General features: G+C 43.3%; 1 protein-coding gene across 3 annotated transcripts; it reads left to right on the plus strand.

Annotated features, from left to right (window-relative positions):
- Nucleotides 1-15,601: 15,601 nt before the first annotated feature.
- LOC148014779 (C3HC zinc finger-like protein) lies at nucleotides 15,602-52,142 on the plus strand. Of its 3 annotated transcripts, none has more exons than XM_087665721.1 (8): nucleotides 15,602-15,926; nucleotides 16,984-17,215; nucleotides 17,493-17,616; nucleotides 49,174-49,523; nucleotides 49,618-50,122; nucleotides 50,237-50,761; nucleotides 50,871-51,040; nucleotides 51,132-52,141. In XM_087665721.1, exons 1-8 carry the CDS (start codon nucleotides 15,859-15,861, stop codon nucleotides 51,210-51,212), a joined length of 2,055 nt encoding a protein of 684 aa, XP_087521847.1. In that variant the 5' UTR covers nucleotides 15,602-15,858; the 3' UTR covers nucleotides 51,213-52,141. The 3 variants fall into 3 exon arrangements, with proteins under 3 accessions (XP_087521847.1, XP_087521846.1, XP_087521844.1); XM_087665720.1 differs by having other exon boundaries at nucleotides 15,603-15,926; nucleotides 49,618-50,761; nucleotides 51,132-51,230; nucleotides 51,420-52,142; XM_087665718.1 differs by having other exon boundaries at nucleotides 15,603-15,926; nucleotides 49,618-50,761; nucleotides 51,132-52,137.
- Nucleotides 52,143-72,089: the final 19,947 nt, after the last annotated feature.

A 72,089-nucleotide genomic window follows, 5' to 3' on the forward strand; every position in this document is an offset into this window, starting at 1 on the left:
ATGAATCCAAAACACGCTCATGCTGTCAAAGAGGAAATTGACAAGCTGATGAGAGCTGGATTCATTTACGAAATTGAGCACACACTCTGTGTGAGCTTTCGCTCAATCGCCAAGACCCACGGACCGCTTATTGTTTCAAGCGTTCCAAGCGAGCTCTCATGGCTATCTCTCACCTAGCCGACGCGCCGTCGATCCTACGAATGCAGTGAACTTACCTTAATGCTTGATCGAGTACCCTCCTCTCTCTCACACTTCGATAACTCCACGATTCTTGATGCTAGTTCAAGCATCCTCAAGCCTCCTCCATCTCCAAGCCTCATCCTCCATAGCCGTGCGTGCAAGAGAAGAGAAGAAAAGAGAAGAGGAGAAGGGGAGAGGAGATGGTGGAGAGCTTCACCCTCTTGATTCCTCACTCTCTCACACACTCACTCCCTCACACTCTCACACTCCCTCTCTCAAGAGCATATACAAGCAAGAAGGAGAGAAGAAGGGAGAAAGAAGAAGACTAGTTTTGCCACACCAAAGAATGAGCTCTTTATTCACTTTTCAACTTTATATACAAAACCCTACTTCCCTTTTGGGCGGTCATTCCCTTTTTCCCTTTTTTACATGGCCGGTCATAGCCCAGGCCCTGTTTTCCATTGTCCTTTTATCTTCCTTGCTTCCTTTTCACTACCCTTCTATATTTACAAATCGCACGGGTGAGAGCCCGGCACTCTTTTACAAGATTTTAGGAGGCGCTTTTTATGTGCCTTTCCCTTTTTGTGGTTGCCTTGGCCTTTAACGGTTGTCCTTGCGCTTTTGGCCTTTTCTCCTTCTTTTCCTTTCGTCGGGTTACCTTTTTCCCGCCTTTGCTCTACGTCTTTTCCACTTTCTTCCGCTCTCTTCGTGTTGGGGTTAACATTACCCCCCTCCTAGATGAGTGCCAGTCCCATGGCACTTACTGGCGTAGGGAGCAAGTGGTAGGATGCACTGAAGACTTCGGGGGGGCAGGGGCTTGGAGTCTGCACTGGTGACCGGTGACGTGGGGGTTGGTTGGGGATGCCGTATAGGATGATTTTTTCGGCTTGTCGGATGCTGGGTGGGCAATTAGCATTGGAGGTTGATGCAAAACAAAGGGCACTTGGGCTGTGGTTGTCAACGCCTGCAATTGAAAACCTGTCAGGTGGTCTCTTCCTAGGGGTAGTGCTAGTCTCTGTATTGTGCATAAGACTTAGTTTGGGAGACAGGTCGAACTCTAAGCAAACTGAGAGTGTTGTCTTGCACTTGAGGACCCAAACTGTGAATTAGTTCTGTGTAGGTATTATATGAGTGCCGTGCGTGTGCATACTTAAATATTACGTAGCTAGAAGACTGGGCGGCGGGGGCCGTGTGGAGCAGAATTGTGGTAATGGGGAGATGAAGTACACCTTTGACTCTTGTTTGGAGGCGTCGTTAGGGGTGTGCCATTGTCGTCGGATCTTGCCTGCTTTTCTTTTCTCTTTTTTTTTGTGCCATGGTTACATGGAGGCAGCAGTACAAGGGATAACGAGAGTTCTACTCCTCATCATCCGAATGGTGGGGAAGGGTGGGCGGAGGGTGGGGGGCCTTGTTAAGGAATTTTCGGCTGAGCAAGTAGCCTTTAGTGTGGAGGCGGGTTTTGAGGGTGGTGGTGGAGAGAAAGGGGTGGTTGCACTGTGTGAATTTGCTGTCATTCATGTCTTCCAACAGTGCACCACAGAAGGATGGCAACAGAGCAGCACGCATCATGAGACGAGTCATGGTGGTGCTGTCTATGGCATTGGGGTCAAAATAGAGGGGTGGAAGGTGGCGCTCTTGGGGTGCAGGTTCCTGGTGTACTAGGATTCTAATTAACCTAAGGTAGTTACAGGTGGTGATGAATGCTGGGTCAGGGCAGGAAGTGAATTCGTTAAGGAATTTATTTATAGAGCTGTACAAGTCGAGCAGGGTGAAGAGAAGAGCGTTCCTATGGGAAGTGGTATTGGCATTATAAATGATGGAAAAGTCAAACCTGTCGTGGATGGACGAGTTAAAATCCACTCCTACCCTTCGAGGATACAGCATAAAGGTGGGGTCGTTCCTTTCCGAAGGGAGGGTGTTGCAAAACACCATCCACGCCTCCAGGTTGACGTCAAAAATACGCTGCCTCCAGGTGGGTTGGGAACTATAGCCTTCCACTGTGCGAGGTACTTGGAGGACTTTGTCTTGCCAAAATTCGCGGTCCTCGGCCCCCCAAGCAGTTGGGTGGGCCTCACGCTCTTCTAACCATTTAGCCTTGAGCCGGGCCCCCATGGCGATAACATCCTCCACCAATTGAATGGGCGGCACCCTATTAAGGCGGTGGGAAACTCGAAGCGTAGGTCGAAGGGGTCTCGGCTATACTCCTGCTGCTCCCAGATAATCATTTCAGCGCGGTACTCAGCGGGGGAGTCTTGGGTGCGCAGCGGGAAAGGGGCAGGCTATTTCGGGGCAAGTCTAACCTTCAATTTTCTTCTTGCCTTCTCCACCATTTCCTTCCTTCGGGTGGTGTGGGCCGCTCTTCGTTCGGTGGATGCATCATGGGGTAGCACTTCGGTTTATTGGGGTTAAGGGGGTGGCGGGGCATATTTCTCATCTTGAGGCCCTAGGTCAAGCTCGGGCTCACCCCCTTCCGCTTGCTCCTCCTCCTATGTTTTCTCCTCAGTGAACCCCAGGTCATCCATCTCCTGTGTTGTCAGTCCTGCTTGTGCCAGATACTTCCTTTGTTTCTCTAGGCTCTGCGGAGGGCCTCCTAGCTGTAGTGGTACATGCAGGCCTGCCGTGAGGGCCCTGCGCACAATGGTTAGCTTTCTCTGCAACTGATCATTGGCCTCATCTGTTTCTGAGTGGGTGGTGTGGAGCAGCGTGTTTATAAAGGTGCGCTGCTGAGCCATCATAGCAAGCTGGACTGTCTCTGCCTCATTTTCAGCCATCACTTTGTCTCCCTCAGTCTTGGCCAGCCGGCGTGCTAAGTCCCGCACTCTCTACTCGTTATGATTTGACAATTCCTTTGCCCGCCTCTCCATGTCTTCCAGGCTTTTCCCCTGTCGGAGGGTCATCGCCATAAATTGTTGTTGCTGGGCTTCGAGCTCCTGGTGCAAGCGGGACTGCTCTCGGTGCTCCTCTGCGATCTACTCGTTGAGTTGGTCCCGCGTCGCCTGCAACCTGCGCACGTGTTCTGCCCTCAATTGATCCAGCTCTGCAACATCTTGTCTAATTTTTTCAAGCTGACTCTGCGCCTCCAAGTTGGTTGCAGATAGCTGGTCATTTCTGCGCTGAAGGTGGGAATTTGTCTCCCTCTCCCGGGTGAGACGCTCCATTAGGATTTTCGTTCGTCCCTCCCAGGTAGCGTCGTGCTCCTTCAGGGTTTTCAGCTCCTCTGCCTCCTTGGTGCTGGCCTCCTCCCTAAGTGCGGCGATTTCCTTTTGATATTATGTTATTTGCCTTACTCTGTCCAGTTGGAGGGCAGCTTGCGATTCGCGCTCCGTTGCCAGCTCTTCCACCGCCACCCTCCTTTCTTGCCTGGCTATTTGCAACTGCGTGAGTAGCTCCTTTACATAGTCATCGTAGTGGCCTGTTGGAGGTGGGGAGTGGGGCATGATCGTAGTGGTGGCAATCTCCTCCACTTTTTGTCTTTTCTCCTCTGGCCTCGGCCGTCGCTGCCCTTTTGGCCCCTGAGACTGGGGTGGCCTCAGCTGCTTCCCTTGCCAACTCTCTTTCCACCAAGAATTGTAGCCAGGTGACTACATTGCTTTCATCGACCTTTGGGGTGTGCATCAGGGCAGCTGTGGCAGGGGGCGTCACCTTGAGGGGAGTGGCTTGCATGGTTGGTACGAGGAGAGGGGAGACGGGTCTGACTAGGTCTTTTCCTTTCCCTTCTGTAGGAGGCGGCGGCACAGGTTCCGGCATACCAGTGCTGGGGCCGGGTGCTTCAGATTGGTATGATCTGCCCGCTCCTTCCATGTCTTTCCTCTGCTGTTCCTCGATGGAGCGACGCGTTGCCAGCTCCAATTCTTCTTCTTTTCTCCTCCTCAACTCTTCCTCAGTCCTCTTTCTTCTCTCCTCCTCTTCTCTTACCGACTCTCTTCGGGCCCATTCGAGCTCCTCCCTCTCTTTTCTCCTTCACTCCTCTCTCTTTCCGTATAGGGCTTTGGTCCGTTGCTCCGCTTTCCTTTCTAGTACAGCCTGGCGTTCTCCCTCCTCGTCGGTGTCCGTCTCTGTTTCATCCAACTGTTCCTCCGCCTGGGGCTGGGACTGCGACGACGATTCGCCACCTTTTCCGCCATCTCCCTGTTTGTCCTCTCTCGCACGTCCCTGCCCTATTGCCTCGTGGAGGATCGCAGTGAGGGCACCTCCAAAACCTACGGTGGAGGCCTTGGAGGATGAGGCCTTGCGGGTTGATCGAGGTGAGGGGGATTCTCCTGCTGCGGCCCTTCCTCCTGTTGCCAGGGCCTTTGTTGAGGCCTCAATCGTTCTTCTCACGAACCCGTTGAGGTTCACCTCATCCAATGCCTGAGCCGCGATGCTTTCGAGTAAAGGCACATTTATCATGGACATGATGCTATTGTACCGTTGACTCGAAAATAGGGTGTGCATCATTTTTGCCTGCAGCTGAATCTCTGGATCAGGGATGTCTGCCAAGTTGACTCCGTCGTTGGTGTGGACTTTCACTTTGTCCATTCTCAACATGGCATAGACGTCCCTTTTCGGCTTCCTCTCCACTTTGTTCGGAAGCCCCAGTGCTCTTTCTATCAGTTCAGGGGTCAGTTCAACCTGCACCTGTTTGGTGGCTTCCGCGTCCCGCACTGTGATGGTGCCCCTGTTTTTGTTGAAGGTGTGTAGGAACTCGGGGCACAGGGTATAGTCTATCCTCTGGCCCACTGGTTTCAGATACCATTGTAAGTGGCATTGCTCCATGATCCGTCGTACCGCGGGTTCCTCAATAACCACATCCTCCAAGTTGAATATGTGGCGGAACTTCAGCTGATTGAATGCTCTGGTTTCCACCGTGAGGTCGTACCGCACCTGTTCCTCCTCCGAGAAAGGAAGTTTGCCAGCTTTGTCTTGACCTGCCATGGTCGCCACCTGTACATTCAGTCAATTCACTTCTTAGCATTTTTGGCAACCAATTCGTAGGACGACCATAGCAGATTTTATCATTTATAACCATGATTCTTTCCTTTCAAACTTCTATCGTCTATTTCTGCATGGCATTTTAATTTGGAGCCTTTTCATGCTTGGTTCTTTTTTTAGTTTTAACTTTCATGCTTGGTTTGCTTTCTAGATTTACTGCCCCATACTGCCCCATCCCCCTTGTGGAAAAGAAAAATCCGTCCCAGGATTGGGGGTGTGGGTCCAAGGCGTTCAGGTTGTTTTGTGGAGGAGCCAATTGTAGAAGTTGGGGTTATATTCGAGGTGTGCAGAGTAGTCCAGGTCACAGGGTCGGATGCCTACGTGGGTGATGTATGTGAGGACATCGGTGAGGAAATCTCCAGAGTTGACCCGACTTGCGATGTGGAGCTCTTCTTCTGTTAGGATGCGATCGAGATAGGGGTGTCCTAAGATATGACCGACCTCGAAGAGTGGTTAACACTCGATACGAGGTGGGCGCGACATATGTGGGACCATACTCGGCTGTCTTGATAGCTCGGTGTTGTTCGGCATTGGTCATTATACGGCATCCGTCCACTGCCCATTTTAATCGAAGAGTGTACCACTGCTTCAAGAAGGGAGATTCGGTGTCCGCGAGGTGGGACAATCTTGTTGTTTCTTGGCTAGTGAGGCCGGATGTCGTGCGCGGGTCAAACGATGGGATGAGGCGGTGCTTAATGGCTTGCTCTTTGGAGACCTCGCGAGCGAGTAGCTCAGCGGCAGAGCGTAAAGCTTGTGCGAAGGCGAATTCAAAAGTCTCCCAAGAGCAAGGCATGGTGCGCACGTCCGTTGCAAGGGGTTCCGCTAACAGTCCCAAGTCTAGGCGGTCATAACTGAGGGCCAGTGCCATAAAGGTGGCGTCGAGCTATTTGATACAGTCCACAACGTCATCCCCCGTGTCCTCAGCGAGGTCAGCGGCCAGCGTTAGGAATGACTTCCGTTCATAGGAAGGCTTAAGGCCGGCGGCGGGTGGTTGAGGTTTTCTGGGGCTGGAGGCTCTGTCGGTACAGAGCTGCAGTTGGGGGCCTGTTTGAGTCAACAACTCGGGCGTTGGTCGGATGGATGGGTCGGGTTTGATCTTAGGGGCCATGCTAGTGCGATCGGCAGGGTTGCTGGGTTGCGGGCCAGGTCAGTTGGGTGATACCTCCGGTGGTGGTGGCCGGTGCTTGGGCCGTTGGGCGTGTGTGACGCCGGTGGGGTGACTCGTAAAGAAGTCGGATGACTGGGGTGGGCTCTGCGATTCGTGGTCTTGAAGTGTCAGAGGACAAGGCCTTGCAATTGACGTAGGAGCAAGGTCCGTGTCAGTTGGGACCTTGGGGACCCACAGCAAGGCATTCCCCTCATAGTAGCCTTGTGCACGCAGCAGGATTTTAGGGACCCATATTTGTTTAACCACGCGGCGCTTGTGATGATGGCATTTTGGTCTTCTAGGTTTAGGTTTGTAGGTGTTCCGCAAACCCGCACGTCTAGTCCTAGGCTGATCTTGAGACTTCTTCGGCACCTATTGCAAGTGAGTCTGTTGGGGTTTTGCCTTAGGTTTGGCGGGTCGCGGTGCATGGGGATCTGGGTGTAGTAAATATGCACGGCCCTCCTCCGTAGTCCTAGGTGCGGCTATTTCTATCGGTGGCCCGTTGAGCGATGCTGGGGTTACGAGGCGCTGGCTGAAAGTCGTGACAATAGCCACATTCCCGATTGTTAGGTGGATGCGTTGTGACTCATAATTAATATTGCAACGGGTCTGCTTTTTAAATGTTCGCCCAAGCAATGTCTCTGTGCCTGCCTCCCTGGCATCGGGTAGGACATAGAACAGCATGGGAATAGTTTCAGTCGCGATAGAAACGGCAACCCTGCATGTGCCAAGGATCGGGTAGGATTGGGCCCCATATGGGTTCAATCTGGCTGTTGTGGGATGAAGCGTTGGTACGCCAAGTTGGGTCCAATGCTCATGCGTCAAAATGTTAAAATCCGCCCCTTCGTCAATTAGGGCATTGAAGGAGCACGTTTGCTTGGCCGTGACCGTGATGCAGAGGTAGGGGGATTCTACAGGCTCCTCCTCATTCTCGCCGATTTTCGTAAGTGTGGCTACTCGTATTTTAACGTGCGTTTCCACCATTGGTTGTTTATACAGTGGGTGAGTGGGCGGATAGTACTTTTTGATTCGACTGCCGTTAAATAAGCCCATTCCCTCTCCATCCAGTGTTTCCAGCTCGACATTACCAGTTCGGCTGATTGTGCGGACCTTAAAGGGCCCGAGACCTCTGAATTTCATCTTCTGTTTGTGTTCTTTAACTGAATAGAGGAGCACTAGGTCTCCCGGTTCAAACTCTCATTGCTTGCCGTATTTGTCAAACCAGCTTTTGCGTCTAGCTTTCTCATATATAAGCGCATGGGTGGCTAGGAGACGCACCTCTGATAGGCGTTCTAGCTCGACTAAGCGTTGCGTCCATGCCTCCCTCCCCTCCCATCGTTCTTGGAGTGCCATCCGCAAGCTAGGGACGAAGAATTCTAATGGAAGAATAGCTTCGGTCCCATAGGTTAGCCTAAAAGGCGTTTGTCCGACGGCCGTCTTATAAGCTGTTCAGTAGGCCCACAGGGCTGCCATCAACTTGTTATCCCAGTCACTTCGTGAGGCCGAGACTACTTTGGTCAGGACAGTGATGAGAATTTTGTTGGTTGACTCAGCCTGGCCGTTAGCCTGAGGGTAGTATGGTGAGGATTTGCGATGGATGATGAGGAAGGTGGATAGGAGATGGGCTATCACTTCGTTGATGAAGTGCATTCCCTGGTCGCTAACCAATTCGATGGGGCAACCAAAACGCGAGATTACTTGTTCCCATACAAACTTGGCAGTCGTCCTAGCGTCGTTTTTCCGTGTGGCCCTCGCCTCCGCCCATTTGGTGAGGTAGTCCATGGCCACCACGATGTATCTAGCCTGTGAATATTGTGCCGCGGGGCTGATGGGTCCTATGAAGTCAATTCCCCACTTTTCGAAAGGTTGGCGTGCGATGATCGGGGTTAACTCCATCTGATCTTTACGGGCCGAGACCCTTGTCCGTTGGCACTCGTCGCAATGTTTGACAAATTGTAAGGCATCACGGAAGAGCGTGGGCCACCATAGCTGGGACTGCAACACCTTTCGTGCTGTAGTATCCCCGCTAAAGTGTCCTCCTGCAATACCGTTGTGCACCTCTGAGAGCACATCGTGCATCTCATGCTCACATACACATCTACGTAGCAGACCGTCTTGCCCCAGCCTATAGAGCTGGCCTGCAATCAACTGATAGGGTTGGATCTTTAGGATTAATCGCCTAAGCCGTGCCCGTTCTATTGGTCGTTCGGGCAGCCCATGCTCGAGTACTTGGACTATGTCGTCTGCCCAGTATGGTGTCAGGTCGGCCTTGAATAGGTTTTTTTCATCGGATATGCGGAATAAGTGGCTGTCTGGTAACTCGTCCACTATGCCTTGTCCAACAGCTTCTCCTGTGGGTACTCGGGACAGATGGTCAGCCATGTAGTGTTATTTCCTTCCATACTACCACTGAGAAGTCGAATTCCAGGAGCAGAAGAAGCCATCAGGCTATACGTCCTGTAGCACAAGGTTTGTTTTAGGGCTTTTTTCAGTTCCTCGTAGGCTCGTTAGTAGGCTTCGGTCCACTCGAAGGCAATTAGCAGCTTGTACAATGGCCTAGCGATCAGCGCGTAGTTCAGTACAAACTGTCGGTAGTATCCAGTGTGACCTAAGAAGCATTGAACTCCCCTATAATTACTTGGGGGTGGGAGGTCCGCAATAACCTTGACCTTTGAGAAGTCCGTGGCAATGCCGTTCTTGGATACCACGTGTCCCAAAATGCAGCCGTGCTTTACCCAAAATTGACATTTCAGGGGGTTGAGAGAGAGACGGTATAAACGACACCATTCGAAGACCACGCGGAGTTTTTCGAGATGTTGGTTCCAGGCCGAATGGACACACAGGTCATCGATGAAGACCTCTAACTCCTTGCGAAGCATGTCCTTGAATATGGTGCACATGAGGCGTTGAAAGGTGGCGGGGGCATTGGTTAGCCTGAATGGCATGACCACATAGGCAAAGACGTCCCACTCAGTGGCAAAGGCGGTCTTGTGCCTATCCGCAGGGTACACTTGCACCTGATTGTATCCCGAGAAGCCATCCAGGAAACTGTAGACTTCCTTACCTGCCACCCTCTCAAGCATGTGCTCAGTGTACTGTAAGGGGTAGTTGTCTCTCTTTGTCGCTGCGTTTACTTTCTTGTAATTGACGCACACTCGAATCTTGCCGTTTTTCTTCATCACAATGACTATGGGTGATACCCAGTCCGTGTGCTCAATTTCGTAAATGAATCCGGCTCGCATCAACTTGTCAATTTCCTCCTTGACAGCATGGGCGTGCTTTGGATTCATGGGGTATGGTCGCTGCTTGACCGGCGTTGCATCCGTTGTCATGGGTATGTTGTGAGTCACAACACTCGGATCTACCCCTCGTAGCTCATCTAAAGACCAAGCAAACACATCCCCGTACTCCCGCAAAAGAGTGATAAGGCTGGATTCTTCCTCCGTGGTCAGGTCCTCGGCAATGAACACTGGTCGGGGTGTTTGTCGCTCCAGGGCTAGGTTTATCTCCTTGACCTTGGCTGGCCCTTCGATGGGTTCGCGGGTTTGCCCTTGGCACTTGGCACTTAGCAGAACCACCACCCTGTCCCCTCTTTTGAATTTCGAAAAGCGCTTAGGGAGGTCTTGTGGCTTCCTTTGCTCTTCCGATCGCACATCGTTGGGACGCTCTGCTTCATTCTGTCGTAACCGTCAATACCTCAGGTGGATGGGTAAGTCTCCCCGAGTGCATCTGGTCATGGGTGGCCTAGGGATTTTTGGGTCATCCTCTGAAGTAACTTCAGATTTAGAGTTGAATTCCCCATTTTCACTAGGGGAGGTGGTCTCCCCTGGCGGCCGCAGTTCGGATGGCGACTCGGTTCTAAGCATGGCTGCCGTTTTTGGTTGGGTCAGGCTGGCCTGCTTAAAATCCACAGCTCCCATCTGTTCCAACCAAGCACGATCGCATTTTGCACACATGACTCCTTGGTCCAGTCTAAGGGCCGGCCTCGGCTGCGGTTTTGCATCTGCTCAGATTTGCTCAATCTCTCGCCCTTCGGTGTCATATTCTACGGTGTCCATCTCACCCTCACTTCCTTCATCGAAGGGTTGGCAATCTTCGTATTCGTCGCCGGAATCCGCCTCGCTGGACTACTCATCGTCCCCCAAGGCCTACTCTGCCTCATTTTGTTGGTCGGGGACCAATGCCCAGTTGTATCTGAGATTTAGTTCGTGCACTCTGGTCCACTTCCATTCGGGTTCTTCCAAGAGGTCTTGGAGCGGCTTGAGATTGGCGGCTGTGTTGCGTGCCAGTCGGTCCGTTAGGTGCCCCAGTATTCCCTGGAGTTCTTTCCTGTTGGTTGGCACTTGGGAGGCGACAGGCTTAGGCTCGTCATGGAGGCTTGCTGCCATCATGTAGACATGTGCAGGCTGTGTTTCTCTTGGCTTGCCAACTGTTTTGATAGCCTGCTCATACGCTTCATGATCTGAGAATGGCAGATCAAGTGTAGCGAGAACGTGCATCCAATCCTGCTCGTCCTCTGGGCAGGGGATATACTTCGTCAAGGACCCATAGGGTTTCTTGCTCTAGGTGGTTCCCTTGAGTAGAGTAGAGATGGCATCCAAGTCGACTGGTGAGGTCTTCCAAGTGTCCATCTCTATTCTCACAGCGTCAGTTCGGTTGCCCAGGAAGATCAGGCTGTTACCCCAGTCTTCGATAACTCTGGCATTGCGCATCCAGGGTCGACCCAATAAGATATCATAGTCCACTCCCTTCATGACGATAAAGTCGACATGGACGAGTCTCTTAGGATCCCAAAGAATCCCTTAAGAGTTGTGTTGTGCAAGGTGTAGTGGGGGTAAGAGGAAGACAACAAAGGAGCAAGGTATGATCCAGTTGCCTGAGGTGTTCTAAATGCTTGAGTGTTTACATATGTTAGTTGTAATAAATGAAGGGTTGTGAAAGTTCTTTGTGTTTGCAAATTTTCATTGCTTACTTCATCTTACTACTGCATTTTATTGGTTGTAGGTTCAGAAAGCCCCGAACTTCTAAAGGGCTTCTCAAACCTACCCCCTTGTCCAAACCTCCCTTTTTAAAATTAAAACCCTCTCCCCTCTCTCTCATGTGTAATCTCTCATTTTCTCTTCCCCCTCCCATTTTTAATTAAAACCCCCCTCTCTCTCATGTACAGGGCCTAGGCATTCTCTCTCTCTCTCTCTCTTTCTCTCTCTCTCTCTCTCATGTGCAATCTCTCCTTTTCTCTTCCCCCTCCCCTTTTTAATTAAATTCCTCCCCCCCCTCTCTCATGTGTAGGGCCTAGGCTCTCTCTCTTTCTCTCTCTCTCTCAGAGTTAGATTAAACTTTTTAATTTAAACATTCTCTCTCACACTCTCTCAGTTAGACTAAGCTTTTTAATTTAAAGTTTTTAAAACAGTTTTTCACACACTTAGAGAGAGAGAGAGAGAGAGAGAGAGAGAGAGAGAGAATTATAGAGAGGAATAATAAATTTTAAAAGAGAAGAAAAAAAGAGGGGAGAGAGAGAAGAAGAAGAAGAAAGAGGAAAAGAGGGAGGGGAAAGAGAAAATATATAATTTGAGAGAGAGAGAGAGAGAGAGAGAGAGAGAGAGGAAATAGAGGGAAGGGGAAGAGAGAGAGAAAGGAGAAAATAAAAAATATATAGAGAGAAAAGAGAGTGAGAGAAAAAACTTGAAAGAAAAAGAGAGAGGAAAATAAAAATAAGAGAGAGAGAGAGAGGAAAAGTGAGGAGAGAAGAAAGAGAGAGAGAGAGGAAGAAAAAGAAAAAAAAAGAGAAAAAGAGGGAGAGAGGGAGAAAATAGGAAAGAGAATGGTATTTTAAAAAATAAATATTTTTTAATATAGCTTTTTACTTAGAGAGAGACAGAGAGGAAGTATATAATTTGAGAGAGAGAGAGGAAATAGGGGGAGAGAAAGGAGAAGAGAGGAAAGAGAAAAATAGAGAGAATAAAAATATAAAGGAAAAAAGAGCAAGAGAAAAAAACTTGAAAGAGAAAGAGAGAGGGGGGAAAAAAAGAGGAGAGATTTGATTGTAGGCTCATGAAGCCATGAACCTTAGAGGGCTTCCTGAACCTATCCCCTTTTCCAAACCTCCCTTTTTCTAATTAAAACCCCTTTCCCTCTCTCTCACATACAGTCTCTCATTTTTTCTTCCCCCTCCCATTTTTAATTAAAATCCCCCCTCTCTCTTTCATGTATAGGGCCTAAGCTCTCTCTCTCTCTCTCTCAAAGTTAGATTAAACTTTTTAAAAAGTTTGTTGGACATAGTTTTTCACATACTTTAAGAGAGAGAGAAAGAGAGAGAGAGAAAGAGAGAGAGAGAGAGAGAGAGAGAGAGAATAAGAAGAAGAAAGAGAGAATTATAGAGAGGAATGATAAATTTTAAAAGTGAGAAGAAAAAAAAAGGAAAAAAGAGGAGAGAGAGAGAGAATAAGAAGAAGAAAGAGGAAAAGAGGGTGGAAAAAGAGAAAATACATAATTTGAGGGAGAGATAAAATAGTGAGAAAAAAGGGGAAGAGGGAAATGAGAAAATAAAGAATATATAGAGAGAAAAGAGAGTGTGAAAAAAACTTGAAAGAGAAAGAGAGAGAAAAAGAAAAATGAGGAGAGAGAGAGAGAGACAAAGAACCAAAAACTGAGAGAAAGGTACAGAGAGAGATCAAGAAAAGAAGAGGAGAGAGAGAGAGAGAGAGGGAGAGAGAGAGAGAATTATGGAGAGAGAAAAAGAGAGGAGAGGAGGAAGAGAGAATTATAGAGAGAGAAAAGTGAAGAGAGAAGAAGAAGAGATAATATGAATATAGAGAGAGAAACTATAAAACTAGAGAGAGAGTGAAAAGAAAAAAAGTAAAGAGAGAGAGAGAAGAAGAAAAAAATGAAAAAAGAAGAGAGAGAGAGAAGAAGAAGAAAGAGAAAAGAGGGAGAGGGGAAAAAAGATGAAAGAGAATAGTCTTTTCAAAGTTAAATCTATTTAATATTTTTTTTATTAGAGAGACAGAGAGAATATATATAATTCGAGAGAGAGAAAAAATAGGGGGAGAGAAAGGAAAAGAGAGAAAAGAGAAAAATAGAGACATAAGAAAAAATATAGAGAGAGAAAAGAGAGTAAGTGAAAAATGAGGAGAGGGAGAGAGACCGGCAGAGAACAAAAAACTAAGAAAAATATACAAAGAGAAGAAAATAAAGAAGAGGAGAGAGAGGGGGAACAGAGAGAGAATTATAGAGAGAGAAAATATAAATTTTAAGAGAGAAAAAAGGAAAGAGAGAGAGAGAGAGAGAGAGAGAGAGAAGAATAGATAATATGGACATAGAGAGAGAATTAAAGAGATAGGAAAAAGATAAAATTTAAGAGAGAGAGAAAGAGAGAGCGAAAAGAAAAAAATTTAAAGAGAAGAGAGAGAGAGAGAGAGAGAGAGAGAGAGAGAGAGAGAGAGAGAGAGAGGAGGAGGAGGAAGAAAAAAAAGAAAGAGGAAAGAGATTATAGAGAAAGGAAAGATAAAATTAAAAGAAAGAGAGAAAATGATTTTTTTTAAAGAGAATGTAGAGAGAGAGAAGAAGAAAAAAAGAAAAAAGAGGAGAGGGAGAGAGGAGGAAAAGAGACAAGAGGGGGGGGGGGAGAGAAGAAAAGAAGAGAGAAGAAAAATAAGAAAGAAAGAAAGAGGAAGAGAGATTGGTGAAAAAAGGAAAAAAATATTTTTTAAATTTAAACATTTTTTGAGAGAGAGAAAAAGGGGGGAGAGAGAGAGCAATGCCAGGAGGCATATTCCACGGTGGATTCCGTAAAATTATATTTGTTGCCGGGGCTCATTCATAAGGTGGATTCCTTGTGCGAAAAGTCGATGGGGACACCTGTCTTTTTCAGGCATCTTGTTAATTTAATATGCAAGTGAGTGATTCTATAGCGGGTGATTCCACAAAATACATATTTAAATTAATGGACATTTATGAGTTTAGAGTGCGCACTTGTAATATATTAAGGTTAGGATTGAGTTCTAACCAATTTATTTATTTTGTAGCTGAAGACTGCTAGGTATTTACTTTTGTTGGTTTAATTTTATGACTTTCTAACAATTGTGAATACTTCAGTTGATGTGTAGAGCAGGCAACGGTGGCGTTGGGAAGCACTGGGCGATAGCGTGTATTCAAGTTATTTTGAGAAAATTATCATTTTGATGGGCGCACATCTTAGGTGTGGCGCCAATATTTATTTTGACGCGCTTATTCATTGAAGCACCAAATATTTATTTATTATTTTGTATGTGCATGGGCGCACGATTTAAATATTTGTTATTGGACATTGTATTTGGGCACAACCCGACTCTTTGGGTGCCCAATCGCTAAAATTCTTTAGTTGGACAAAAGTAAACACAAAAGCTAAAACGTGCTAATTGTAAATTGGGCTATTTTTTGAGCTTGGAGATGAATAATATATCAAATTCATGCTTTGTGGAGCGCTTACACAAGGCAAAGGAGGAGATTGTACCCAATTAGTATTTTGCTTCATATCGTGCAAGTCTTCTCTCTTGTTTTTTGTGCAAAAGTAGAGTTCTTTTGTTTTTGGGGACCTTCCGGTGCTCGCTACGTACGCATACAACATCTGATTTGTGCTCCAGAGAAAAAGGAAAAAAAGAAAGAGAGAAAAGATAAAATTAAAAAGAGAGATGGAGAGAAGAAAAAAGGAATTAGAGGAGAAATGGGATGAGAGAGAGAGAGAGAGAGAGAGAGAGAGAGAGAGAGAGAGAGAGAGAGAGAGTGTGTGTGTGTGTGTGTGTGTGTGTGTGTGAGTAAATGAGTGAGAGAGAGAAGAAGAAAAAGAAGAAGAAGAAGAAGAAGAAGAAGAAGAGAGGAAAATATGAGCATAAGGAGAGATAATTATAGATAGGGGAAATATAAAATTTACATACTTTAAAAGAGATTGAGAGGGGAAAAGAAGAGGAATAAGAAAGAGAGAGAGAGAGGGAAAAAAATTAGAAACAGAGAGGAAAAAGAGGAGAGAAAAAAGTAAAAATAGTGAGGGAAAAGAAGAGAGAGAAAGAGGAGAAATGGATTGTTGAGCTACAACATGGCAAATTCTCTTGTTGCTTCGCAACAAAGTGACCTAGCATTCTGTGTGCGCGGAACGCTAGTGTTCCTTTACAATTGATCCTTCCTCTTATTCACTAGTGCTCCTAAAGTTATCCTAAAACCAACCCTTTTCATTCGGTTTAGTAGTGCCATGGGGTTTTAAGAAACCCCACTTCCCCTAATCCGTCACACTATCCTTGCTACATCTTGGCGCAACACGGCCCTAAGTTGCTATTCGTAAGTTCGAAAACTCTTTGCGAGTTTGGCCTCCCATGGGGTTCTATGTATTTACAGATTATCTCTTTGCCCTCCTTTTCGGGTTGTGACAAATTTTAACCCAAAATGCATGTAAAACAACTTCTGCTCGAGAAGACCAATTACTCTTTCTGCCTTTCCGCTTCGTCGTTACCAAAGTCTCTTTGCATTGTTTCGTTGTTGTTGCGCGGATACACAGGCATCACTGTTCTCCTTCATGCCATTGTTCGATCATGGCAGAGAATGCAGAGGAGAGGTTCAAACGGGCGATGGATCGCTTGTTTACCTCGCCTGCTTCCAGGTTCTTTTTTCTCTTGTAGAATCAATCTGAGTGGCATAAATATTCCAACTCAGAAGTCCGCGTTTACTCGTATCTTTAAGCCATACATCGACTCCAAATAATGTATTATGGTAGTGAATGGACTGCTATCATCAATAGCATCGATTCAGGCTAATTCATGGGTTCTATCTTTCTTAATCGGCATTATTTTCGATGCATACTACACTCGATCTAAATATTATCTGACCAGCATACATTACGGACAAGGTGTTAGAATCTAGACTGCATTTGCACAGCTGTTGACATGCTCATATTCAAGTCTTAATTTCAACATTCTCAAACAATTTGCACTGTAAAAGAGTCAGTCCTCCTCAAACTATCTGCCGCATCACCATACTCTTGTCTTTGAGCTATCCATATAAGTTCACATGCCACGTTTGTCTGTCGGTTGACCGGTGTCTTGAGTAACCCGAAGGATTGATTCCTTCAGATTCTTGAAGCAGCACCGAGCTGCCACACTGACCTTATGGATCAGGAGCCCTTCTTGTTTGTACATTTCCTTGATTCCTTGTCTAAATGATGATTATATAATGCTCTATTACAAGGAGCATTTTAGGCTTGCGAGGTACCATACATGGTATCCGTTTGACAGCCATTTATCTAAAATACAGTTTCTTTATATGTGTGCTTGAAATCATTAAACGGTTGTCATTAGTCTCTACTAGAAGGGACCATTTAAGGAGAGGCACTGTACTAAGTCTTTGATAAACAGTTCAGTTATCTAAGTAAAAGTTCCAATGTGCTTTCCAAATTCTAAAATTATAATACTGCTGCATGTATGTGTCTCCTGTAAACCTTCAAGTTTGAAAGGCCGTTAAATGTTAGGACCTTGAAAGAAAGCTATCAAAGGTGCAATTGCTTTGACAGTCATGGATTTGGCTTTTGGGGCCTTCAGACATCCTGTATAACCTTCTCTTTTGGGCAAACTTGCAGTGAGTGTGATAATGTGTCTGATTTTCTATGATGATCAGACTAGTTTAGTGGCATTATATAAATACATTAGTTGTTTGTTTTACAGCTCTGTAGGAGAGACGTCCAGTAAGCAAGAATTAAGGGGAATTCCTTTACAGAAAAACAGTTCTGGATTGATAACTGCTCCCTCTGCAAAGCTAGAGAATACAAGGAGCTTGCAAAAATCCACTAACAATCGACAAGCACTCCCTTCTCCTGTGTGCAGACCATGGGACAGGACAGACCTCTTCAAGCGTTTGGCAACTTTCAAGTCCTTAACTTGGTTTGGAAAGCCAGAGGTATTATTCTTAATCCCAGTGTGTAATAGTCATTTATGACATGACATTGCTGTTCGCCTTGTATAGCAGGGTTCTTTGTAGTGCTTTATACATATTTCTTCAAACGTAGATTTCCTATTGGTTTATTGAATCTTACTCTATTCACATCACGGAATTGCCGGAACCATTTGTTAGAGTTCTAGAAAATGTTCTTTCAGATGGCCTTGTGTATTTCACAAGATTTTGTCCTTTGTACTATTGTAGAGCTTTTGTTGATTGTTGGCTGGTGAACTTGCAGGTGGCTGGTCCTGTTAATTGTGCAAGAAAAGGCTGGGTAAATGTGGATGTAGATCTCATAGCTTGTGAATGTTGTAATGCCATGCTTGCCTTTCCATCTTCATCAATGTGGTTCCAGCAGCAAGGTTAAAACTCTTTCATAAATTTTATTCTGGATCTTGGTGTTTTCTTATATTGTTCCATCTTACGAGGAGAGCACATGTGCACAAAATACCTTGAGATGAGGATTGATTAGGGTCATTGGCTCTGACAGTTTTTGAGATGTCCAGGATTGCTAGGAGAGAATGTTTATGTGAATGTTGAGAATTAGATTTTGATGGTAGTCCTAACTCCCATTTGGTTTGATAATTTGAAACACTCTCTTTTGTGTAAGGAGGCGGTCATTCCAAAGCTTACAGAGGATGGATAGTGATTTAATGTCTTTTGAGTGGTGAGATTCGTTTCATTATCACAGTAAGAATACTGCAAGCACTGCAGTCTTACCCTTGATGTCTTAATGCTGTAATCTTTGAGATTTTAAGAAATTTCCAGATTATGATTACAATACCACTTATAACACTGACATTCTCAATATGGAGAAGCAAGCTGTATTTGCAAGCAAGCAATGGTACATGATTATGGATAATGGTTCAAGGGTGAATAAAGATGCAAGATTTATACAGCCCGACAATCTCAAAATTATGAAGAACTTAGCCACCTATCCTCATTCAAAGAAGAGGAATAAGCACTTTGTGACCTCACATTGCCTTGCTGAAAATGATAAAAGTAAATTGCAGAAATAGCAAATAAGGGCTTAATATGATTATTTGCAATGGCTGTTGTTAGCCTTTCTTCAAGAACATCCATATTATGTATAGTGTGCACAGACACAAATGTTGCATAGCACCTTTCATGGAGGCTTAATGTTGTTTGCCATGGATGTGTTGGCCAAGTGGAAATCCTTGAGGTGGGGCGGTCTCCTTGAGGAACAATGTAAATGATGACCTACAAAATGCGCTTTCAAAGATAGTAAACATGCATGGGGTTTTGATGTCATTCTAACTTGCAATGATGTCATCATGAGATTGGCAATCAAAGCAAACTTTATGTTGATCATTTGCCGATAGGATTTATCTGATGGACAGAGATTACATTGAGATGCATGTGAAATAAAGGGTGTAGGTACCATTCATTTGGCCCTTGAAAATGGTCAAGAGCTGATTTTGCATGATGTCAGATATGTACCTGCCATAAAGAAAAGTCTACTATCAGTTGGATAGCTTGATGTAAGAGGGTATTTTACTACATCTGGTGGTGGATCTTGGAAGGTCCACAAGGGCTCTATGTTGATTGTTAAAGGCAGCAAAAAGGGAACTCTGTATTATTTTCATTGTAAAGCATTACTTGGCAAGTTTTTGGCTGTGATTGAAGTTCATTCACAAATGGAACTTTGGCACAAAAGACTTGGTCATATGAGCTAGAAAGGCCTTCAGATTCTCTCCTCTTCAGGGAGATTTGATATAAAAGGCTCTGGTCTCGACTTTTGTAATGATTGCATATATGGAAAGCATGTGAAGTCTCCTTATTACTCTGGTGTTGTTAAGAAGTCCAATGCTCTTGACTTAGTACATTTAGATATGTACACTATGCCTGTTAATTCACATGGAGGTGCACAATACTTTGTCACTTTTATTGATGATTTCAGTAGAAAGTCATGGGTGTATGTATTAAAGAGCAAAAAGGAAGTGTTTGATGCTTTAAAAAGGTTTCATGCCTCCACACAGAAAGGGCTTAAGTTAAAAGCTATAAGAACGGATAATGAGGGGGAGTATATCTCTAATGAGTTTTAAAAGGTTTTGTGAGATGCACGCAATTAAGAGGGAGTTGACAGCCCCTTTCAACCCTGCATCAAATGGCGTGACTGAAAGATATAATCGCACACTTTGTGAGAGAGTCAGATGCATGCTGTCCACAACTAATCTCCCACAATAGTTTTGGGGAGAGGCTTTTAAAAACTGTAGTTCATGTGTGCAGTCGCTCTCCCAATTGTGCATTGGAAAATGGCATTTCTGAATAGGTTTGGTCTAGCAAACTTGCTTCATATGATCATTTGGGTACCTTTGGTTGTGACGCCTTTGTGCATATTCCTGTAAATTAGAGGACTAAACTAGACATGAAATATGGTGACCTTGACAAAAAGAAGGTCAAGTTTCAGTATGAACAGCCAGCCATTCAGCAACCATTAGCTGAAGATTCGGTCCCTTTGGATGCTGAAAATGAGCAGCAACCTATTGTGCTACAACCAGAAGATAATGGACAGCAAATTGATGCACATGATGAAATAGGACGGCAAGAAGAACATGTTGGAAACAGGTTAGGGCAGCAAGGAAATGCTGAAAATTAGCCACTAGGTGATGGTGTGCACATACTTGAGGATGTAAGCCCATTGCCTATCAATACAGATCATTGGGAAAGGTCTACACGTGTCAGAAGGCAGCCATAGAGGTTTCAGCCATCTTTGGATTGCATTTTATTGACTGATGAAGGTGAGCCTTTGATATTTAAAGAGGCACAGTCATGTGAAAACAAGAGAAAGTGGGAGCTTGCTATGCAGGAAGAGATGAAGTCTCTATATGCAAATAACACATGGGAGCTTGTACCTTTGCCCAAGGATAGGAAAGCTATTCTTGACAAATGCACGTGTCAAAAGGCAGCCATAGAGGTTTCAGCCATCTTTGGATTGCATTTTATTGACTGATGAAGGTGAGCCTTTGATATTTAAAGAGGCACAGTCATGTGAAAACAAGAGAAAGTGGGAGCTTGCTATGCAGGAAGAGATGAAGTCTCTATATGCAAATAACATATGGGAGCTTGTACCTTTGCCCAAGGATAGGAAAGCTATTCTTGACAAATGGGTTTATAAGGTTAAATGTATTGATGGGAAGCCCAAATACAAAGCACATTTGGTTGCTAAGGGCTATACACAAAAGGAAGGCATAGATTTCTAGGAGGTTTTTTCACCATTGGTGAAGATGACTACGCTCTGTGTTTTGTTTGCTCTTACTGCATCCTTGGATTTAGAGTTGGATCAGATGGATGTGAAGAGTGCTTTTCTTCTTGGTGACCTGGATGAAGAGCTGTACATGAAACAATCTGAAGGTTTTGCTATTCCAGGGAAAGAGCATTTATTTTGTAGGCTGAAATGCAGCTTATATGGGCTGAAACAGGCCCCTAGATAGTGGTATAAAAAGTTTGATACTTTTATGCTCAGCCATGGATTCAAACACACCTTTAGCCAAGCAGTCCTGAAGTTGCTTAGCTATCTCGTTCTTCTCTTTCGGGTTAAACCTATAAGGTTGTCGAGAGACATGATGGCTACCGGGAAATGTTTCAATACTATGGTCTAAGGTTTTGCAAGACGGCGAAATTCTGTCAGGTTACTCAAATGGAAAAACATCATTATACTCATGTAATATCAGATCTAGATACTCGTATTTGAACTTATATTAAGATTATTATCAAAAGAAATCAAATCACCTTGATTATTAGACGATTGAACTTTTTCAACAAAACAAATATTAGTGATAGTTGGATCATAAAAACATTGAGTAAACTCCATTATTGAAATCATATGTTCATTATTTTTTGTGATCCCAGAGGGTAAACAACCCTCGATCACATGGAAACGACCATCAAGCTGGAAAAAAAATACATGATTTTTATAATCAATATACAAGAATGAATATTTTTTTAAAAACCATGGCATGCTAAGAATGACATCGACATGGTCAAGACTTACAAGACAGAAATCCATGATCTGATGGTATTGTTGGATTGAAAGATCAAGTCTGGCACCATTCGATCCCAATGATTCACCCTAGGGTCCTTTGTACATCGAATACGATAAACTTAATTAGCGGGTACCGTGTGGAGTCGCAATCTCTGCATCAAGCAAGAAGAAATAAAATTATGAGCAGAACCATTATAAAAATAAATTGTAATGTCTTGGCCATTTATATGCCTTGTGATCTTAAACAGGTCATTCGGGCCAAAAACAATTTTATTAACATGACTACTATTGCTATAGCTAGCATTAATTAATAAAACATTATTCAAATAAATCTTCAGAAAAAATACATGGAGTCTCAAGGGTATTTACCAAAGTCTTGGAAGTAAACTTTGCCTTTTATGTTCTGGGGATACTCCTGATCACCGCGAAATTACTTGTCTGATGGGAGGCGAAACCACGGCCTTTTGAGCAATTCTCACTGCGAGTGTTACATTAATAAGGTAATTTATGGGAGACAGGCGCGAGGGATGACTGTCCGGGGGCCTTGGGCACCCGAACGGGAACAAGGGGAGCCTGGAGAGTAAGAGAGTTTAAGAATAGTAGGACTCACCTGAAGTGGATGGCTGGCAGAGGAAACAGGGAGAGAGGAGCTAGCACTAATCTAGGCGAGGTTGGGAGGTGAAAGAAGGAATCACTTGTGCCATTTCATACATTCCAGACTTGACCGCCGTCAGGAGTTTTTGCTACTTCTCGTCTACTTGACATCCACACCGCACCGGTATCAGAGCCAACGGGTCCTCATGAAGAGCCGCCGGATCCTCACGAAGAGTCGCCGGGTCCTCACGAAGAGCTGTCGGGACACGTCAGTCGTCATTTTTTTTTGTGTGTTAACAAAGGCGACCACGACGGACGGGGGCAAAACAGATTATGTTTATCATCAACAGTCTTGCGGGTGATTACGATGGGACTAAGTCCCATTTTAATCTTTAATCTTTAATCTTTTTGGTTCACAACCTGTGTTCCGACGTGACCTGACAGGGGGTGATTAATTACACCCATACCCAGCGCTCCTGCCGACAGGTCGTGTTCCCAGCTGTCTCGTTCTTCCCGCCATCTCTACTTTACAGAGATCATTAATTTCTGTTTTATTGTAATCAGGGAAGTACCCCAACTTTGTACGCAAATTTCTTATATTTGCTTTTCAATTCTAGTGTATTAATGGAGGAGAAAGGGAGAGAGGGGGTAATCGAAGGCTCTAGTTTTGGGGACCACCCTATGGTAGATCCCCATGAAACGGAAATACAAGAAGAACAATGGGAAGAATTTTTTGCCACACGAGAACAATTTGATGATCTAACTGCTTGTGTGCATGCACAGGGGGTTTAAATGGAATTTTTAACTCAAATACTCACCGAAATAAAATCTCAATTAACCTTATTACTAGAAAGAGATAAAAATAAGCTAGAAACCTCGGATATTCCATCTTCATCAAAAGATTTAGATGTGACTATGCGAGATCCTATGGAGCCCCATCAAAAGTTGAGGGATAGCCCATTGTTAAAAGATATGAAACCCCCTCAGTTTCACGGGGAGGAAAAAGAGAGAAATAAAGACACTATCTTCAATTTTCTCCAAAAATGGGAGGATTTGCACAAACTTAAAAATACTCCACCACATCTCCAAGCGCTGGAGGCCAGTTTAACTTTGGGGCCAAAGGCATATAAATGGTGGCGAACTTTAAAGGAGGCAAATAAAATACCTGAAACTTGGGTTCAATTTGAATCGGTCTTTTTGAAAGATTTCCTTCCTGAAAATGAAATGGAAAGAAATTGAGAAGTGTCAGACAAAAGGAAAGACCCCTGCTGACACATCTGGAGGAATATTGTGAGATAATCCTCAAATTGGAAGGAATAGATGAATTTCAAAAGACAAGAGGATTCATTAGGAGACTAGATAAGGCTTGTAAAAAGGAAGTGAAAAGGAGTTCACCTAAGACGCTTGAAGAGGCAATTAAATTTGCATTAATCAATGAAGATAGTACACGTCTAGGTACACTCACTAGTCTCACTGATACGGAGCCCAAGATTAAGGAATTGAAAACCTCGAAATTTGTAGGCAAATTTAAAAGGAAAATGCCATTTCTTAAGGGCAAGAAACAACCCTTTCAAAAGAAACAATATGTAAGGCCAAAGTTAAGTCAAGATGACTTTGATAAGGCCAAAAAAGAAAGGCTGTGTTTCAATTGCCTATCCCCTAACCATGCTGCCTGGAATTGCCCTCAAAGGAAAAAGAGGGAAGATAAAGGAAAGGATAAGGACAAGGGCAAGGGAAAAGAAAAACAAATCCATGTAGTGCAGACCTTGGAATTAAAAGGGCATGAAAGGTATAAATCTTTAGAGGTTTTGCACAAGGATGTACAACACGTGTTGTATGTCAACTTCTATGTGGCAGCCTACTTTTGGGCCACATGATTTAGTTAGAGTGCATGGATTGATAGCTGGAAAGAGGGTTAGAGTCATGATTGATGACTATGCTACCCACAATTTCATAAATTATGCACTTGTCAAAAAATTGAAACTTTCCCAACAAAAGAGTGGGCATCAATATATTGTTCGTATGATGCAAGGTCAGGATAATAAAATATGGGATACAATGGTATCCAATTTGGAAATTGAGATCCAAGGATACAAAGATAAACTTGATTTTCAAATTATGAATATGGAAAGAGCCGATATTGCTTTAGGGAGGGAGTAGCTATGGGGATTGGAACCATCCTTAAAACGTAGTTATCATCATAATACACTGGAATTTGAAAGGGATGGTAAGACTTTTGTGATTCAAGGCGAAGATGAAGTATGTGATAACCCTTTGTTGTATTCCACTGAAGTTCAGAAGCTGATAAAGAAGGAAGCTTGTGAGGTATATATGTTATGGTCTTTTCCTATACAAAACACTTTTACTTTCTGTAATATTAAGCAACAATTTTCTTATGTTTGTGAGTTGAATGTAAGTAATGAATTAAGTGGTTTGTTAGATGAATTTAAAGATGTGTTTCCTTTTGATTTACCAAGTGGCCTTCCACAAGATAGGGGTGATATAAATCACCCAATTGACACAGATAGGGATACACACCCTATTTCTAAACCACCTTATAAGTTAAGTGAAACACAGCACCAAGAAGTTGAAAGACAAATTAAGGATTACCTTGATAAAGGGTTTATACAACCCAACAATTCACCTTGGGCTTCGCCAATTTTATTGGTAAAGAAAAAAGATGGTTCTATGCGACTTTATGTTGATTATAGAGCACTTAATAAGATAACAGTGAAGAATAAATTTCCTATGCTCAGAATGGAAGATCTTTTTGATCAATTACAAGGGGCAAAATTCTTCACAAAGATAGACTTAAGATCAAGCTATCACCAAGTAAGAATTAAGACACAGGATGCTCCTAAGACAGCATTTCGTACTAGATATGGGCATTATGATTTTTTGGTGATGCCTTTTGGCCTCACTAATGCACCGGCTACCTTTATGAAGCTAATGAATAGTGTGTTACGGTCCTATCTAGGACACTTTGTAGTAGTCTTCTTGGATGATATCTTGATCTTTAGTAAATCAAGAGAAGAACATTTGGGATACTTACGATTAGTATTCCCATTGTTAAGAACACATTCCCTTTATGCGAAGAAAACTAAATGTGAATTCTTCGCACAAGAGGTCAAATATTTAGGGCATATTATCACGAAAGAGGGAATCAAGATGAATCCAGAAAAAGTAAGGGCAATTATTGAATGGCCATCTCCAAGGAACCTGGAAGAGCTGCAGATTTTCCTAGGATTATCTGGATTTTATCGTAGATTCATTCGAGATTATGCCAAAATAGTTGTTCCAATGAGACAGACCAACTTAAAGGGAAAGGGAAGAGCTTTAATTGGGGAATAGACCAAAATGAAAGCTTTCAAAAAATTTAAGGTAGCTATTGCTACAGCTCCAGTACTATTAATTGTGGATCCCAATAAACCATTTGTGGTTGAAGCCGATGGCAGTGATAAGGCGATAGGCGCGGTCTTATTACAAGAAGGTCGACCAATTGCTTTTGAAAGCAAGAAATTAGACCGTGCAAAACGGAATTATTCTGTTTATGAGAGGGAGCTATATGCAATAGTACATGCAATGAAGAAATGTAGGCACTATCTGTATGGTGCCAAACTTTTGATCTTGTCGGATCATGAAAGCATTAAGTGGCTTAATGACCAACCGGATCTACAAGGGCGTAAAGCTAGATGGGCCGAACTCCTCCAAGAGTTCGACTATGAGATAAGGTATAGAAAAGGGAAGTATAATATAGTGGCTGATGCACTCAGCAGAATGCCCATCATAAATGAATTGAGTTTTACTCAGTTCACTTCCGATTTGCTTGAATCCTTAAAAGGGAAATGCCAGGTTGATCCGGCATATTCCAACATATGGGAAGCAATAGAAAATGGGGATCCAAATGGAAGGGCCTCCACTGAGGAAGGAATATCTGAGGATGTTCAACAAGGAAATGGAGCATCAGGGGTTGCTCAAATGGGATTCAAGTGGAAGAATTTTACCATTGATAATGGTTATTTACTCTACAAGGGTAGGGTATGTGTCCCGAAAGATGAAGAAATAAGGCTCCAGCTACTCTTTGAGTGTCATGATACTCCTAGCGCGGGACATCAGGAGTTAATAAGACTTATAGTCTTATTAAAAGGCAGCTCTATTGGCCTGGAATGAATAAGGACGTCCTTGACTATGTGGTCAAATGTAATAAATCCTAGGTTAATAAAGCTGAAAGATTAAAAATGGGAGGACTTCTCCACCCATTAGAGATTCCTTCGAAAAAATGGGAGAGTATCTCCATGGACTTTATTGTTGCGTTACCCAGAACACAGAGGGGGCACGACTCGGTGTGGGTGATTGTGGATAGATTAATCAAAATGGCTAGGTTTATTCCAACTTCAACTGATGTTAAAACACGAGAATTGACTAGATTGTTCGTAGAGAACATATATCGGTTGTATGGCCTTCTGGCAAATATAGTTTTTGATCGAGATAGAAAATTTGATAGTCAATTTTGGCGTGTTGCATTTAGGAAGTTGGATACTAAACTTAGCATGAGTACGGCGGACCTGTTAGCCTGCTCTTCTTCAGTCTCAGTCTGTCATCTCCTGGTTGTGAGCTCCTGTCAGAGTCTGACAGGAGACAGAGGAGCTTTGTCAGTGCATTTTTGTGGCTGCTCTAGTCAGCATGCAGCCCTGGGTTTGTTCCAGCCCAAACTGGGCTGTTTTTGTCCTGACTGCCCATTTTTCTGGGCAGTCGGCCAGATCTGGCCAAAGTCGGCCAGATCTGGCTGGTCGGCCAAATCTGGCCAGGTCGGCCAGTTTGGCTGGTCGGCCAGTTTGCTGGCCTGGGGGCTATTTATATCAGCCCCCCCAGTCAGTCCAGTATAGTTCTCTGCAGGTACAGCACTGCTCCCTCCGTCTCCGTCTCCGGCATTGGTGCTGCCACTGCTTCCAGTCTGTCCTGGTTCCCTCACTGATGCTCCGGGCTGCGTGCAGGGACTGTTCTGTCCATTCCAGTGTATTCAGCATTCATCTCAGTCAGTGCAGACTTTCTTCCTTCATTCTCTGCTTTCTCTCTCCTCTCCTCTGTGTTCGTGTTCTTCTTCCATTGCGCACTCTCACATGGTATCAGAGCCTGATTGAGAGCACGGAGGACATATCTTTAGGAGAGAAATACCTTACTGCTGCTGCCAACAGATCCACAACAGCCAGGCGACTGCTTCAGGAGGCTGTACAGCCTGCGTTTGCTGCCCACGCTGATTGCAGAGGCTGCCACGTCATCCAGCGACGCAGCAACCCTGCGTTTTCCACCAGGCTGCCTCTCCTGCTGCTGGGCGACCTCCCTACAGGCTGCGTTTTGCTGCTTTGCAGGTCGCTTCCCTCCCAGGCGGCACTTTTCCTGCTGGCGACCTCTGTCCGGGCTGTTTCCTGGTGCTGGTGGTCTCTTTTCTGGTGTTCGCCATCAGATCTCTTTGCGTTTTGCAGATCCAGGTGTTTGTAGGCACTCTCTGCCTGCGTCTTGGTGGTTAGTGACCACATTGCTGGTCCTATTTCGACAGCGGCACAACTTTCTTTGGTATTTTGCAGATTGGAAGATGTCTTACCAGTTTTCAGGCTTTGAAGACTCAGAGGATGAGCTTCTCTCTCATCATTCCTCTGAGCGGAGGCGGGACTATCGTGAAGTTCGACATCGGGAAGACTCTCCTCGCACTCGTCCTTCTTCAGTCCATGCATCTCAGAGGGTTCCATCTACTGCGAAGGTTTCTTCAGTGAAGACTGCTTCAGATGTGCGGATGCCTTCCTTGATTCCCTCTATACAGGTGCCGATTCTCCCTTCCTTTCCGAAGGAAGATAAGTTGGATGGTTCCAACTACTCCCTATGGTCATGCAAGGTGGCTTGCATCCTTGATACCTTTGACCTTTGGGAGCTTGTTTCTTCGCCCATTGACCGACCCCCCGTGGATTCGTCCGATGGCACCTCTATGGACCGTGCAGCCTTATGGGATAGGCTCAACTCTCGAGCCCGTTCCTTTCTTTTTATGAGTCTCCATGATTCTGTTCTTGTACATGTTCATAGGTTAAAGACCGCGGCGGAAGTGTGGACAAAGCTTGCGTCTTTGTATCAGCACAAGACATTTGCCCACAAGATCTCCCTGGAGAAGAAGTTGCGGATGCTCAGTCTTGATGGTTCTTCTTCCATGAAGGAGCACATCACGAAGATGGAGGATATGCGAGGCGAGCTAGCCTCTCTTGGTCGTTTGATATTGTCTGAGGATATGGCGATGATTCTGTTGACTCAGCTGCCATCACCCCGTTTTGATGTCTTCTACACCAGCCTCATCACTACGAGGACCCGTGAGACACTCCTATGGGAGAAGCTTTCCCCGCTTGTCTTGGAGCATGACGAGCGACTCAAAGAGGTGGGAGCCAGTGGCTCCACCAAGGCGTTTACGGCCGGCACAGGTGGCGGCAAGAAGAAGAAACAAAAGAAGGAGAAGGCCAAGGACAAGAAGGAGGAGGACAAGAAGGATGCGAAGGAGAAGAAGCCCAAGTGTCCCCATTGTGGGAAGGGCACTCATCCCGAGGAGAAGTGTTGGCAAAAGTATCCCCATTTGAAGCCTAAAGAGAAGGACTCGAAGGCGGCCCCAGCCACAACAGAATCTGCGTTTGTGCATGTCTTTGTTGAGGAAGACACTGCCTTAGCTTCTACCACACAGGAGAAGCCTTGGCTCGTCGACAGTGGAGCATCTTCACATATGACCTTCCGTCAGGATTGGCTTCAGGATCTTCGTTCCAGAGGGGGTACAGTCACCATTGGTGACAATTCTACAGTTCCTGTTCGAGGCGTGGGGACTTTACTTATGTTTTCTGACAGGCGGTCTTCCTCCGCCAAAGTTCTCTATGTCCCTGATTTGGGTTTTAACCTATTATCTGTGCATGGTCTTACTCAGTTAGGTACCCGAGTCATTTTTACACAGGATGCAGTCACAGTGGAGGATGCTTCTACAGGTGATGCTCTTTGGACAGGTACACAGGAGGGTGGGCTTTACACGCTCATAGCCTTGGCTGCGCGGACTTCCCATGAGCTTGGGCTGCTTTGGCATGCTCGGTATGGTCATTTGAACCTCGATTCTCTTCGCTGGGCTTCTAGGAGGAAGATGGTGGAGGGCCTTCTTGATTTCCCTCCTCTTCACACTTTGTGCCCTAGCTGCTTGCGGGGCAAGCAGCACCGGCAGCCTCACCCGCAGGTTGCTTCTAGGCGGGCTACTTCTCCGCTTGAGTTGGTTCATACCGACCTTTGCGGACCTATGGGCACGGCCTCTCTTGGGAAGGCCAAGTATTTGATGCTGATTGTGGACGACTTTAGTCGTTATGTGTGGCCTTATTTCTTGGAGTACAAGAGCGAGGCGTACTCTCGTTTCTGTGAGTGGCAGGTGTTTGTGGAGACCCAAACAACTTCCAAGGTTCGTGGTGTTCGAGCTGATCACGGTGGCGAGTTCACTTCTCACCTTTTCTCTAAGTTTTGCAGGGATCATGGTATTCGGGTGGAGTATTCCCATCCGAACACACCATCAGAGAATGGTGTGGTGGAGCGTGCGAATCGGACCATGATTGAGATGGCCCGATCTATGCTGGAGCATAGGAGTCTTCCTCATTTCCTTTGGGGTGAGGCGGTGGCTACAGCGGTGCATATTCGCAACCGCTCTCCAACTTCGGCATTACAGCACATGACTCCGTATGAGGCTTTCTTTGGCAAGAAGCCTTCCGTGTCCCATTTTCGCATCTTTGGGTGCGCTGCTTTTGTCCATGTGGACAAGAAGAAGAGGAAGATGAAGTTCGACTCTAAGTCGCGACCGCTTATCTTCGTTGGTTATAGCACGACCACGAAGGGATATCGGCTATGACCCGACGACGCGGACGGTTGAGGTGAGCAGGGATGTGATCTTTGATGAGGCTTTGGCCTCTGAGGATCCGATTGATGGTTCTATTACAGATGTTTCTTCATCATCGACGGACCCCCCCCCCCCCCCCCCCCCCCCCCCCCCCCCACCTTCTCTCCCTTCACTTCCTTCTAGGATTCCCCTTTGCACCCCCCCTATTCCTCCTCCTTCGGCTTCCCTTTCCCCTTTGGTGGATGTGCCTTCGTCTACTACGAGCTCTTCTACCGCCTCTTCGGGATCTTCACGGGATATACAGCCTTCTTCAGATGTGGAGGATCTACCTTTACTCGGTGAGGGGGAGTCCCTCTCCGATTTGGGTGCTTTACAGGTTCTGGAGACCCCCAGGTCTCCCTCACAGTCGAAGGAGTCTCTCAGGATTCCTTTATGGTATCGCCGGCTCATGCAGGATTCAGGTGTTACTCACTTTCCTACTTCTTCTACAGGTCCCCGTCGCTCAGCACGTCTACAGCTCCTCCGGGACAATTCACTATGTGTGAACTATGCTCTTATGTCACAGATTCTTCAGGATTCCGAGCCTTCCACTGTGGAGGAGGCTCTTGCACAGGATATTTGGAGACAGGCTATGCAGGCCGAGCTCGATTCCATCGAGCGAAACCATACGTGGGAGCTTGTTCCGCGTCCCGCGAAACGGAAGGTGATTGGTGTGAAATGGGTCTTTAAGACCAAATATCTTGCAGATGGCTCCTTGGACAAGCATAAAGCTAGGCTTGTTGCCAAGGGTTTTGCACAGCGTGCAGGGTTGGACTACTTTGAGACTTTTGCTCCTACAGCTAGGATGTCCACCATCCGAGTTCTTTTGGCTCTTGCTGCTCACCACCGTTGGCCTGTCTATCAGATGGACGTCAAGTCTGCTTTTCTGAATGGCGTTCTTGAGGAGGAGATTTATGTTTCACAGCCTCCTGGTTTTCTTGTGCAGGGGAAGGAGGATCATGTCTACAGGCTGTGGAAGGCTCTTTATGGCCTAAAGCAGGCTCCTCGTGCTTGGTACCAGCGGATTGACCGCTTCTTTCTACAGAGTGGTTTTGCGCGCTCCGCTTATGATCCCAACCTCTACTTACGGGTTGTGGATTCTCTTTCGGTGTTCCTCATCTTGTATGTGGATGATCTTATCATTACAGGGAGCGACACTCAGCAGGTGGAGCATACACGGTCCATTCTACAGTAGGAGTTTGACATGACGGATCTAGGGATCCTTCACTTCTTTCTAGGTCTGGAGATCTATCAGATGGCACAGGGCCTTTTTATCTCGCAGCACAGGTACATCTCCGAGCTTCTTTCGGAGTTTGATATGGCTGAGTGTCGGCCTATCTCATGCCCCATGGACCCTGAGTCCAAGCTTTTGACAGCTGGAGTTCCTCTTACCGATCCCACCCGTTATAGGTGCCAAGTCGGCTCTCTTATCTGGCTGCTTCACACTCGGCCGGATATCTCTTTTGTGGTGGCTTTATTGTCTTCTTTTATGCAGACTCCTACCCAGGATCACTGGCAGGCTGCCTTGCGGGTTCTTCGCTATTTACAGGGGACTCGATCCTTTGGGATCATGTATGGAGATGGGATTACCCTTTCTGGATGGAGTGATTCTGATTGGGCAGGTGATGTGGATTCGAGACGATCCACTACAGGTTATGCTTTCACCCTTGGATCTGGTGCTGTCTCCTGGAGCAGCAAGAAGCAGCCTACTGTGGCACTTTCTTCTACAAAGGCTGAGTATCGGGCCCTATGTTCGACCGCTATGGAGGCAGTTTGGCTCCGTCGCTTACTCGCGGAGATTGGCTTTTCCCAGACCGGACCTACGGAGCTGCGCGTGGATAACCAGAGTGCTCTTGCTCTGGCAAAGAACCCGGTGTTTCATGCTCGCACGAAGCACATTGAGGTTCAGTATCACTATGTTCGAGAGCGGATCGTGGATTCGGAGCTGGTGGTGGTCTATTGTCCTACGGCGGCCAATGCAGCTGATCTCTTTACGAAGCCCTTGCCTCAGGCTTCTTTGCTTCATCACATGCGGTTCTTGGGTCTTCAGACTCTCCTAGGAGTTGAGAGGGGGTGTTAGCCTGCTCTTCTTCAGTCTCAGTCTGTCATCTCCTGGTTGTGAGCTCCTGTCAGAGTCTGACAGGAGACAGAGGAGCTCTGTCAGTGCATTTTTGTGGCTGCTCTAGTCAGCATGCAGCCCTGGGTTTGTTCCAGCCCAAACTGGGCTGCTTTTGTCCTGACTGCCCATTTTTCTGGGCAGTCGGCCAGATCTGGCCAAAGTCGGCCAGATCTGGCTGGTCGGCCAAATCTGGCCAGGTCGGCCAGTTGGCTGGCCTGGGGGCTATTTATATCAGCCCCCCCAGTCAGTCCAGTATAGTTCTCTGCAGGTACAGCACTGCTCCCTCCATCTCCGTCTCCGGCATTGGTGCTGCCATTGCTTCCAGTCTGTCTTGGTTCCCTCACTGACGCTCCGGGCTGCGTGCAGGGACTGTTCTGTCCATTCCAGTGTATTCAGCATTCATCTCAGTCAGTGCAGACTTTCTTCCTTCATTCTCTGCTTTCTCTCTCCTCTCCTCTGTGTTCGTGTTCTTCTTCCGTTGCGCACTCTCACAGGACCACCCGCAAACTGATGGGCAAACTGAAAGGGTTAACCAAATCCTTGAAGATGTGCTCAGGGCATATGTAAGTAAAAGGCAAACTAATTGGGAAGAGTATCTATCGATAGCAGAGTTTGCATATAATAGTGCTAAGTACTCTTCCACTGGATATAGTCCATTTATGTTTTATGTATGGGTTTCAGCCCAGAGCTCCTCATGCAGTGGGACTGCATAAGGAAAAGGTTCAGGCAGCCAAGGACTTTTTAGAGGATATGAATAGTATGTTAAAATTTGCTCAAGAAAATATTAAGAAAGCTCAAAATCGAGCTAGAGCTTATGCAGATCCTCACCGAAGAGACATCTCCTTTGAAGAAGGAGAATTGGTCTATCTTAAGGTGCTTGAACAAACTAAAACCATGAAAACAGGACGATGTCCAAAGCTTTCACCCAAGTATTGTGGTCCTTTCACAATACTTAAAAGGGTGGGAGATCAGGCTTACAAGCTCCAACTACCTGTTGGTAATAAAACACATCCAGTTTTTCATGTAAGTAAGCTAAGGAAGAAGCTGGGTGATTTGGATAATCTAATCTTAAATGATAATATTGAGGGGCTATTGGATGACCAATCTAATCCACATAAACGAGAAAGAATATTAAATGTTCGTAACAGACGAACAAGGAATACTATTTATCAAGAATATTTGGTCAAATGGAAAGATTGTTCAGAAGAAAGCTCAACATGGGAGCGAGTAAGTACCCTAAGGAAAAGGTTTCCCAATTTACAGTTGGACCTTCCAAGTATCGTTTCCGAGGACGAAACCGATTCTTAAGGGGAAGGAAATGTTACATTAATAAGATAATTTATGGGAGATAGGCGCGAGGGATGCTGTCCGGGGGCCTTGGGCACCCGAACGGGGTCAAGGGGAGCCTAGAGAGTAAGAGAGTCTAAGAATAGTAGGACTCACCTGAAGCGGACAGTTGGTAGAGGAAATGGGGAGAGAGGAGCCAGCACTCATCTAGGCGAGGTTGGGAGGTGAAAGAAGGAATCACTCGTGCCATTTCATACACGCTAGACTTGACCGTCGTGAGGGGTTTTTGCTACTTCTCGTCTACTCGTTATCCACACCACAGCGAGTGTTCTTATGCTTGCTGTCTATTTTCTTATGCAACTTTGAAGTTGGTTGATGAGTTGTTGCCGGGTAACACAGAAACATAAATAACATTGTACGACAAAGCAGAGATTGATAGAACACAATTAGGGTTAGGGTAACTCAGAGACAATGAACACAGAGAATGAATGAAATGATATGACTATTGAATATACAATGCTCATGCAGCAAAGACACTATGTAATGAATGAATACTGTACCTCGAACTCTTGTATCTCAAGGATCAAGGTAGGGGTAATGAGCTGGAGAGAGTGTCGTACTTTGAATGGATCCCGAGTCGCAGCAAGGCAGCCTTTGGATGTCAAACACTAGCAAACGCAGCCAAGGAAGGTTGAATTTGATGCAGACGGCAGTGCAAGAGAGAGAAAGACTAAAAACGCAGGTGAGGAGAGAGAAATACTAAAAACGTTGGCTGTAGGAGAGAAAAGAGCAAACATAGGTTGCAGGAGAGAGAAAGACTAAAAATGCTGGCTGTAGGAGAGAAAAGAGCAAACACAGGTTGCAGGAGAGAGAGAGATTAAAAACGCAAGAAAAACTAGTATTAGCAGTCAGCATGCTGAAACCAGCTCCGAACAGTGTCTAGTAGACTGGAAACAAGTGCCAGACTAATGTAGACAGCAATGGCCAGCTTGGACCACAATGTCCTCCGCGTCTGGGGTATGGGCAGCAAGCTGAAATACTTGAAATCTACAACAACGAGATTAAGACTGAATGGAGGGTAGCATACCTATTTATAGAAAGTTTGAGCCTTGCCAAGTGGGCTTGTACTTATGGGACACAAACTTCTCTAGGAATGCATTTTTTGGGAGCCGTGCCCAAGGTGAAGAGGTAGCTGCCATGGGAACGCCAGGTGTCAGGATCTCCTGCCCAATCAGAATTAGTATACCCTTGCAAACATAAACTAGAACCATAAGGGAGGCCATAAGAATAAGTACACCACAAATAACGCAACACATGAAGACATGTAATCCAATGTGACATCCTAGGTGCTGTGAAATATTGATTGAGAATGCTAACTCAGTAAGCTAAGTCTGGCCTAGTATGAACTAACCAAAGAAGTTTCCCTACAACAGACCTATAGATATGCGCATCGAAGGACTGACCTAGGGTATACTTTGATAAGTGGACAATAGAATTGAGAGGCGTGGTCACTGGCCGTGTTTGATCCATAGTGAATTGTTTGATGAGCTGAAATGTGTACTTCTGCTACGATGCAAAAATACAAACCCTAGATCGAACTACCTCCATCCCTAAGAAGTAAGACAACAAACTGAGGTTTGTCATCTCAAGTGTAGCACTAAGCTTTGCCTTGATTTCCGGTATGGTAGCAAAATCTGAGCCTGTGATGAGTAAGTCATCAAGGTACAACACGATGTAGCTGATCCCCTCTATAGTAGCTCAAACATATAAGTGCGGGTCATAAGGGGTAGAATGGTATCCGTGAGTCTGTAAGAACTTGTGCATCCTATGGAACCAAGACTGCGGTGCTTGTTTTAGCCCATAAAGAGCTTTTAGCAAGTGGAATACCTTATCCCTCGGGTTCGCAGAAGGAAATTCTGGTGGCTACTCGACATAGACTTCCTCCTCTAGATAACCATTTAGGAAGGCACTCTTGACATCCATTTGATGTATCGGCCAACCGTGGTGAGCGGCCAGCACGAGTAATAACTGAAAAGATGTTAACCGTGCAGTAGTTGCAAAGGTCTCTTCATAATCAATATCATGTTTCTGTTGAAACCCTTGCATGACAAGGCGAGCCTTATGCTTGTCTAAAGTTCCATTAGCCTTTAGCTTGGTCCTAAAATTCCACTTTGTCTTGATGACTTTCTTGTGGCTCGGATGATCCATGAATGTCCGAGTCTCATTTCGGTCAATACTCTCTAGCTCATTTTCCATGGTATCTTGCCATTGAGGGTGTTGAAAAGCCTCCTGCCATATATCCAACTCAGAATGTGCTATGTAATCAGCTGTAAACAGCGACGCAAATGATGCCTGAGGTGCAAGCCGGGCAGATCTTCTAGGTCCCTCCAGAGTGGAATCCGGTGGTAAGATCCCCAAATCCCGTATGGTTTGCTGGTACCAACGAGGTAACAGGTCTCACAGAGGGGAGTTGAAGAATTCGTAGGTAGGTTAGGAGCAGGTAGTAGACCAGGCTCAATAGGCACGATCTCCAATGATGTGGAAGGAGGAATCGGATCAGAATCCGGTGCAGAAAACTACATAATATTCCTCTCGTTAAAGATGATGTCCCTGCTAACGATCACCTTGTTTATTTGAGGATCGAACAAATGGTAGTCTTTTGCTTCAGAGGAATATCTGACAAAGATAAAGAGATCAGCTCAGGGAGAGCTTTCCTTTTTTATCATTAGGCATGTGTGTGCATGCACGACACCTGAAGACTCTGAAGTGGGATATGACAAGCTGAGAGCCAAAGAATGCCTTGTACGGGGTCTTCTAAGGAAGAGTCGTAGTCGGGTACCGGTTGAGGATGTAGGCACTCAGGAAGCTTTGCTGCGAATATTATACAGCGTGCCATTTCCATGATTGTCAGGTTTCGACGCTCTATGACTCCATTTTGAGAGAGAGAGTTGGTAAAGGTGAGCTGGTGAGAGATGTCATGTTGCGGTAGAAATTCGGAAAACTCGTGGGAGATGAACTTACCACCACTATCACTCCTCATGCAACCATCATGATGACCCATTTGGTTATGAACCAGCAGCACCCAAGGAGAGCAATATGTGAAAGCATTGGACTTATGCTTGAGGAAGTACATCCACATGTATCTCGAATGATCATCCACTATCAAAAGAAGTACAACACGCTGTTTAAGGCAACAGTGGATGTGAGCCCACAAAGATCAATGTGAATCAATCTAAGAGGTGTCTCAGCTCTATGTGTAGACTGCTGAGGAAATGGGATATGATGTTGCTTCCCGAGCTGATATGCTTTATAGACATCTCGAGCTAGCTTCAAGCGAGGAAGGCCCTCAACCATCTCACGGCGAGAACTCTCATAAAGAGAGTCATAGCCAATATACCCTAGATGGAAATGCCAAAGACGCTCATTGTTCGTAGGCTCCCGAGATGTGACAAATGCTTGGAAGCTATGGAACACGGAACCCTCGGCTGTCGGCTTGATAAGAAAATGGGTCATGTGGTATAGGCCATTAGGCTATGCCTCACCACAAGCAATCACTAAACCAGTTAGAGAGTCAAGGACCTTGATTGTGGTTGCTGTAAAGGAAACTGCTCGCCCCAACTGGCAAAGTTGTTGAACAGATAACAAGTTTACCCCAAGCTGAGGGACATGGTATACATTGTCTAGCGAAGTTAGATCCGAACCCTTGTCAGTGGCAAAATTGACGCAACCTTGAGCTTGGATCTTGACCGAGGAGTTGTTTCCTATGCGGACTTGCCTAGTTGCAGGGACTATACTCCGGATCTCTTTCTCCAACAGGGGGGCCCATCCTTGAGGAAGGTCTTGATGGTCTTAAGATAACATAAAAATTTATGTGTAACATTTGAAGAGAGAAATTCATGCATATCTTCATTGAGTAGCTTCTCCTGAGGGGCAATCCTTCGACTGAGCTTCTCAATCTTCTTTTGTTTATAGTCCATGATCACACGATATTCTTCAGTGGAAAGTTTATATAGCCTTTCTTCCGTGTTGTTGGAAGTGTCTTCCACCATGTAGGAACTTTGTGGAGCAAGCTGTTTTACCCACTCTCGCTCGATTCTCGGCATAGGTTGTTCTGGAGACTGAATTGGTGTTGATGTGTTCGAAGTCATTTGAACCTACTGTTGTTCTTGCTTCTTGCGGAGAGCTTTCAAATCAAAGGCCTAGGTTTCTCAAAGAGTACCAGGCTCTGATACCATATAAAGAAATACTTTGACACAGAAACACAAATAACAATCGTACAACAAAGCACAGACTAATAAAAAAAACACAGTTAGGATTAGGGTAACTCAGAGACAATGAACATAGAAAATAACTGAAGTGATATATTTGCTGAATATACAATGCTCATGCAGCAAACACACTATGCAGTGAATGAATATTGAACCTCGAACTCCTGTCTCTCAAGGATTAGGGTAGGGGTAATGAGCTGGAGAGAGTGTCGTACTCTGAACGGATCCCGAATCGTAGCAAGGCAGCCTTCGGATGTCGAATACCAGCAAATGCATCAGTGAGAAGTTGGATCTGATGCAGACATCAGTGAGGAGAGAGAAAGACTAAAGACGCAGGCTGTTCACAGAGAGAGTAAAAACACAGGCAATATAGCCTGTAGGTGAGAGAAAGACTAAAAATGCATGCATTAGGAGAGAGAAAGACTAAAAACGCAGGTAGGACAGCCTGTAGGAAAGACTAAAAACGTGTTTCTTTTAAATAAACTAGGTTTCTTCATTAATTAATTGATCAGCTCATGACTCCAACCTATACTTCCAGGTTGAGGGTGAAAGGTGTGTTTTGCTCATCTTGTGTGTGGATGATCTTATCATTACAAGGAGCCATACTAAAGAGGTTGATCGTACTTCCGAGATTTTGTGATGGGAGTTTGACATGACGGATCTAGGGATCCTTTGCTTATTCCTTGGCTTGGAGATTTATCACATGATATATGACATCTTTGTTTCACAGCACATGTACATTTCCAAGCTTCTCTCGGAGTTTGGTATGGCCGATTGTCGGCCTATTTCATGGCCCATAGACCCATATTCCAAGTTTTTGGTACAAACCAAGGGCAAATTGGTTTGAAGGTTTACTGGTTAGTTTTGACAACAAGAGGCACTTGAATTAGTAGAGGAGATTAGAGAATCTCAGTTGTACTTGATCCATTGATAATGAAAGTTAAAGAAATACCGGATGGGGTGCTAGTTTTGGGGCTACCAGGCTGTCCATTGTCCAAGATTAAAAGTAGTAAAGTATGCATTTTAGTTTATGTGAACTTTATGCTTGTTATTATTGTTTATTAATCAGGTCATTACTACCCTATCTGAGAAGGAAGGTTGGTTTCAAGGTTCCATTGTCAAGATACCATCAAATCCTTTGAATTGGTTTGAAGGCTTGCTAGCCAGTTTTGACAACAAGAGGCACTTGGATTATTAGAGAAAATGAAAGAATCTCAGTTTTGCTTATCCATTTGCAATACAAGCTAAAGAAATATTGCAAGGGGTACTAGTTTTGGGGCCAATAGGTTGTCCATTGTTCAAGATTAAAGTGGTAAAGTGTGCATTTCGGTTTTTGTGATTTATTTACATGCTCGAATTAGTGCTTAATCAGGTTATTTACCACCCTATCCAAGGGGGAAGGTGTCGAGAAACGACTTTCTTAATTTAAGTGTCAAGAAACGACTTTTTTAATTTATTTACTTTAGTTAGGGTTTCACACTAACAACCCTAAAAAGCGTTGGCATCCTCATTTTAGACACTTTATTAGTGGATCCCACACAGTGGTGTGCCACCCTAGACTGGCCGGGGCCTATATATAGGCCACCTCTTTCCTCATGTATAGACCACCTAGGTATTTGCGTTTGCAGCTTGGTCTACTTTTTGGCATTAGAGGATTGTGCTTTGCTCCCTCCACAGTTGGTGATCATCTTCTTCATCCCTGATGGCATCAAAGGACTGTTCCATTCCCTTCATGGCTATCCTTCACCTTCCAGTGATTACTTCGATAGCCCACTACCCAAAGGACTGTGTTTCGCTCCCTTCACTGTGGCAGATTTAGATAGTATATTGCAATCATCTTCTAACTTTGGCTCCCCTATATTAGCTTTTCTTCACATAGCATGATTCAATGCTTTGTTATCTTCTTCTTTTGTGTTTTCTAAGCTCCTCTTCTCTCTCTCTCTCTCTTTGTGTTTGCCGTACACATTGTGTTTCTCCCTAAAACCCTATTGTCTCTTTGGTTTGTCGCATATTTCAACATGGTATCAGAGTGTAGGAGCTTAGAGAGCTAAATATCCTATTCATTGGAGAAGGAGAATAGGTGAAAGACAGCTCATTGTACTTTCTCTCTTTTAAAAAATAAAGAAATACCGCAAGGGGCGCTTGACTTAGGGGCCAACAGGGTGTCTATGTCACAACAGGAGCATTCTAGCTTCCTGTATGTCTTCTTGATTCTGTGTCTTTAAGTTCAGGTAAAGTGGGCGACTGTGAATTGGGTGAAAGCATTTACTTATTTTGGTTGTACACTACCACCCTTTCCAGTGAACAGGCCGGTTACAGAACCTCTCCTTCCTCCACCCTAAACTACTTAGGTTTGAGAGGCCACATTTGGGAGTTCTTTGACATCTTTGGTATCCTAGATACCTTCTTCGGCTCGATTGGTGGCACTTTCCTCGTCATCCAATGATTCAGAGTGTGTGATTAATGAGTTTTTAGATTCCCTATCTCTCGTAGAGAGGGACGTTTTTTTCTTTGCCCTTCATGAGGGCTTTGGCTTCATCGGGCGCTTCAACATCTCTAGCCTTCAAGAGGGTACATGCTCATCATGAAGTTCTTCACCCACCATTTACTTGTTGAGGATGGGTGTCTTGAAGCAATTATTTCTACTATTGATACCTAGGACCCTCACGTACCACTTGGATTGGGGCCTTGGAGGTTTAGCTGTGACTTGGTGACGAGGCCTTCGAATTCATTCCAATGTGGAGTTTTGGAGCTAGTGGCTTCTCTCTTGAGATGGAGTCAGGTTTTACAGTTTATCCTGTCTATTGGTCTTTACTATAGGTTACCTTTTAGGTGGAAATCTTGGATCTTAGGGATCATCTACATCTTCTTGCCTTTCTTCACTCATATTTCTTCATCCCTTTTTGGGCCTAAGAGAGATGTTAAGAAATCATTTCTTCAGTTTATTCACTTCAATTAGGGTTTCATATGGATAGCTGCAGGGACCGATTAAGCACGAAGATCAAGGCACACTGTCGTATGCACAGTGAGAGACAGAGAGTGCGAAAGAGTAGAGTAGAGAGTGAGGACGTTTTTTGGTACAATGACGAGTGTACCACTTTAGGTTTTTAGATAGATATATATATGAAAGTACAATGTGCTAAGGGTGTGTTCACACCTGTGCACATATAAAAGGCACGATGGCCCTTTATTTCCAACAACCTCCCACCTAAAGGCAATGTGCCTTAAGAGGAGAAAAGAATCAGCTAAGTCTAGGTATGTACAAAGCTGAAATAAATATATCTATCCAACTCCCATCATCTGTCGGCACTGAGCAAACCGCTCTGCTAGAAGATCCTTCGTGAGAAGATCTGCAAGGTTATCATCTGTATGCACTTTGACAAGCTCAATGCTCTTGCTGTCAAGTACATCTCTAATGAAATGGTATTTCACTTGTATGTGCTTTGTCTTTGCATGAAAGATAGGATTCCGTGCTAGCATGATAGCACTCTGACTATCACAATGGAGAACAGGTAACTCTGAGATGCCAAGCTCTCCCATCAGAGGTAAAAGCCATAAAGACTCCTTGCATGCCTCAGTGGCAGCCACATACTCTGCCTCTTTAGTAGACAATGCAACACACTTTTGTAGCTTGGAGATCCAAGAGATTGCTCCTCTTGTGAAAGTAAACACATATCGAGAAGTGGATTTCCTGCAATCCGCATGACGAGCACATCCGTAAAGCCAACAACAGATGCCTTCTGCTTTCTAAAGCAGATGCACAACTCCTTTGTGCCTTTGAGGTATCTCATAATAGCTTTCATTGCATCCCAATGCTTCTTGCCAGGGGTTGACATGTATTTGCTAACCACTCCCACTGCAAAGGCAATGTCAGGACATGTAGCAACCATAGCATACATCAAACTGCCAACAGCTAAAGCATATGGTATTTTGGCCATTTCAGCCTTCTCATCATATATAGGGTTGTCCTCTGCACTGAGTTTTATATATGGAGGCAATGGAACCCCAATTGTTTTCCTCCCCTCCATATTGAAACGCTGCAAAACTCTGGAGATATACTCCTACTGAGATAGATAGAGTAAGCCTTTAGATCTATCTTTGAGTATTCGCATGCCAAGAATGTGATTTGCATCACCAAGATCCTTCATATCAAAGCTGCCATGAAGACTTTTCTTCAATGAATCCAAGGCATGAGTATTCTTGCCAGCAATCAGCATGTCATCAACATACAAAACCAAGATAATCAGGCTGTCATCTACTGCCTTCTTGGTGTACAAGCAGTGATCCACTTGACTTCTATGAAAGCCTTGGGACCGCATGAATGTATCAAACTTATGATACCATTCTCTTGGTGCTTGTTTCAGCCCATACAAACTCCTTTTGAGTTTACATATCATTTTTTCTTTCCCTTGTTCAAAAAACCCTTCAGACTGCTGCATATATATGTCTTCATGCAGATCACCATGTAAAAACGCAGTCTTTACATCCATTTGTATGAGCTCCATATCTTCAACTGCAACCAAGCCCAAAATGGTTCTCAATGTAGTCATCTTGACTACAGGAGAGAACATTGCATCAAAGTCAATTCCATGCTCTTGCTTGTACCCCTTTGCAACCAATTTTACTTTGTACAGTGCCATTTTTTTCAAGAGATTCCATCTCTGATAGCATGGCTTTATACCATTTTTTGCTGTACTGTCTGTCCATTGCTTTCTTGAAGCAAGATGGTTCACCACAGTTTGTCAACATGACATAATCAGCCACATTAATTGTACAGGAACAAATCTGTCAGGTTGTCTAGCAGCTTTAGACGATCTCCTAACCCAATGGTCATTGTTTGTTGGCTGTTCCTGCAAATTTTCATTTTCAGCATGCTGTCCTGGCATTTCAGTCTGCAAATCAGCATTAACAGCTTGCTGTCTTGGCTGTTCCTGCACATGTAATGGCTCATTTTCATGGGCAATAGCTGGCTGATCATTTCTAGCATCATTTCCTATAATTATAGGTTCATTTACAGCAGGTATTTTGCTGCTGTACAGCGGGCACATTTTGCTGTCCAAAAGGTATTTCTTCCCGGAATACAACCCTATGGACCTCCTCAGTCTTTTCGGGCTGTTTGTGCATGCAATCTTCTCGGAAGATAACGTCATTGGTGCGTATTACTTTCCTTTTCTTGGGATCCCATAATTTATACCCCATTTCACCCTTGTCACCATATCCTAGGAAAATGCATTTACAGGACTTTGGCTCAAGTTTGCTGCGTTTTTCTTTAAGAATGTGCACTAAAGCCTCGCAGCCAAACACTTTCAAATGAGCATATAAAGGTGGCTTGCCCGACCATGATTCTTGGGGAACTCCCCCCCTCCCAAAGACCTGTTTGGTGACCGATTAATCAAGTGGACGGCTGTCATAACAGCCTCTGCCCAAAAACCATGGGGTAATGTGGCATGAGATAGCATTGTATAGACCTTATCTTGTATGGTCCGATTCATACGCTCTGCAACTTCATTTTGGGGTGGATTATGAGAGGCAGTGAGGTCCCTCTTTATCCCTTTGCTGTCACAAAATGCCTGAAAGGCCTCGGACACATATTCCCCACCATTGTCAAAGCGAAGACACTTAAGTGTCTTATTTGTCTGATTTTCAGCCAATGCCAAGAATTTTTTAAATTTGTCAAGCACTTCATCCTTGCTATGAGTAGGGTAAACCCATACCTACCGTGTAGTATCATTAACAAAGGTGACAAAATATTTATTTTCCCCTAAAGATAATCTTGGCATTTGATATACATCCGAATGTACTAACTCTAGAGGAGAAGATTTCAAAGAAAGAGACTTTTTGTGAGACGTCTGTGCATGTTTGTCATAAATGCAATGATCACAATGCTCAAAATCAGCATAACGAAGACAAGGCAAGTAACCCAAACGAGAAAGCACTTTCATTCTTCTTTGACTCATGTGTCCCAACCAGCCATGCCACAAAGAATTCCTTGGCTGCTCGGTCACGGCAACAACATGGTCACGCACACTAGATACATGAAGTGGATACAAGGTATCACTCTTGCAACCTCTGGCAATAACCCTAGATCCCTTACAGATCTTCCATTTTCCATCACCAAAGGTGATATGAAAACTATCATCATCTAGCTTCCTTGTGCTAATCAAGCTCTTCTTGAGCTGAGGTACATGCCATACATGCTGAAGTATAAAGACAAAGCCATACTGAAACTGTAACTACACATTGCCAATACCTGCAATCTCACATGCATAGTTGTCCCCAAGATGGACAACACCATGTCGACCCCCTGTATAGGTGGAGAACCACTCACGATGAGGGGTGACATGAAAGGAAGCACTTGAATCGAGAATCCAGGTATGCATATCATCATCTGTATCTGCAAGTAAAGCATGTGCACCAAAGTGTGAAGAGACAAAGAATACGTCACTTCCACTATCACTGTCACGAGTGACTACATTCACCTCTTCAATTTTTACATTGCTCTTCCATTTGTAGTAGTCACATTTAAAGTGACCCTTCATGCCACAATGATGGCATTCAACATCTTTGCCAGGTGATTTACTGCGTCCCTTGCCATCATATTTGCCCTTTTGCTGTGATCTGCCCCTAGTATGCAAAGTACTGGAAGACTTACTGGATGCATTGTTCTGCCGATTCATCTCTTCCATAAGTAGAGCACTCTCTACATCAGCATACAAAAGGATCACATTAGAATTGCTCATAGCAGTCTTGAATGTATTCCAACTCTTTGGTAGAGTGTAAAGCAAAAAAGTAGCCTTAAATTCCTCATCAATGAACTTCAAGGCAACTAGCTGGCTGAAAATGGAGTTAAACTCACTTAAGTGAGTAGATATTACTGTACCTTCTTTTATACGCAAATCCATAAGCTTTTTCAGCCAATACACTTTGCTTTTTGCAACACTCTTCTGTGCATACAGTTCTTCCAGTCTAGTCCATATAGCATATGCAAAATCTAAACCTTCAATATTGAAGAGCAAGGCATAAAAAATCGATAGCTCTATGGTTGAGTATGCAAGCTCATTCAACTCATCCCAATCGTCTTGATCCATGTCTGCAGGCTTTGCCCCTTTTGTTTTGATTGGCTTTGCTTGCTTCTTTTTTAACAGGATATTGTAGCACTATTGTTGCCACACTGCAAAATTATGTGCACCTTCAAGCTTCTTTATGTGCATCAAATTACTGCTGTCATTGCTGCCAGCCATGATTTTCAACCCAAATGTAACAAAAAAACCAGGAAATGCAGGCCCAAACTGTCACCCAAGTGACCAAGGTACAAACAAGTACCAATTAGGAATAAATGACCACGCAGAAGTACAGATTTCAGATTTGTAATTAAGTTTTCAAAAGCACCAAACCAAGTATAGCATTATCCAACTGATTACAGCTGTTCCAAGGGGATGTACATCACATTACATGAGAAATCCGAAAATTTCAGCTGCAATTTCTGTTGTGTATGCACCCACGGGCATAAAATTTGACACGAACGGTGAAAAGCCCCAAAATTTTGTGCTCAAAGCATCAAACACACATCTGCATTTCCTGTGTTATGCATATGACTGTCCAATTTTGTGAAAATAAAGCAATTTCAGCAAAACCCCCAAATTTTACCAAGTGTTGATGTCCAAATTGCATGGAATTCAACCTGCATGTACATAAAATGACAAAATGTTGCACAAATTTTACCCAAATTGCAAAAGCCCCAAATTGCATGCGGTCCAATGTGCATCAATGTCGAAAAATTGGGTTAATTTCAGCCCAATTTTTGCATGCACATGAAAAGCCTCAAATCTCGAGGACAGAATGTCACAAATTCCTGCAATTTCCAAAACAGATTTGCTTGTCCTGTATCAAATTTCCCGAATCTGGGAAAAGGCCCAAATTTTTGGGCCTTAAATCTACACAGATTTGCACACTGTGCACGCGCTGTGAACACCTTTGTTAGAGGGGGGAATTTCAAAGGGTTTTGAAGAGAAAAAAAATCTGATGACGGGTCCGTTGACCTGTCAGTCGTACGCCATTTACGCTGGTCGCCCTACTGGACACGGCGCCTGTCGTAGGTCAATCACGGAGCCCCCGTTGTGCAGCCCCCAGTTGTTCTGCAGCTTGCCATACGCCTGCTGCTGCCCGCTACCCTGTCCCGTCAGTTGCAGTCGCCGTGGTCCACGTTGGACCCTGACCAGTCGCAGCCCGTCACGCTTGTCACGCAGCTCGACTGCGCCCCCGACAAGCTGCAGTCCGTCACCTGCTACTGCTTGTTCTGTCCGATTGTTGCCTGCCAGCGATTCCTGCTCGCACTGCCTCTTGTCGGCTTTGATACCAATTTGTAGGAATCGATTAGGCTCAGAGATCGAGGCAGATTGTCGTATTCGCAGTGAGAGACAGAGAGAAAGTGAGAGCAAGCAGTGTAGAGTGTGAGTACGTTTTTGGTATAATGACGAGTGTACCACTTTAGGTCTTAGATAGATATATATATGAAAGTACAATGTGCTAAGGGTGTGTTCACGCCCGTGCACATATAAAAGGCACGATGGCCCTTTATTCCCAACATTGTAGACTCCCTTCAAGTGTTGTCGCTTGATTTAGACATGACATTGGAGTTATCTTTTGAGCTTTGGCTACATTGTATCAACTTTTCTTCACATAGCATGATTCAGTGTTTCATCATCTTTTCTTTTGTGTTTTTTCAGTTTCTCTTTTTTGTTGACACAATGTGTTTCTCTGTGGAAAATGTACTCTCTCTATGGTTTGTTGCATATTCTGATAGAAGATTGGTTTCAAGGTTCCATCGTTGGGATACCATCAAATCCCTTGAATTGGTGGGTGCAAGACACTTAATTGAAGGTTAGAAGTTTTGTTGCAGTGCTGAAATTGTATTCAGCTGGGCATTTTAGCAAGAATGTCTTTAGATATTGAGATGGGATCAAGTAGTGATGATGCCTCTTGGTCTGAAAATTCACATGATGAAGGGAAAAATGCAATGCCTAATCTTGGACAAGGCACACAACATGGACAGCAAGCTGATACTAATGGTTTAGACCAAAATGTGGGTCCTTCTAGGCCTTTAGAAGCTAATGGCTTACAAGAGGGAGTGAAATTTGATGACCAGCTTAAAGATCAGCTGAGGATAGCAGCTGAAATGCTTGTGCAATTGGCAAAAAATCCTTGGTTTATGCACTTTTTGAAATCCTTAAAGGAGGGCAGCAAAGGTAAGAAGAGGAAATAATCTTCGAAGAGCTTTGGGACAGCAAGATGCATCGAAAGAAGAGTGTCACAGGGACGTGAAATTTTAAGATTCATTAATCTTGCTGATAACCTTTGATTAAGTTATTAATCAAATGTGCAAGGTTGTTTAGCACATCACATGTGATGCACATGGCAGCTATTTCATGGTAATAGGCCAAGGACCCTGAGGATGCAGTGGGTGTCAAAGGCAAAAGTTGTGATAAGTTATGTTAGTTGGCTTTGGGTGTCAATTGGTGTTAGTTTTGACTCTAGCACAGTTGTTTAGCCAATACTTGTCAGTGGGGATACTAGGGACTAGTATTAATTAATTGACTGATTAATGCCAATCTAAGGGTTAATAGAGGTCGGGGACCACTCTAGGTTGCAAATGGCCTAGCCAATTTAATTATGGATGGAGACATTTACTTTTGGGCAAGATTAGAAGGACTGATATTAATTTTCAAGATGATTTAATTTTGAAAATTAATTAAATGGTTAGATAATGTTGAAAAATGGGTTTAGAAGGCTGCCACTTGGCAAAAATGCCCATGCAAATTGAGAAAACGTTTTTAGGGGATTGGTTCTCAGCCATTCAATTAGTTTACAGCTTGGGGGAGAGAGAGAGAGGAAGTTATTGGTTCATTTTCTGATTAGACATTTCTCAAGTTTTGCTCTGAAGGTGGAAACATTAGGAAATGATTGAGAAGTAACATCAAAAGGCCCAAGTCTGAAACATGTAGAACTTTCGAAATGAAGATCGATGAACATGCTAGCAATAACAACAAAGTGCCAACACCACTAATAGGCACCAAACAAATGTCATCAACACTGACAAGACTCTCAGGTGGATGAAGATCATGTAGCAAATCTCCTCGTGGAGTCCTATAAAGGCATTATGGCCAATAAGCCAAGGCCTCTCGGAAGACGAGGCATCCACTGAAGAAGGCTCCTCTAACGTATGGATATGAAGAAATATAGATGCATGGTAACAACTTGTGTAGATGTTGAGGAAGGTTTAGATGATTTAGCTCCATCCTTTGCTCTTGGATGAAGGTGAGGGTACTTCTCCAACATTTCTCCTTGGGATGTATCCCCTTTTCACAGTGTGGGCATCTAGGCTGCTTTGAATTTTTGTAAAGACTTGAAGCTTGAGGAACTCTCTTGTTTCTCCTTCTTGTGCTTGGCCTTTGATTTTTCCTTCTTCTTTCCCCTCTTGTACTTGCTATGAAAGCCTTCGTGGAGCTAGATCCATTGAGAAGTGCTTGTCGAGGCCTCGGTGTAAGAAGGCTGGTGTAGAAGACATTGTACTTTGGAGATGGCAATTGAGTTAAGAGAATCATCACCATATCCTCTAAAGGTATCATATTGTCAAGGCCCAAGGGATGCAAGCTCATCCCTCATATCCTCCAACTTGTTGATGTGATTCTTCATGGAAGGACAATCATCAATATTGAGCATTGAAGTTTCTTCTTCAAGGTGATCTAGTGGGCAAATGTCTTCTGATGATACAAAAAAGCAAGTTTTGTCCACACTTCTGCTGTTGTCTACAACCTGCATATATAAACTAGGATAGAATCTTGTAAGTTCATGAAGAGGAAGGATTGGGCTCTAGAGTTAAGCCAAATGCACGATCCATTGTCGATCCCACGTTGGGATCCTCCACGGGACGGGGAATAGGGCGGGTAACAAACTCCCAAAGATTGAAGGTGTCAAGAAGGCATTCCACCTTGCAAGAACAAAGCAAATGATTTGATCCATCTAGCCGGCCTTATTTAGTCAAAGAAGGGAGAAGAGGTACGGTGTACCTGCACTGATGATGTCATCATAGGCATCCTAGGGCCAAAAGGATGGGCCTATGGGAGACATGAAGAGAGGGGGGAGGAGATGGCAACTCCAATTTGTGTGACCTAGCAAGAGAGGATTCTTGTTCAGAACAGGGCTGGGACCTCCGATCTTTGTGATAATCACGCTCCTCTTAGAGGGAGTATGAATAGACTTCTCATTTGAGTCATCGAAGCGTTGGAACCAGTGATATTCCATGTCTCTAGACCTGCAAACACACTAAATCTGCTGTGTTTGGTTATAGAAGAGCTCGAATGGAGAGGGATAACCAGCTATTCCAGCAAGATTTCCCCTCTTTCCTCAAGTCAGAGAAGGGATGACTTATGATAGGGCAATTTTCTAGGTAGTATCTATATGCTTCAAATAGGTGTAGTGCCTTCAACAGGTTTTGTTTGAAAAGTTCACAAAATTGAATTTGGGGTGTATACTGACTTGAAAGGACCACAATGCCAGCTCATTAGAACTCGTGAAATGCTGGTATTAGATTTGTGTAATTTTGATTCTGCTGCTTTTGGATTTCAGCTTGGTAAGTGGTTTGTGTGTTTTCTCCATATTGATTTTTGCAGAATGTAGTTTCATATACCTGACAGTAATTTTATTTTTTTGTAAAAGCTGAAAATGCTGGCGTCTCCTTCAGTGAGAACCTTGATTCAGGGCACAAGGATCATTGCCCGTGGAAAGGCAATGCTTGTTCAGAGACTCTAGCACAATTTCCTCCTACACGAGCAGAAATGCTGATTGAGAGCTTCCGGGACCGTTGTGCTGCATTACTTCAGCTTCCTGCACTACCTTCCATTTCCAGTGAAGTTGTTAATTCTCTGATGATGTCCAAAGCTCCCCAACTTGACCACCTCCTTGCGCAGCCAGTTTTTATTTCAATGCTCGAAAGTAAGATGATTAAGAGTAGCATTGAAAGCAAATGTAAATTTTCGAATTCTGCCGAAACCTGTACATATTACCAGGTTTGTGCATTAACCTGGCAACTGTATTCTTCTATTCTAGTTGGTATCCTTCGTTCTTCCAGCTATGTCCTGATTTTCTGTCATGCCTATGCAGGCATTAGCCTTGATAAGCCTTTGTGGATGGGAACTTCGCTTGCTTCCATATTTAGTTGATTCAGACAATGAGTCGAGAAATCTTGGTGGAAATAGTCCGCAAGTGGCTAAAATTGACAAGTTCAAAAAGCGGAGGTACTCTGATCCTGGGTCCTCTGTCTTAATATATCATCCAACAGACGAGATGGTGGAGAAAGGATATAAAACGATTTCCAATCAAGAGCAGCAGAGAATAGATTTAGGTTCAGCTGTCCTGGATTGCAGACTGTGTGGAGCAAGTGTAGGCTTGTGGCCTTTTTCAAGAGTGCTGAGACCACCAGCGTCAGCATCTACTGAGCCTGCAGGTGTCGTGGAGTTTGGATCTGCACCATCTGCTTGTGGGGTTAGTGCTGGGAGTGGAATTGAGAAGGGAGGCAAGGAGCGGCAGGAGAAGGACAAGGTTGACAGCTGTGATGAGGTTGTAGATACAGTAACCAGTGCTCTTTCTAATGCTAGTACCAGAGCAGGTCTGGACTTAAAGCTAACTATTGCTGGTGGTCCTCGTCCAACTGTACTTAAATCTTGTGCTTTGAAATCAATAGTTCCATGTTTGATTTACCCTAAAGATTTGCAATCAACAGATGGGGATGAGGCTCATCAGCTAGGTCAAGCCCAAGGTGTGAAAGCTGAGGATCAAGCTTGTAAAAGTGACAAGAAGCAAGAAACATGTTACATAACTTGTGATGGGGGAGCAGAGGACATACATACAAGAAAACGCAAGAGACATGATCTGGGTATTTCAGATGAGAGAGAATGTTTGCAACTTGGTCCAAAAGCAGCTCATTATCAGTCATCAGTTGATGCAGTTGATACATGTTTTCAAAACCGACAAGAGAACTCAAGTGAAACTGTAGAAATGTCACAGGAGCATTTCCGTGGTACTGTGGCAAGTGAGATGACAGATAAGGATGATGCATCCAAGATTCTTTATGGTACGAAACAGGAAGGTGCCCAGTTGTCTTCAGAGCAGAAAATATATTCAGATCATGCTATTGCTGTTGTAGAAGGTTTTTGTACTGACAGCAGGGGAAAGGGTGTGGAAGCAATCAAGGACAGTGTCTTAATGAAGGAGAAGGCAATGTCTGATGGAGTGAGAGTAGAAGCTGGTAAGGCTCAATCTGAATCATGCAATGGTGTGACACTTGCCTCAGGTAAGATTTCAATAGATATTCACTTGACAAACTAAGGACAGATGTTCATTTGATATTTCTGCAGATGTAATGGGTGAACTGACAAAGCTGTGGGAGGAAGAAACTAAAATTTTTAATCCAGTTCTTCAACATCGACATTTTTGTCCTTGGGCGAGTACAGGCTGGCAATTGACACTGGCTGCACTGGAGGCTTCCGCTGATGTTGGACCTGAAACAGCGTCTTCCATTGATGCTGTATAAATTTCTGTATAGCCCGTCTATTTGCAGCATTTGAGGTCCTGTGTTCCAGTTGTGTACCTCTTATTGTTATTTCTTGATTGTGTAGGTCGACCCCCTTGTTTCTGTCCGAAAATTTTTGGGAAAGGCTCAGAAAAGCCACAGGACACCAAAGAAACAGAAAATATGATGCTTCTCAAAGTTGGAGGTAACTTTGGGTGGTTTTACTATTACTGTTTGTGATTGAGTTCTTCACTTGGAAAATTTCTGGGAAGGCTCAGAAAGATAGAGGATGACAAAGAAACAGAAATATGATTCTCACTACAGTTTCAGGTGAACTTAGAGTGGTTTCTGTTTTGTTGTTTGTGATCCTTCAACCCCTCGTTTCCAACTGGAGAGTTCTAGAAAGGCTCAGAAAGCTAGAGAATGACAAATAAATGGAAATTTGATTCTTGCCAAAGTCTCAGGTGGGCCTTGCACGGTTCTTGTATCAGTTACAGAACGAGTCCATGAACGAATCAGAGTAGCTCTCAGAAGTGATTCTGTTTGGATGCTGGGTACTCAGAACCTGTTTAATCAGAACCATTGACAACCTGTTTACAAAACCTTTCTATTGAAGCATTGCTTTGTTGGTTGGCAAATCTCTGCCAGAACTTCAGTATGGTCGGTCTAGAGGCTATGGAGCTGCACATTGCTGTGGTTCATTTTCTGGAACGTGGGTTCTTGGAGTCTTATGAGCTGAGGACCACAATCCTGTTCCGTCTTGAATTGGTTTCATAATTGCCAACCTTTGATAGTGTTAGGCATTTGGATGTTTGTTGTATATTGTATTATGTGGTGAACATCTGTAAAGTGCAATTCATGCTCGATATGCTAGGTGATGTCTGAGTTTGCTTGGCGTTATGTAAAGCTATTTTAAATCATTACTTTGAACGAACAGAAACATTAGTTGAGAAATTATGCCAAACCTTTCCTGGGAGGACAAATAAAATGGATCACAAGAAAAATAACTGCGGTCTATGATTAAACTGATATTGAACATCAATATAACAGTTTCAGGATATCCCAAAGTGTTACACCAATTATGACAAAGCAACAGCTCTCTCTATAAGGAAAAAATGTACAAGCTGAGTCTCATGCATAGCTGGTAGAAGCATCTCTCGTCTAAAAACAGGTGCATTAAACAATTCTGATCATTCCTGACCTTGTTAAGAATGCAGTGACAAGTTAAGACTTGTGTTATTGACATGGTTTCAAAAGAAAATGAATTGATGTTATTAGCATGTTTGCAACAGTGGCATTAGACTTACCACCATCTTTGAGGTTGCTACGACTATCATTCTATCATGGAACATCAATATAACAGTTTCAGGATATCCTGAAGTGTTACATCAATTATGATAAAGCAACAACCCTCTCTATAAGAAAAAAATGTACAAGCTGAGTCTCATGCATAGCTGGTAGAAGCATCTCTCATCTACAAACAGGTGCATCAAACAATTCTGATAATTCCTGGCCTTGTTAAGAATGCAGTGACAAGTAAGGATTTCCGTTACTGGCATGGTTTCAAAAGAAAATGAATTGATATTATTAGCATGCTTGCAACAGTAGCACTAAGCTTTCCACCATCTTTGAGGTTGCTACGACTATCATTCTACAATAGAAGAGGTGTGCTTAATTTTCAGAATAATTATGCCGAAGTGCCATGCAATGTTTAGGTGGTGGTGTTCTGAAAAGGAATAGCAATGTGGTTTTCCATGCGCTGATTTTAATGATTCAAAGTAGGTTGGCATTTGCGTGTCTGAAATTTTGTAGTATATTCGTGCTTTTGAAAGGTAATTTTTGGTCGTCATGTATTGTCATATCTCCACTTTGTTGGGCTTGAGATTTCAATGGATAATGTTGTATCAAGGAAGAGGTTTGGTGTGTATGGTACCATAGTCAAGAGTTTAGGTGAGATTTTTCCTTGGTACAGAAGTTTTGTAATGATAATATTTGAAATTATTTATTTATGAAGATAAAAGATTGTTGTTCATATTGTTGCATCCTTTTAGAATTTCTCTTTGAAGATCAACATTGGCCTCTCTCTCTCTCTCTCTCTCTCTCTCTCTCTCTCTCTCCACACACACCGCCTTGTAATGCACTTGCACTAAAATCACTCACTCAATATGGCATAAAAAGGTAACATAATATGTGAGAGCAAGGTATACTCTTTTATTATTCAATGAAAGAAAATGTACAACATAGGTACATCCTAGGACTACACCCTTGTGATGCAATGCTAGTGAGGATTCACTATTGGGTATATGGAATCTCAAATAGAGTGGAAATTAAGTAGTCCTTACATAAATGCATTCATACGCAACACCATGGTATACCTACGAAGCCTTTACATTGACCCTTGTCAAAATGGGTAATTGTTCTCAATAATTCAAGATTTATTGCCTTTGACTCATTTTGAAGTTTTATATAGCTTATTTTATCAAGTTGTTTATCAGTGTTTGTTGGATTAGAAGATGACTCGTCAGCGAGGTTTTAATGTAACATTTTCTTTCAAGTAGGTCATTGTTTGTTGCACTACGACTTTGGGGTCTTAATATAGCTTTTCCTATTTAGTTGACTAGTGTTTGGCTATCTAGATTTTTTTTAAAAAAATTCTAGTTTACTCATGATTCAATTATATTTGAGGAGTGAAAGTTTTAAAGTCTTATGATGATCTAAATAAGGGACTCAAGAGACATTGCAAGTATGGTTGGGGCTTTTGTTGAGCCAAGTAATGAAGGCGTTTGTTGCATTTGTGAGCCTTTCCTTTTGATGTTCAAGTGGTTTCTTTGAGAGGGTGTTCTTTTCACTTGGTGGGGTACTTCGGATAATTCTTGTATTCATTGAAGGAATGTTGCTATTTGGAAGGGGCCGTTGAATGTGTCGTGTCCATTAGGTATTTGGATAAGATCTGTGTAAAAGGTGTGTATGGAAGACATCGTGTACACATGATTTTCGATAGGTTTAGCTCATAGGTAATCTTATTTAAAACTTGGGTGATTCGGTATGTTTCATATTATTGATGATTAATCTTCTTGGGTAAGAACATATGCTTAGAGTTGACAAGGACTATGTTTCCCTTAGTGAAAAGAGATGCTTTTTGCTTCTTGTTGGCTTATTTAGTTATGGTGATTTTTCTTTTCTCTAGACTTTACTTGTGGTTGCATTTTTCTCTCTCAAATTTTCAAAAAAAGCTTCAATATATTTATCCTCTGCCTTGGTAGCTCTAGATGCTAAGGCCAAAGGGGCGACGACTTCTTTTCTTGTGGCTAACTTCAAGGGAGTGTAACCTATTGTGTCGAGTGGAAAGGCCTGCACTGATTGCAGGACATTAGGATGTGAGTGTTGCGCAAGGTCTTCACCGTATGCCTCCCATCCCAAATGAGGATGGAGTATGAGTATAGTCATAGATCTAGGGCTATCCAAAATCACATCAATGTTGAGGAGAGAGCTACTTTTAGAGTAATTTAAAGAGAACTTCCTAAGCTGTTTTCCTTACCTTTGGTCTTTCTCTTAAGCCAAAGAGCTTCCTCCATGTCTAGTGTAATACTAGTAAGTATGAGGTGGTGATGATATTTTGTTAAGAAATATCTGAATTAAACACTTAGATGTCCTAAAAGCAAGGTGTTAGATGGCTTTTGACCATGGTTGCAAAGCACAACATTCGCCATACAGTGTCATATTTTTGATCCAGACAAGCATAGCTTCTGAGGTGGTCTTCGCTTCCTCGATTTACTCTTTCTATTTGCCCATTCATCCTTGGATGGAAGGATGATGAAAACTTGAGTTCTCTTGACATGAGTGACGAAAATGTGGGCTATCTCCTTGGCATTTAGTGTTGGTTTACTAGGATAAAGTGTGCTTGCTTGGAGAAATAGTCCATCACTACAAAGATAATGGTATATCCATGGTGTTTTGGGAGTTCCACAATGATGTTCATATTGATGACATCCCATGGGTGGCTTAGTATTGACATGGGTTGAAGTAAAATGATTGCCTTTGTCCATGGAGCTTTCACTACAGCATGCCTTCATAGTAAATAACCTCCTTCATGTTTGGCAAGAAAAATTATCGATGTTAAGGTCTCTAAGGCCTTGCTTTGTCCTTGTTCCCCTAGTTTCCCACCATGTACTTCATGCAAGATGATCTTCTTCAACTCCACACTTTTGGGGATATACAATCTCTAGCTTATAAAAGTGATTCCTTCTTCAAGTGTATACATTTTGGCAATGTTCTCTCACCTTTCTCTTCTTCTATAGAAGTATTTGAAAGAGAGATTGTTTGTGAAGACTAGTATGTGTTTGTCTTGCACACAAATTTTCACTTTCTAAGGCAATGTATCGCTACTAGTATCTCCTTATGGATGCTCCACCAAGTTTCTACATCTATGAATTTCTTGGATTCATATGCAATTGAGTGGCCATCTTGATTGGTACTCCCTCAATACCATAATTTGATGCATCTATTGAGATCTCAAAGAGTTTGGTAAAGTTTGTCACTTTGAGTATGGGGGGCTTGCTCATACACTCCGTTAGTTCAAAAAGCTAATTGTTGGTCATTCCCTACTCAAAATTCATTTTTCCTTGGTTGATAATGGGGCCGTGACCATGTTATAATCTTTCAAAAAAATTTCTATAGAACATTATGAAGCCTAAAAATTCCCTAACTTTCGAAATTGTTTTTAGGATTGGCTACTTCTTCATGGCTTTTAATTTCTTAGAGTCTATTTCATTCTCCCATATAATAAATCCCAAAAATTCTAAATTTTTAATTGCAAACTTAGTTCTTTGGCATTGCCCATAATTTGTGGCGTCTCAATTTTTCAAATACAAACTTTAAGTGTTCTTTGTGCTTCTCTAAAGTTTTGCTATAGATGAACAAATCATCTATGTAAATGATGATGAATACATTTTTCTCTAGCTTGAATACTACATCCATCAACCCACAAAAGGTGCTCTAAGCTTGAGTCCTAGGACTAGCTACTCAAAGCTTTCATATTTAGTGCAAAATATAGTCTTTGGGATGTCTTCTTTAGTTGTGTGGATTTGGTGGTAGTCTAATCTAATATTTATTCGGTTAAAATACTTGCTCCATGAAGTCCATTTAACAAATCATCCACTAAGGGCATGGGGTATTTTTTCTATATGGTGATCTTATTGAGTGCCCTATATATAGTCTATGCATAGATTTAGTCCTCCATCCTCCTTGACGAATGACACTGGGGCTCTGAATGGTGACTTGCTTAGTCGGATGAAACCTTATTCTTTTAACTCATGTATTTGATTCTTCAATTTTGTGTGATTCATTTTGTATGGGGCCTTTGATAATGGAACTAAAATTGGGATCAACTCGATCTTATGGTCTACATCTCTCTTTGGGAATAATCCTTTGGGTAGTTCTAGTGGGCATCACATCTGCATACTCCTTGAGCACTTTCTCTACTTCTTTGTTGTCCACATGTAATTTTTGTACTTTGGTTGATTGATTTTCCATAGGTCGCATCATACATAGGTACACCATCTCTCCCTACTTCATCCATTTCTCCACTTGTTTGGCGTTGCATCTCATGATGCGAGGATGAATACTTATAAGGGATCTTGGGTTGACTGAGTTGGAGCTCTTGGGTTACCAGGTCTTGACTTTGTGGCTTAGCAAGATGCTCTTGGTTTGCTTTTCTTCATTTGCACTTTGATTGGTGATCTGTTTGGTAGTTGCATCATCTCATATGGGACTTGTATGCCTTGCATATTGAGTAACATCTCATTGACTCCTCCAAATATTGCAATGATATACTTGTCATAAAATTCAAGGCCTAAAGCATCTTCAAAGTCATCCATATGTACCACTAGGAAGTTGAGCTTATCCTTCTATTTTTCTACTTCCACTTGAATTGCATATACTTGTTTCACTTCTTTTGTTTCTCCTTGCGCAAGGGTCACTGTGTTAATCCCTTTGGTGCCTTGAACAATCTTAGTCTATGCTTTGCTACACACTCTGGAGTGATGAAGCTGTGAGTTGCTCCTGTGCCCACCATGATTGCTTGATCATTCTCACTTACTCTTTCCTTTAGATACATGTGATGCATTGTTGCTACTCTTTTTGTCATGCATTGGGGGTGTGTACTCACTAGTCCTACTCTTGGATGGTCTTGGTTCTCCTCACTCCCATTCAAAATCTCTTGAATGTGTGGGGTTTGTGGCTCATCTCCTGTATATGTACTTGTGGCTACTACTTTGGATCCACTTGATACTATGTCCTCCATGGGGCATCTATTTTGACATTGTGGGCCATTGCACTTGAAACATCTAAGTCTCATGTGTGAGGCTTGTAGTCTCCACCATGATGCATTTAGCTTGTTGACCTGTAAGATGCACTTGGAGTTGGTCTATAGTGATTATTTCCCAACTTTCAAATACTCCCCTTGGTACCAAGGTAGATTGTGAAGTGGCTGGATTTACTTTTGAGATTTGACTTTTAGTTTTTGAGACAAGTCCTTTTGAGGGGTTTGGTATTGGGATCCAAGTATTGGTGGTGAGTTTTTTCTTGAATTTGGTTTGGTTCCCTTGGGCTATCCTTCTTCCTTCCAAGTCCACTAGTCTCTCAGCCATTCTTATGTCCTCAGCTAAACTTTTAGGTTCTTGTGTCTCTACATCTCTTAGCTTGGTACCTATATCCATGTTTGGGAGCTAAAGCGTCAATTACCAATAGTTGTTGACATACTCCATCTTCCCTTGTGCTTGCTTGAGGTTTCTCCATTTGTCCCTAACTTGGAATTTCTCCATGTTTGGGATGAAATAGTCATTCAGCTTCTCTTATAGTTCCTCCCATGAGAAGATGGTACAACCTTGCTCTTGTTCCAACATGTATCAACTAGCTGCATTCTCTTTGAGATAGATGGCTGCCACCTCTCCCTTCCTCTCTTTAGTTATCTTGGCATACTTCCAAGTACCTATCCACCTCAGTGGTCCACTTCATTTTAAGATCAATCCATCTTTCTCTCTCTCCTTTATATGTGGTCAGTTGTGACATCTTGAACTTCCCATAGTTGTGTCTTGAACTCTTACTCTTCTCTTCATCATCCATCCTTGGCTTCTTGCGCTTATTCTTGTCCTTCTTGTGGGATGCTTCGATTGTTTCTTACCTCTTGTTCTTCTCGCCTACCACCTTAGCTTTACTCTCTTTCTCTTTCTTCTCCTCTTTGTATTTTCTAAACTGCCTCCTCTAGAGCTAATCTATTTACTTTCCTTTGTAGTTTATGAATCTTCTCCTTCTCTTGATGTTGTTTCATCCACTCTCTAAACCCTTTCTCTTCTTCCTGTTGAGATATCGAGCTCCACTCGTGATATGCCATGGTGACCGTTGTGCATTTATGTCACTGACTTATTAGCTGCAGATGCGGTTGGTACACCGCCCATGAATAATAGCTAGATGACAGCTATCCTTATCTACTCTAGTTCGTGGCTCAGTTAGAGTTAGTTGAGTTTGGTTTGAGACCCATATATAGGGTTCTTCTATTTCTATGTACGAGAGTTCTTTTGGCTTACACAACTAAGAAGAGGAAAACTGTTTTCAGCCTCCACCTTTGTATGTATTCCCCCATTGTGCAAGTGAGAGAGCTATAAGTGAGACTCCTTCCTTCTCTCCCACAACCTTGACATGGTATCAGAGCCTTGTTTGTGGTAAGGAGCTCAAGAAAGCAAACCAAGTTCGCGGTGTTCTAGTAAGAGGACCAGTGTTTCTTTCATTTTTCTGTTTTGGGAGCAAGTCTCTGCACGTAGCACAGTCGGAAAGTGCAAGAGTGCATTGTCTCAGATTGAGACACCCTTTGCGGTGTAGCAAGAGGGCAGTATATGCTACGAGAAAGGGCTTTAGCCCTTGGTTGCTCTGTTTTTTTGATTTGAGACCATTTCGGGGCCTGTTTTGGAGACAGAAGTTTTCTGTACGCACTCAGGAAAAGGCCCTGTTTTATGCTGTGCGACCACTGTTCTACAGGTCGGTGAAAAGTTACCATAGAAATTGCATCGTATGCCTATGCGCAGAGACATTGGGAGTTACAGAATCATCCTTATTGCCTAGAGGCAGAGGTAGAGGAGGCCGATCTGGAGGCCGTGGTAGAAATCAAAATATGCAGCAAACTCAAGAAAACCAGTCCTATGGAGGAGGACGTGGTAACTCTAGAGGCAGGGGGAGCCAAAGAGGTCGCGGTGGATGGCAAAGAGGCCAAAATGCAAACAGCAATGTTGAATGCTACTACTGTGGTAAAATGGGTCATATGGCTAAAGACTGCTATAAAAAGCAGAATGACATCATGAATGAAAAATTGCAACAAGGAAATTATGCATCTTCTAGTAGACAGGGTGATGACAGAAATGAGCATTTGTTTATGGTGCAGCACATGACCAATTCTGTGACAAGTGCAGAAGAAAGCAACGATGTGTGGTATGTTGACTCAGGTGCATCAAACCACATGACAGGTCATGCAGAATGGATGCAAGATGCAAGGAAAATGGAAAAACCAGGATTTGTGGAGACTGGTGATGATACTGCACATCCTATTGTGCAGATTGGAAAAATTTCTTTGTCTATGTAGGATGGGAAAAAGAAATACCTGTGGGATGTATTTCATATCCCGAATATCACCAAGAACCTGGTTTCTGTTGGTCAAATGGTTGAGCAAGGCTTGCAGGTCAGATTTAATTCTCATGGAAGCTTTGTTGAGGATATGAAAAATAAAGGTTGCTTGATAGCAAAAGGAAAGAAGAAAGGCAGAATGTTTACGTTGGAAGCAGACATGCCTGAATTGAGTGCAGCAATGTTTGCACATGGGATCGGTGTAGTTGCAGATATTGATATCTGGCATAAACGCATTGGTCATGTTAATGTACAGCGACTTAAATCAATGCAAGCCCAAAATATTGTTGCAGGATTGCCTAAATTCAAGGTTGCAGAAATGCATAAGGTATGTGAAGCCTGTCAATTTGAAAAACAGGCAAGGAAACCATTTCCTAAACATGTTCAAGAGAGTAAGATGCCATTGGAATTAATCCACTTTGATGTGTGGACTACTAAAGCTGCATCTATTGGAGACTGTCATTATTTTGTCACTTTTATTGATGACTATAACAGAAAAGTTTGGGTGTATTTTATGAAAAAGAAAAGTGTTTGGGCATTTCAAAACTCTTAAAGCTATGGTTGAAAAAGAAACAGGCCTGCAAATAAAATGCCTTAGGTTAGATGGAGGGGGAGAGTATCTCTCAAATGAGTTTGCAAGGTTCCTACAGGAGCATGGCATAAAGCAGCAATATTCATGCAGTCATACCCCACAACAAAATGGAATTGCAGAAAGAAAAAACAGGCATATTGGAGAGGTATCTCGTGCCATGCTCAACGAAAAAGACTTGCTAGATTTTTATTGGGTTGAAGCAGTTGCTACAGCAGTCTACATAATGAACAAGACTCCCACTGCAGCAATACATGGCATGACTCCAGAGGAGAGGTATACTGGTAGGAAACCAAATATTTCTCATTTGAAATTTTTTGGTTGCATTGCCTATGTTCATGTGCCAGATGAGTTGAGATCCAAGTTGGATCCAAAAGCTGAGAAGTGCATCTTTATTGGTTATTCTCTGTAGCAAAAAGGGTATAGATGCTATAACCCTTCTACTCGTAAGTTTACAGTGAGCAGAGATGTTGTTTTTGATGAGATGAGTAGCTGGTATAAACCAGTAAATGTGATTGATAATGTAGATGTACAAAATGGTAATGCTGCACAGAATTCACAGCAGTAGTCACAAGATATTAGTGGACCTGGAGCGTTTTCTAGCAGTGGTTCACATTCTTTGCCATGGACAGGCAGACTGAGATCAGGAGAATCTTCTCAAAGCAATGCAGATAGTGGTATGCAGGTATCATGAAAAGGAAAAGAGAAGGTAGATCAGCCCATGTTTGATGTGAATGCATGTCACTCTTATGTGGATGGTGAATCCAATGGCTCAGAACAGAGCATTGATGATGAGTTGGGTATTCCTTCTATTGTTACACCTGGAGTAGGAAGACCAAGGATATTTTGAGAGCACCTGTGAGTGAATCTACTTTGTGTAGGTCTACCAGAGCTAAGTATCCTGTGGATAGGTTGAAATATATGGATTTATAGCCATTCACTATGCCTATATGGTCAAAGTGATACAGGAACCAGAACCCACTTCTTTTGAGCAAGCCATGGGAAAAGAAAAATGGGAGAAAGCCATGGATGCCTTGGAAGCAAATGCTACATGGGTATTGGTACCTTTGCCTAAAGATAAGAATGCAATTGGTTGTAAGTGGGTTTATAAGGTGAAGCACAATGTAGATGGTTCTGTGAACAGATACAAGGCACGATTAGTAGTTAAGGGGTATGCACAAACATATGGCATTGATTATGAAGAAACATTCAGTCCGGTTGCAAGGATGGCAACTGTAAGAGCAGTCATTGCTATGGCTGTATCAAAGGGATGGTCTTTACATCAGATGGATGTAAAGAATGTCTTCTTGCATGGTGATTTGCAAGAAGAGGTCTATATGGAGCAGCCACCAGGTTATGTGCATGCTGTTCATCCTGAGTTTGTTTGCAGGTTGAAGAAAGCCTTGTATGGCTTGAAGCAAGCACCTAGAGCATGGTCTGACAAGATAGGACAATATCTTGTCACTATTGGCTTTCAGATTTCCAAGGCAGATTTCTCACTTTATGTGAAAAAAACAGAGAAAGGTATTATGCTGTTTGTCATTTATGTTGATGATTTGATTATCACAGGTGATAGTGATGAAGATATCCTTCATATGAAAATGCTATTGAAGAAGAAGTTTGAGATGAAGGATTTGGGAGAGCTGCGTTATTTCTTAGGCATTGAGGTGATTAGATTACCAAGTGGGATACGGCTCTTGCAGAGGCAGTATGGATTGGACATGCTGTCCAAATATGGGATGATAGGCTGTAAGCCTATTTTAGTTCCTTTGGAACAGAATGTGAAGCTGAGCGCAGATGCAGGTGAGCTTCTCAAAGACCCTACTATGTACAGACACATAGTAGGAAGTTTGATTTATATGACTATTACCAGGCCAGATTTGAGCTATGCTGTTGGATTGGTAAGTCAGTTTATGCAGGCTCCAAGGAAACCTCATTTGGATGCGGTTAGACATATACTCAAGTATGTGAAGTCCACATTGCAGTATGGACTATTTTATGAGACTGGGGTTCAGATACAGTTGCATGGATACACTGATGTTGATTGGGCTGGTAGTATTTCTGATAGACGGTCTACCAGTGGATATGTGTTCTCTTTTGGGAGTGTTGCAGTCACTTGGAGCAGCAAGAAACAACCCATAGTTGCCTTGTCGAGCACAGAGGCTGAGTACAAGGGCGTAGCAATGGCTGCATGTGAGGTAGCTTGATATGCATCAGCCTACAGATGGGCCAGTTGTCATTTATTGTGACAACATGAGTAGTATACACTTGGCAAATAACCCAGTCTATCATGCTAGAACAAAGCACATTGAGGTGCATTATCACTATGTGTGGGAGAGGGTTTTACTAGGTCTTATTAATCTAGTTTATGTTAGCACAGAGGATCAGGTAGCTGACATATTTACAAAGGCATTGGGCGCAGAGAAGCTGCGCAAGTTCAGAGACCTGCTTGGTGTGCAAGAATTGGGATTGAGCCCGAGGGGGAGTATTGAGATATCGAGCTCCACTCGTGATATGCCAGGGTGACCGTTGTGCATTTATGTCACCGACTTATTAGCTGCAGATGCGGTTGGTACACCGCCCATGAATAATAGCTAGATGACAGATATCCTTATCTACTCTAGTTCGTGGCTCAGTTAGTACGCCACCTTAGTTAGTTGAGTTTGGTTTGAGACCCATATATAGGGTTCTTCTATTTCTATGTACGAGAGTTCTTTTGGCTTACATAACTAAGAAGAGGAAAACTGTTTTCAGCCTCCACCTTTGTGTGTATTCCCCCATTGTGCAAGTGAGAGAGCTACAAGTGAGACTCCTTCCTTCTCTCCCACAATCTTAACACTTCCACCTTCTTTTTACTTTCCTCTTCTTTATTTTGTTGCATGATTCTCTAGATGGAATCCAAAAGGTTGGCACGCCTTCTAATTGCCTTTCCAATCCAAAAACTTTCTCTTCATGAGATTCTCTCCATTTGTTAACGGTATTTTGAGAAGAAAAATTGAAAGTGCAAGTGTCAAATCTTATTTTTTGGCGGACATTTATTTTGTGGAGCTTTAGTGTATTATTTTGGGCACTTGTGTATCATGGACATCATCATATTATCATGGATGTATTCCTTTGTGAGAGCCGGTCATTCCCGTGCAGATTGTATTTATCACCTGCAGTTGTATTTGTCGTACCTACAAGTGTTGTGTGGGGTGCGCACATGTATTTGTGGTTAGATTAGCATAGGCTTGCTCTATTTAGACTAAGGTACAAGCATGCTTCAAGGATTGACTGGCCTAGAGCCTAGAGCCCACTTAGTGGATAGGACACCCAAGAGAGGGTGCAAACCCTAATTCACAGTTGTGGAAACCCTAAACGCAAAACACAAAAGGGACGCAAACCCTAAATGCAAACAAGACACCCTAATCCTATCCCTAATTCTTGGTCTATATAAGGGTGGGAGGTCTCAGTTGTATTCACCCTTTTGACACATCCATGTTGCGGAAGCTCTATCAGTACGACTACTCAAGCTTTCTATTCTATCTTTCCATTCTATCATCTTGCTTCCATTGTGTTGAGAGTGACTGAGAGGGAGAGAGTGAGAGGTGTGTTGAGTGAGGGATTGAGGGAAGGTGAAGCTCTTCACCATCATCTTGCTTTTCTCGTCTTCTCTATTAGCTCTTTGACTTGTTGGTGTGCTTGGTGTGATGGATGCAAAGGAGTGATGGCATTGGACTATGCTCATCATGGTCATGGAACCATCTTCAAGCCTTCGATTCATCAAACGTAAGAAGGTAAGTTAGGTGAGTTTGCTACAACTCGAAGCTAGTCTTGTGTTCTTTCTTTCTTGGGTTGGAGAGAAAGATGATTGGTTAGTGAGAGTGGAGTGTTGAGAGACAAGGTGAGAGATTGTCACTGAAGTGAGTTGTAGCTTCTGAAACAATAGAAGTCATGTCCAAAGTCCCGACTATTGCTGTGTTTGGCTCAAAATTTTGGTTCCATTGCCGCTTGGAATCTAGGACAGTGCAACTACCAAGGTTCTCACACTCCTACCATGTGGTGGAATAGGAGGCTTGTGCATGGGCCTGGATGGGATCGTTGGGGTTTTGATAATCTGCGTTTGTGGCTAGCATTTCGAAACCCATGTGGCTAGGTTAGGAAGGCCGAATCGGAAGGAACCGGTTCGTTGGATTGAGATTGTGAAGATAGATATTGTTAGGGTAGGAAAAAACGTAAAACATAAACTTAAAAAAAAAACAGATAAAAAACTCAAAACTCAAATCTCAAACACAAACTCAAAACCCTCTGATCATTGACACCCTCATAGACGAAGGTTCAGATTACAACATCTTAACTTATGAGGTATGGACTGAGATCCAGGACTGAGATCGAACAACTTGAACTCATCACAACCAATGCAACTATCAAGCCATATGGAGGATCAACCTATTCTCTCTTAGGACGATGCAAAATTCTCTTGACTGTTGAGACTAAAAGCATGCCCATAGTGTTTTATGTGCTTCCAAATCGAGAAGATATGGGAAAGGAAGTCTTTCTTGGAAGACCTTTCAAGTGTGCAACCACATGCATTGTGGACTACGAAGCACACTATATACACCTAAGCTTATGAGACGTGGAGATTGTCAGTGCTTTCAGCAAAGGGGACCTTGTCTCTTCTCTAGAGAAGGGCAATAAGCTTGTCTTAGAGTCAAATCAAATGCCTAGAGAGGATAGCCAGAGAGTTCTTAGTGAACTACTCAAGGCACACGAGAACAATAGAGAATCGTTCAGTAGGAAGCCTCCTGGAACCAAAGGAAATACCACAACCTACTAGAAACACTACTATAGCTTCTCAAGCTATTGGGAATATAATTGCATCTAGAAGGGGAAAGAGATTTAGTGCAAGTAATCAGAAGCATCAATGGAGAGTTAGCACAAGGCCGTGATGGGTGCCCAAAGAATTGCTCCGTGCTCAAGGGTTTAATGTAGGAAATTGTTGGATTTGGTTACCAAAACCACTCGCAAAGCCACCTCCTGTGACCACAGAGCGAGTCCCATCCAAATATCAGAGAAAGCGGAAGATACCCACATAGAGATCTAGGTCATGGACCAAGATACTTGAGGAGAACACACTTGATAAGTTAGTGACTGGCGAGCTAGTTCCTATGACACTTGAGTCCACAATTCCAAAAGAGAAACCACTTGAAGTTGCTACTACTCCACAACAAGAACTGGTAGTGTCCAAAAAGTCCTCTAGTAAGGGGGAAAAGCTAGAGCCAAAGCAATCACTTCCATGTGAGGCTGCTCAAGTTGAAACAGAAAGTCCAAGGATAGATGAGATAAATCCCTCAAGTGTTGATAAGCAACAACTTTAGGTTGTTGCTGGTTCTTCAAAACAACCAAAATCTCCTCAAAACCAAGAACCTTTGTCACCCAAACCAAAACAAAAAATCTGGCAATAATAGCCTGGTGTAGTTGCTCAATCTAAGGACAAGGATCCATAAGGGATGGCTCTGAAAATATCAAAAGAGCAACAAAATTCCTCTATGAGTGTTGTCACAAACAAATTTGGAAATACCAAGACCATGAATACTTCCATTTAGTCCAAGAATCCAAGTGCACAGTCATTTATGACTGTCATGATTGACCACTCCACTGAATTGAAAGTTACTACTTCCAATTCTGAGATGAAACCCATATAATCACAGCCCTTGGTTGTGACTAAGACTATCACTTCAGCTGAAGAACAAGTCCCTATTACTTCAGCCTCACACAAGGATATATAATCTAGTGCATAGAGCATAATGAGTTCATTGATTCACAAGTCACGTTCTTCTCGACCAAAGGCTCCAATACACTTGAAACCAGCTAAATGATCGATCTGGAGACGTTAGAAAAGAGTGGACAACACAAACATCAATAAAAAGCTACAAGTTCTCAAGAACTAGATGAAACACTCTTGACTTCACTTGCTCGTGCATAGTTATAAAGAAAATGACCAAGGTAGAGCAGCAGAAGCATCTCTTAATTCCTGTGTTCTACACTGGGAAGCACACAACAAGTTGGGAAGATGTTGCAACATTGGCCAAGAAAGAAAAAGAACAAAGCGAGTTCGAACAAAAATGGCATTCTAGTCGAGGGTTAGTTGCATGATATGGTAGCTGCCTAATGACAAGTACTGAGCAAAGAAATACACTTTGGACTTCAGTGCATGATCCTACATATGTTGCTCCTACATGTCTCCGAGTGCTTGCACTTGTTCGTGGTGTCAACATTTCTGAATTGGTTAAATTTAATCCCTTGTGTGACAAACTTCTTTCACAGGAAGAGCTACACATTGCAAGTCAATTAGGACAATGAGACATGATAAGTGATGTCACTAGATTATGATATTCTCAAAAGATCCAAAGGAGCATAAGCACCATGTAAAATTAGTTTTGGAAAAGCTTAGAGAAAGAGGACTATATGCAAAACTTGAGAAGTGTTTTTTCCATAAGAAAGAAGTGGAATTCTTGGGGTACAATGTCTCCCAAAGAGGAATCTTCATGGACCCCAAGAAGATCAAGACTATTCTTGACTAGCAGACACCCACATGCGTCCATGATGTCTAATGTTTCCTTGGCTTCACCAACTTCTACATGATATTCATCAAGGATTACTTAGAGGTTGTCACACCACTTACCAAACTCATAGGAAACTCAAAGTTCTCATGGACCCTAGAAGCTGAGAAGGCCTTCTAGACCTTGAAGATCACTTTCACCCATTGCCCCAATCCTAGTCCACCTAGATTCTACCAAGCCATTTTTCTTGGAGAACGATGCATCAAACTATGCGTTAGGAGACATCTTGTCCCAGCATGGAGATGATGGTCATATGCATCCACCAGTCGTATTCCACTCAAGGAAGTTCTCCCCTCTAGAGATAAACTATGAGATCCATGACAAAGAACTCCTTGCCCCACTATAGATGCCTTTGATACTCGGTGTCATCATCTAGAGGGTGCAACCCATAAATTTATCATCTATACATATCACAAAAATCTAGAATACTTTATGACAACCTGCATCCTCAATCAAAGACAATCCCGTTGGACTAACTTCTTATCTAGGTTTGGCTTTGTCATTACCTATTGCCCAGGACTCCAACAATGCCAATCAAATGCTTTATCAAGAAGATCCTACCTGGAACATAAGAAGGGAGAAGAAGCTTTTGATCAACAATGAGCAATACTACTCAAGCTAGAGCATCTTTAGCTATAATAGCCATCTCTAGTTGTCACCACGTTGATCCTACCTTGATCCAATTAATCCATGAAGCCTGGCTCCATGATGATTTGGCCAGTAATGCCAAGAGAAAAACCAGAGGAGGGGGTGATGTCACAGACATGCCATGATCAAGTGTATGGATTAATTCTTGCTCATGCCATACGAATCCACAACACATGCGAATGCATCCTTAATAGGACATCCTCAAGCCAACCATGTGAACCCACCCTTGCTATGTCATCATAGAATCTTCTGGAAGATATGCCATGTCGTTGCCTATATAATTGATAATGTCATCATAGAACATTCTTGAAGATATGCCATTCATTGCTTGTATCATTAATGATGTCACCATGGAAAATTCTAGAAGATTTTAGCCACCCTCCAATACTTATAAAAGGAGGGGCTCGCCATAGAGCTCCTTAGTCTTGCTAATGCTAGTCTTGGGAGCTGAAGGAGTCGAGACCTTCAAGTATGAGTAACTTCAAGTTCTAGTTCTAGTTCTTGTCTAGTCATGGTATCTAGTCTTGTCTTGTCTTCCATTATACTCTTGTTGTCTTATCACCTTTGTAATCTCATAGTACGAGATTTTTCCTAGTACTATATTGTATCTTGTTCATCCCTATCGAGGGAGATATTGTAATTCTGATATCGTATATCCATACCTACGGTCCTGGGTTGTGGGATCTTTCACATCCTATATCAAGTCCTATTGTCTATACCTACGGTCTCGGGTTGTGGGATTTTTCGTATCTTGTTAAGTTATCATTGTACCTTGTACCTCTACGTGGGATTATCTTGTAATCAGAATTCTTGTAATGAATCTTGAATCTAGTCTATCTCTCGAGCACAGTCTAGTACTCCCAAAAAAATGCATTTCACACTTTTAGGATCCAACTTATTGCGGTTTTCCTTAGGCACATGGCAGAAGGCTTCACATCCAAAGACACACAAATGAGTATATGAGGGAGGATTTCCTGTCCATATCTCCTCTACAACTTGGAAGTCAATGCTACTATAGGGTGACCTATTAATGATATGTACTAGAGTAGTAACTGTCTTAGCCCAAAAATGCTATGGTAAGCTAGCGTGAATAAGCATGCTATAGATCCTTGCCTAGATAGTTCTATTCATACGCTCAGTGGCGCCATACAATTTTGGGGAGGAGTGTAAGGGGGGGTCAACACCTGACACTTAATACCCTGCTCATTACAAAACTGCTCAAAAGCACACGAGACATACTCAACCCATTATCTGTCTGTAGGCATTTTATCCTATGCCCAGACTGGTTCTCTGCTAGAGCAAGCCAACACTGAAAGACTGCCAAGACATTAGATTTCTGCTTTATGGGATAAGCCTAAACCTTACGTGAATAATCATCAATAAATGCAACAAAGTACTTCACATTCCATAAGGATTGACAGGGCATGGGTTCACATACATCTAAATGCACAAGAGCCAAAGGCTCACCCATGCGTGAAATACTAGACTTTTTATGCAAATTCCTAGTCTGTGTGCTGTATAAATATGTTGAAAAATAGACAAATGATGTATGCTCCAAGAAGAGCTATCTTGAATCCCATATGCACAGTGAGGACAGTGGAGAAGTTGGAAAGCTATAAAAGCATGTACTGTCAAAATTGTGGGAGAGAAGGAAGGAGTCTCACTTGTAGCTTTCTTGCTTGCACAATGGGGGAATACACACAAAGGTGGAGGCTGAAAACCGTTTTCCTCTTCTTAATTGTGTAAGCCAAAAAGAACTCAAGTACATAGAAATAGAAGAACCCTATATATGGGTCTCAAACCAAACTCAACTAACTAAGGTGGCATACTAACTGAGCCACGAACTAGAGTAGATAAGGATAGCTGTCATCTAGCTATTATTCATAGGCGGTGTACCAACCGCATCTGCAAACTGACAAGTCGGTGACATAAATACACAACGGTTGTCAAGAATCGCGTGGTGGAGGGGGTTGCTCAAGATGCTGCGCCGAACACACACAGAATGCACAAGGAGAAGCTCACTCAAGAGACAAGAAGAGAGATGGAGGCCAAAACGTTTTCTTGCTAATTTCTTCTTCTTCTTCCACACTCTTTACAATGTACACAAAGTATAGATAAGATACAACATAAAAGGAAAGTGGCCTACTAAGTCAAACAATGCATAACCGACTACACTAGTCGACTCGCGCTATAACTATGCGAGCTGTAAATAGGTGTAACAACCTGAATATAATAAGTAATGAGTCAGTGGCCATGTGAGAGTCATAATGACCACCGACATGCTAAGTGTAGACGTGTGGACCCATCTAACCAGGCGGTCCATCATCAATGTCCGCATGTGTTGAGCTTGTCATCTCAACACTTCCCCTCAAGCTCAACTGCATCTCTGCAACTCCAAGTAAGCTTTGAAACTTTTGAAGCTTCTCTATACCCAAGGCCTTCGTGAAGATGTCAGCTATCAGATCCTGTGTGCTGACATACACCAAGTCAATCTCACCTGCTAGTACCTTCTCTCTCACAAAGTGGTAGTGTACCTTAATATGTTTTGCCCTGGCATGGAACACAGGGTTCCTAGCCAACTGTATACTGCTCATGTTGTCACAATAAATGACAACTGGACCTTCCACCTGGACATCCAAATCAGCCAATAGCTTTTGCAGCCATACTACCTCACATGCTGCAACAACAGCACCTCTATACTTAGCCTCTGTACTCGACAAAGCAACTGTAGATTGCTTTTTGCTGCTCCATGCAACTGCTGCACTACCAAGAGAGAACATGTATCCGCTGGTAGATCTTCTATCAGACATACTACCAGCCCAATCTGCATCTGTGTATCCAAACACCTGTACATCTGTACTTGCCTCATAGAAAAGTCCATAATGTAATGTGGACTTCACATATCTCAATATGCGTCTGACTGCATCCAAATGTGCCTTTCTAGGTACTTGCATAAACTGACTCACAAGACCAACAGCATAGCTCAAGTCTGGCCTTGTAATGGTCATGTAGATCAAACTCCCCACTATCCTCCTGAACATAGTAGGGTCTTCTATCTCATCCCCAACATTAGCACTCAGCTTTACATTCTGCTCCAACGGGACTGAAAGTGGTTTGCATGCAGTCATACCATACTTGGACAACATATCCAAGCCATACTGTGTTTGGAATAGCCATATACCATCATCACATCTGATCACCTCAATGCCAAGGAAGTACCTTAGCTCACCTAAATCCTTCATCTCAAACTTCATCTTCAAATAGCCCTTGACTTCAGCAATCCCACTATCACTATCACCTGTAATAATCAAGTCATCCACATAGATGACTATGATGACCAAACCTGCATCTCCCTTTCTCACATAAAGTGAGTGATCAGCATCAGAAACATAAAAGCCAATATTGACAAGATACTCTCTGATCTTATCAGACCATGCTCTTGGTGCTTGCTTGAGCCCATAGAGTGCCTTCTTCAACCTGCACACATACGTGGGATGCTCTAAATCTTCATAACCTGCTGGCTGATCCATATACACTTCTTCCTGCAAATCACCATGTAAGAAGGCATTCTTTACATCCATTTGCTGCAACCTCCAACCTTTGGCTGCTGCCAAAGCAATCACACATCTGACAGTTGCCATCCTAGCAACTGGACTGAAGGTTTCATCATAATCTATGCCATATGTTTGGGCATAGCCTTTTGCAACCAGCCTAGCTTTGTACCTGCTAATAGAACCATCTGCATTGTGCTTAATCTTATAAACCCACTTACATCCAATAGATTTCTTTCCCTTTGGCAATGATACTAGATCCCAAGTCTTATTGGCCTCTAATGCAGCCATCTCCTCATCCATTGCTGCATCCCAATGAGCATGACCAACAGCCTCCTCAAAACATGTGGGCTCAACATCCTCAACTAGTTTCACCATATAAGCATAATGGTGAGTTGCATAACCCTCAAAACCAAATCTTTTAACAGGGTATCTCACCCTGCTAGACCTGCGTACCACTGGATCACTCAATGGAGTCTTTGCATTAACACGTGCTCTTTGCACACCTGGAGTCCTCACTGAAGGAATGCCAAGCTCATCATCCAAGCTCTCTGAGCCACTGGAGTCTCCATCAAGAACTGCATCAATGCCTTCTGACACTTTATTCTTTCCTTTGTCTTTACCTGTAGTGCTACTAGATGCACTCGAAGATGTAGAGGTACTCCTTAGTCTCCCAGACCAAGGACTACCAGATGATGTCTCTGGTCCACTAAGAGTCCGTGATTCTTGCCTTTCAGCCTGCACATGAGTGTCATGATCATCATCAACATCCAATGCATCACCACTAGATGCATACCAACTGCTCATTTCATCAAAGATGACATCCCTGCTCACTCTGAACTTACATGTGACAGGGTTGTAACAGCGATACCCTTTTTGCTCTAAAGAGTATCCAATAAAGACACACTTTTCAGCCTTTGGATCCAGTTTCTTCCGCAACTCATCTGGCACATGAACATACGCAATGCAGCCAAATACTTTCAAGTGTGAAACATCAGGCTTCT

The sequence above is a fragment of the Lygodium microphyllum genome, chromosome 24 (assembly GCF_053477565.2).
Source record: "Lygodium microphyllum isolate KBCC chromosome 24, Lygodium_microphyllum_v1.1.10, whole genome shotgun sequence".
In the NCBI taxonomy this organism is placed as follows: Eukaryota; Viridiplantae; Streptophyta; class Polypodiopsida; order Schizaeales; family Lygodiaceae; genus Lygodium; species Lygodium microphyllum.

Coding starts and splice junctions, on each gene's coding strand:
- LOC148014779 (XM_087665720.1), top strand. CDS start 15,859: ATGGCAGAGAATGCAGAGGAGAGGTTCAAACGGGCGATGGATCGCTTG. Junction 17,216..17,492: donor CTTGGTTTGGAAAGCCAGAG/GTATTATTCTTA, acceptor GTGAACTTGCAG/GTGGCTGGTCCTGTTAATTG. Junction 50,762..50,870: donor TGGAGTGAGAGTAGAAGCTG/GTAAGGCTCAAT, acceptor ATATTTCTGCAG/ATGTAATGGGTGAACTGACA.